Below are 72,089 nucleotides of genomic sequence, written 5' to 3'. Positions count from 1 at the left end.
TATAATGTTAATTTTGGTCTTACTGGTCGTAGAAATTCCAATCTCATCTTATCTGCATTCACATTTATTTTCTACAAACAATCAGGAATTTACCCATTTTGCATATTTCCTAATGCGTTATTATTTCTTTATTTGTGCTTAACTTGAATCTTTGTTGCCCCACTTTTGTTTCATTGATATTTTCAAGTCACATTCCATGAATTCATTCGCATAAGAGATTGCCCAAATTGCATTTTACACGATGATTATAATCATAGCCCGTTGAAAGGTAATTTTTTATAATCGATAAATGCCATCGAACAGTTCTTCACAAACTTTGCATGTACTGTACTTCGTTAAATAATTGGTGAAAACTTCTGAAAAATTCGAGCTCAACTACCAAGTTCATTACAAGTACGCCAATCGTTAGAGAAGTTGTAAACAAGAAAAAAAACTCTCACGTATTCTTTTAACGTAAATTTTTTTGTTTATTGTAACGAAGAAAATTTCGCGTGGGTTCACAATGTGAGTTAAGAGCGCTATAAAACAAAATGTGTCACGTAAGGCATGGTTCACAATAGTATCTCTATGTCTAACTATTGTGGCTACGTATTTCAAATATTACCCTGTCGGTAACGGCATTTCCAACACCAATTTATCCCCATGCATTGTTCCAACAGGTTCTGAATACAAAGTTAATCAATATAAAACTGAACAATCGTCATCCTACGAAATATTAAGAAAATCAAACGCTGGATATTGGCAGTGAAAGGTTAACTCTTCGAGATAGAATTATAGATAGTTGGTAAACTTAGACTAGAAAAGTACTGAAGCTGAAAAATTTGAAAGTGCATTATTTATCCATGGTTTCCCCTAAGATTGATTTTATGATTCAAAAACGACATTGTCTTTTCTCTCACATCTGAAGAACTAGATAAGAAAGAATAATCCTTGAGTAAGGATATCTATTCAACTAAATATCGAAAGATTACTCTCGAAATTCGAAGTATTTCCATTTAAATAACACGGGAAAGATGTCATTTTTTTTATATTGTTTCCACTCACCCGGAAGTTGTATAGTCTCAAGTTCTCTACGAAATCCTTTCAGGATCAAGTCCGTATTGAATAGACAGACAGCTACCATCTTTTAGTATCTCACATAAGTTAAGAACACCAATTGTGATTGTTTTCAGATCCGTGAACCTGTTACAATAATACTATACACCTAATTCAGATACCTGACGTCACGAGTTACCGGGTGGTTCACTGTCGGCAAAATAACGTAAGTATGTAAATATTAATTTCCCATCAAACTTCCAAATTCTTAAGTAGAAAAAAATATCTCAACTGTCCTGAATTTCTGTTCGAGTTTTCAAACTGAAAACCGAGTATTTCCAATTTCGGTTCGTCAAAGTTTGTGGGGTGGTTTTTGAGATATGTTTAAAAATTGATAGCCTGAATCCTGACAATTAAGAAGAATAAATTGTACGTTACGTAACAAGGGAAAAAAGTTGAAGATTGCAAGTGAGGGAAAAATGCTACGCTGGAATAATATGCCACTTTCGGCCCGCTTTACAATGAAAAAAAAATTAACGTTATGATGTTCGCAGGATTTTCAGAGACTATACAATCACGGAAAAATCCTCGGTCAAAATGAGAAGAGTAATACCCAATCGTATACCGAATTAACATGGAACACTCCTTATACATGAAACAAAATTAACAAACGGAGCTCGCCGACCAATTATAACTGAATACATTCCCTGGTTGTGCGGAGGAGTGAAGTACGAATATCTATTCAAACAGTTATTACAATCCGGCGGTAATTATAACGCGATATAAACGAGAACTGTACAATTGATTCGCATTAACCCGTGACCCGATAGACTCCTTTGGTGTTCTAATCCGCTTGTTCATACCCGATAGAGACAGAACGTGCTTCTCTTTCCCGTTCCCAGCTCATCCCTCTTCCCTCTTTCCTGATTTCGCGGTAGCCAGATCTGGTAACGGGGGAAAAATTGAAATCAGCGAGATTATTGCCAGGGAGTTGAAATTCACCGACGAATTGCAGCCCTTGTAAAAACCGAATTACTTTTATCGTTAGCCGCGAAACGCGCACTTTTGCAACCGTCGGCTAGAATCTTTGACGCACAAGGCACGCTGCTTCTGCTACTGCTGCCTTGCCAAATTGGTACATGTTCACTCATCTTCAATAGTTTAATGGTTCTGCACGGAACCAATCGTTGGAAGTCAGGAAAAGTACGTTGCCCATTAGGTTACAGGTCTAATTGGCCTTTTCGATACCGCATGAGCCTGGCGTAAGGATTTCAAGGAGAACATAATATTGGGAATTCCATTCTGACTCGGCTTTTGTATAACTCTGAAAATATCGAGGCCGTTACAACTCTAAAACGTATTCACATTTTTTATTTTTATTTTTTTGTTCTTCGGGACTTTACCGCGTTTGTGATTTATTCGTGTTTTGTTTATGCTTTGATGAAAATACCAGAAATTTTGTTTCAGACAGCGATAACTTTAAGCTGTTTTCCAAAATCCCGACGAAATGTTCTATTCGTTTTATCGACATCGAATTTAGTTTGAATATGAGATAATTGTTGAGGAATTGTATTTTTAAATGATTCGAGTCCGAAAGATCTCGTTTTTAACTGAAAGTAATTCGATTACTAAAAAATATTGTTACCCATCAATTCACACAAAGATGAAATCATAAAATTTAATCGAAACAGTTGGGCGATTAGATAAAAGTCTGTTTAACTGTTGTTCTAAACTGCTTAAAATTACTGTTATATTACATTAAAATATTTTCGAATAACTAAAATGTGTGGAATCATACATCAATTCAGACAATATTCTGACGGATAGTTTCTTACAAAGAAGGGCAGTTTTTGTGGGAAATAATCTCGCTCGAGAAATAACCAATTATATAATTATATTAAAAAGAATTGCACGAGTATAATTTTTTTTTACGTACCTATTCGTGTAATTAAAAGCTGCTTTCAAAGAACAATAATAACTAAGACATCACATGTACAAATATTCACGTGATACTGATACGTAGGAGACAAGTACGATCGTAATTAGGTTGTGATTGCAATGCTTCTTATAAATTTAAGCCGATGAATATAAAAATCCAGGATCAAACTAGTGGTTCGTTAGTATTATACATGCATAAAGTAAGTGTACCGAATTAAAAGTTTCAAAAATTTTCATCAAACAATTTCGCCCATCGACTTAAATCATGAAACCTAGTATAACTTTTCTTTGTGGTAATTTACTTTTGTGGAAGACTTTACTTTGTTTTGTAAAGAGGTATAAAAATGTGGAATAATCCTGTGACGTTATAAAATTCCCTCGTGATGCCAAAGTTTTTAAGTACCGTCGCTGCCACAACATTTTTATCGCTTTCGTCGAAACGTTTCCGTCTGTATTAACACTTATCAACATGTCCAATTCTCACTTCTGATCAATAGGAAAATTCTATCCACATATTCTATGAATGCCTACATCAATTTTGAACGTAACGCGTTCGCAGACTCGTGTTTGCCGGAAGTACTTGTACGTAATTGATTTCTATACTTAATACTTGACTTGTCACCACGGAACGAATAAAGTTCATCAGTTAATACGAGACACGTACAAATTGATAGCGAGAATTTATTTTCGTATCCGATGAAAGTCCAATCGAGTTTTAAGATAATTTTCACAGAAACCTTCTTCCACACGTTATATTGATTAATTATTCAACCCACAGAGAAGGCAAAATATAAATGGTGAAAAAGAGAAAGAAAAGAAAATATACAAGCACTGGTGACGGGTCATTTTTTACTTCCCTCGTATTCGCTAGGTTAAACATTTGATTTACTGAACCGAATCGAGGATTTTATCGGGAGTATAATGTACGTATACCGTCATGCACTGGAGAGATAAATATGTAGATATCTTCTTTTATATCATGCTTGAATTAAGGTAAGAAATATATGACAATAGATTTTGGAAATTTCCTTAAAACTGAAGTCTGTCCTCCCTCGGTTCTCTCTGTCCCAAGCTGTTAATTCAGTTTTCGAACTAAGGATGAATCAGCTACCACAGATCACCTGAATCGACAATCAGAAAAGGAGAAAAAATCGATAAACAAATCTACAGCGATAGATTATTATTACCATTATTACTACCATTATTGTTTGTGCTAATTGTGGTAAACGCGAACAAAATGACATTCCTACCGTAAAAAAAACATTAATATTCGTGCATGGAATAATACAAGTCGAGATATCAATAGTCGGAGAAGAGGCTCTATAATTAAAACTTTTAAAATAATTATAGACTCTACGTTTCTGATCGGATTCTAATGTTTCTGAACTCATTTTTCTTGCTGATTGGATCCACATAAGCTGTCTGAAAAATTTTCAGCAAATCTTACTTTACAGTACAGTTGCGATGTACTCGTACCAATTTATCCTTATCGGCGTTGGAGATAAGTTTTTGTAAAATTTCTCTATACGATCTGTAAATATCTTTGTGATGGCCCAAAAACAAAAGAAAAGAATTAGGAAAAGAAAAGAACTCAATAAGATTTGTACGTAAATTACATAGTAATTGTTGGAGATTTTTCCAATTGGATTTCCACGTTTCGGGCAGGGGACAAAATCACGAAAGGCGAAAAAGTCGACTGGCCGAAAACTCAAATTTTCAAGATACGAATTTTTAAATAACGTATAATTAGTGATATCGGGATTTTCGATAAATCACTCAGTAGAATAACTTCTTTCCCGAAAATTCATTTAACCCTTTCAGTCATAGTGGGACCTCTACGGTCCCACGTTTTAAAAAATCACCTCAGAACTCTAATATTGAACCAAGGCCTCTGAAAATACGTATCTAGGGGTTTTTTGAGTCACTGATCACGAATATGAGGTCAGATTTTGAAAATTCAAAATGGTGGATCCGCTATAGTCGATCTAATCGGGCAATGTGATAATAAAAATTTCAATCACGTAAAATCTTACTTTATCAGAAATATTCCTTTAAATTGTACACATTAGAAATAAATATTTCAGTTAATTTGAGATGAAATTTGAGATAGTTAAAATTCGTGGTTCCTCATCATTATCATTATATATATATATGTGCGTGCGTGCGTCATAATAGGGTTATTGAAAAAAAAAAACAAGTAGAAGAAAAAAATATTTAAAAAAACAGAAAAAAGTAACAAAAAACACAAAACAAAAAAGTGGAACTAGATGCTCTCCACGTCCTCGTCGTTAGTTCCGGGTAGGGCTAAGAGAGAGACACGGATATAGACAAAGAAAGATAAGATGGCATTTGTCATCTTGGATTTAGAAATTATGAAGTATGATTCAGATTCATGATCAGCCATTCCACAATCCCCCAAATGACTAAATTCAGGCCAAAATATGGAGCAGAAAGATATAAGATATAAAACTTGACGTCCACCATATCGGATCCACCACTTTGAATTTTGAAAATCTAATGCCAGATTCGTAATCAGCGACCCCGAAAACCCCTGAGTACAAAGTTTTAGAAGAATTAATGAGTATTTGGAATTTCACGTCAGCCATGTTGGATCCGCCATTTTGAATTCTAAAAATCTAATGCCGGATTCGTAATCAGCGACCCTGAAAACCCCCGAGTACCAATTTTCATCGAAATCGGTGCAGATGAAAAACGCATGACTGAAAGGGTTAACCGAACGCTCTTTTATCCAAAAAAGTATTTTCAGAACAGTCTGCATTCGGAACGAGCAAAGCCCAGAATGTGAAGATATCGAAAGATGAAAGTTTCGAAATTAAAAATTGAGAGTGGTTAATACTTCAAACAACCAAAAACAAAAAAAAATTATTCAATGAAACTCAATGTTCGAAAGGAGAAAAATTTCGGTCCACAAAATGCAGAAGGACCAGAATCTTGGAAGGACGAAATATCGGTAGGCCAAAATACCGAATCTCCTGGAAATTCGAAATTTGTGAAATTTGTCGCCTCGTTGCTAGTTTTATCAAGATTATCTCATTGCATCATCCAATCGTCTGTTCGTCAAAGAAAAAACCTAAGCAAATGAATATGCAATAAATTCTTAATAACAATTAATATTGCATCTTTTTCCCCGTACTTTCAATTTATTCAAGAAAATTTTGTCAGGTGGACTTTTTGACTGTTCGGCATTTTCGCAATTTAATATTCTGCCCTTCGCAATCTTGCCCATTCTAAAAAATAAAAAAACAACAACGTCTGTACAAATTTGTTTATACATTTTTGCCTTCTCAATTTTTTTCGTTTTCCACGGTCTTTACACGTTTTTAACCGTTCGTAATTTGACTTTCGGGATTTCGTCCCGTCGAGTTTTTGGTTTTTGGCATTTTTATACCCCATCCTACGTTTCCTTACTTTTGATTCGTCCTTCAACTACACACTTAGCGTTCCTTAACGTACCTGCAGTGATTATATACGTATTGTAATATCTTCGAAGTTCAGATACCAGTGACAATTTGCTCGTAGCTTCCAAAACACATCGACGTTTTACTGCATCGCATAGCTACGCATTCACACGAGTTTCAGTAACCACACAATGGACTATCGTCGTCCTGTGCTCACGTCCTTTAAAACGTCACTATAACATCGTGAATTCCAAGAAGTCATGCTTCTCGGTTTTACGGGGCCATTATCCCGGCACTAAAGTTGAATGTTTTCTGGATAAACCTGACCGTTTGCATAAAAGAACAGCATGTCCCAGCCAAGAAACTTGCAAACTTGCGTGGGATGTATAATTAACTGCCAGTAGGAATAAAAGTGACCATAAATCATACGGCAATGAACCAAGTCAATATTAAAAAACGTTAAGCTTGTTGAAAGTGATATAAATTTAAGTGCGTGTTATTTGCACCGCTATACAGGGAAAACATTGTACCTCATGATTCACGAATACTGGTGGCGAGATTTAATAATTCAAAGTAATTTCTGTTCCTTTTTTTTTCTTGCCCCTGTCAACCTTAAATACATCATAATTTTAATGAATTCCTCAGAATCTGCGTAAGCATTTGAAATAACGTTGAGTAAAGCTTTTCGTGGAAAAAAATAAGCTGACAACCAGGCGATGGAATAAGGCTTCTTCTGAAGTCCGTTGAGAGATTCACTGGAACCAGTGCGAGTTAATCTTTACAAATGGGGAAGACAGGAGTTCAGTTACGTTGCGATTACTTTCTGCGAGACTTGTGATTTTTTTTTTTTTTTTTTTTTTTTCTAACGAACAATTTTTGAAAATGAGAAATCGGAAACCTGTTCTACAGAACACTTTATCGATCTACTACTACTATGTCCGAATCATTTTCATTGTGAATAAATGAAAATGGAATAATGTATATTTGTCTGCAGGTGATATAATCGTGAAAAGACGAAAATCGATAATTGAATACATAAAATAGAACTTCTACCCTGCACCTGTAATTTTTTTTTTTTTAATTCCGCAGTATATTAAAATTTTGCTGATCATTTAATGAGAATTAAATAATAATGATAATAGTGTGTACACAAAAATAAATTATTAAGAATATTTAGTCAAATATTAATAATAATGTAAAACTCTCTCTGGTAAAAACAAACAGTACTTAAACAATACAATATACCCAGCTCCACGTTTAATGAGAATTAAGTCAATTAACCTGAATAAAATGCTCGACTACAGTCTTTGCGATACATTCGGTACCGTATCTCTTATCTGCGTACATAATTTATCCGTTAACAATCTTGACTGTTCTTTGTTTCGCAAGAAACCGTTTTATTTTCTAAGCTTACTGATTCAATTTAATTTACTCACGCGAATTTCATCTCCAATTATGAGCCTTTCGTCTAGTTTTGTTTCTGCAAAAGTGATTGGTTCGTTTAACTTCTTTATATGACTAACTTCGTTGGAGTTTTCTAAAAGATTGTGCTTGTAGGCTGGTTTCATTTCAAACCGCCCAGCAAGGTTGGGACGAAAAATTCAAATGACTTGTAAATAATTTATATGATTCTTTGGGTAATTTAAGGGGACCCATATTTGGTCGTATTGCTTTAAAAAAATTTCATCTCTCTGCACGGCTATTACCATTTTTTGTCAAAAACTCGTTTCTACCGATTCCGTAAATTTACTGTTTTTTTTAAAGTGCTATAACTTTTGAACGAATTAACGGATTTGAGTGATTTTTTTCCAAAATGTGCGTATTTTTATCTTCTTTCAGAAAATTCCAAGTTCAGGAAGATCGATACAAAATCGCCGGAGTTATTCAACGTAATGTAAAATAATCCGAAAAAATTCAACCCCGATTTTCGTGAATTGCATACTTTTTTTTTTCCTCTCACCAATTTTTTCTCGAATAGTTCTTTAAAGATACGAACTCTCCGCACAAGTTTCGTTAGCGGATTAGTTCTGTAAAAAGAGTTATGAATTTTTCAATATCACGAATTTTTGATATTTTCAGGTAGCTTATATTTTGTACTGTAAATCGATTTCTTTATGTCGCTACATTGTTTCTTTTTGTTTAATACATATATACGACGAAATAAGTGGGTAGGAAAAGTGTGAAAAATCCATTCAAAAATAAGGCTATATCAATCCCAAAACAGTTCAATATTACAATAAACATGAATTTACTATAACTATGTTTGAAGCATCTCATACATCGTCAATTCATTTAAATTATTGCTTCTTCAACCCAAGGATGCTGACTTGTTCTTGCAGTAAAGATACAGTTCGTATCTATATCTTTTTTCCGTTAATTCGTTCAAAAGTTATAGCACTTTAAAAAAAAACAGTAAATTTACAGAATCTGTAAAAACGAGTTTTTGACAAAAAATGGTAACAGCCGCGCAGAGAGATGAAATTTTTTTAGATCAAAATGACCAAATGTGTGTCCCCTTAAATTCACCAAAGAATTATATAAATTATTTACAAGTCGTTTGAATTTTTCGTCCCAACCTTGCTGGGCGGTTTGAAATGGAACCAGCCTATAGTGAGTTCCATTACTATTTAAACTTATTTAAACCCGTACTGACAATGAGTTCAGCCTAGCTTTTACCATCAGTTATTCTGGAATAGAAATCTAATACCCAAAAGGTGAATATTCACACATTTGGAAACTGGTAATGAAATTCCATTTCGTGATAAAATCATAGAGGTATTATATGATTGTTAAAATTCGAGAATCGCAGATATACCTCAAAATGTAAGTCCTGTCATGTTTTAGTTTAGGGTGAAATCTGCAATGCCATACCTATCGAGAAGTTTCGGTACAAGTGCATGTCGATGTGATACTGGCTATAATTTACACACTTCAGGAAATTAATATTAAATATGTGTTACGAACGGATATCTTGATATTATAGTGAAAGTTGAAGCTATCGGATAATTCAGGGCCATGCCATATAACATCATTTAAACTTGAACCGGTCGATCCAACATATAAATAACTGATTGAAAATATGAGATAGCTTATTTTCATGAAAAGACGGATGCGAAAACGAAAAAGTTCATATGACACAATTATTAATGGGGTTTTTTTTTATTGTTCCAACCGCTTGTTCGTTTTCATTTCAAGAAGGATCGAGACTCTGTGTACGATGGCACTCAGATGCGAGCATTTTAACGCTTTCTCTGAAATCTTGCAAACAGGTTTCTAAGCATGAATTATCAATTGAAAGTAATCACTAGAGATGAGTCAATGAATTAACATATTTACTCGTGTACCAGTAACGCTGCGTGACCAATGTATAACCGTTATACAGGAGTAAAAGTTTCTCATAACATAAATTCACGGAAAATGAGAAATGCCCAAAATGACTCTTTTTAAAAAAAACGTCATCGGAACGGTCCCGATACATTTGCCACATTATTCACGATTACAACTAAGATGCAAATTTTATTTTCGTTCAATTTAAATCGGTACAAGTTTTTCCTTTACTGGCAGGTGTTTTCCCAGAAGAATACCTTTCGAATCACGTTACACGTTTTTAATCAGAGTCTCGTCGACGCGACGAGGTGGAAAAACAGAAGTTTTAATCAACGACTTTCTCAACCGTACCAAGAACAATTTTCAGACGGTGCTGCGAAAGGTATGAAACCTCCAACTTTGGACAACGTGCCTCGATCTTTGAAATTAATTAGTTACAGCTGAGGACAAAAAGAGTTATAACTCCCGGCACGTATAATATTGCTAAAATAGCGCTCGTCATGAATTCTGGTGGGAATGATCGTAACTGATCAGTAGGGGAAGCGACGGGACGGAAAGGGGGGGGGGGGACATTGATCTAGTAATGCGAGATTATTCAACGATCTTGAAGAATCGATTTTTTTGGCGTTAGATTAATCGATTATTATTCGATTTTTCAAAGAAACGGTTATTATCGAATTGATTCTTTTCCCGTACGAATTGATTAATTATGACAATGTGAGTCGTTTAAGAACGACTTCCTATAAAATGTAATGTTATATCTAGTTTGTTTTTTATATTGAGCTGAGATATTCTAATAAATGATGTCGGCCTCTCATAATTCATAATATGAAGTCATTTGCTATTCCTGTTATCTGATTACGTGGAAATGGTAATAGAAAACTTCAAAACATCGTTTATATTTTATTTTTACCGTACGTAATATTAATTACTTTGAATTAGCGCGTTGGAATCGTCGCTATTTTCATCCGATATATCGATTCTGGGAATCGGAGTATTAAATACAATTAATCGATTTTCAGAATCGATTCCTTTATTTTCTCACATCATTACACTGATCTCTGTACTAAGTGGATGTATACTAAGTAGCTTCCTCGGCCTGGGTCGATTAGAAGCCGACGAAATCGACACCAGCGCTTCAATAGCCTAAATGGAACTAACAAATCACGTGGCTCACCAGAACTGACAACTCGTAAATGTTCCTACAAAAACGGGTTTTCTGGTTGTTGCAAGAAAATCGAGGAAACACATTGGTCAGTGAAGGCATTTCTTCAAGTGAGTATATAATGAAAAGGAGAAAAGAATCGTAATTTTGTTCACGCGGCGCATGGATTCAAACTTTCCCACGCTATACCACGTGACTAAATCTGTTTCTCATAGGCTATCACCCACGTGACCCGTTAGTTGAGCTTCAGGTATTGCATCGCTAGTGTCGGTGTTTGGGGCTTCTGATTGGCATAATGCCTGGTCTACACATACGCTTTAAGGGGGAATATCAGTGTGGAAAAAAAAAAAAATCGATTTGAGGTCGAAAATTTGTAGACATATTCTTAAAGGTCAAAACTATCTATTTAAGCAAAAAAAAAAAAAACAAAAAATTTCTTGTATACTTCAATGCTTCAATAACAAATACACAAAATCCCAAATAATTCGATCGAGCCGTTTTTTCAAAAAAAAATTCCAAAAAAAATACCTAATTTTTCAGCCTGCCACACTGATATTCCCCCTTAAGTGGGGGTCTTAAAATGCGCCTCCATTAAAGCTGATGTGTAGCCGAGTTTACATGAACTTCAACCGCCTCCCACTTAAAGATTTTCTGAATCCCACCTTAAGCTCAATTTTCAGCGAGAAGTAGTGCCAACCGTACCGACATGACAGATATATTGAAATCTCGCGTGGTTTTAACCCGTTCTTTTTGTTCTTTGTGCTTTGTTCTTTCCTTCGGTCGGTATTTTGCCGTAACCAAGTTTCGTACATATTTATTATTTGAACAATTATTGATATGAAAATATAATTCATGTTGGTGTATCACCAGGGTTTGCAACAAACAAAATGCGTTTCGAATTACAGATGAGAGATATGTTGATTATAAGCTATTCAAAAAATGGAAAATAAAAGATAGATAGGTGATTATTAATTAATGAATAAAATTACGGAGAACATTGCATTATATTGCTTCATATGTTGTATTACTGAGGTTATAAACACTAACTGACGGTTCATAAGTTCTTCTCGTTACTCCGTTCGATGGCTACCAGGCTTTCTAACCTTCAAGTGCCACACAGTTCTCATTTTAAACCCAACACAGTTGCAGGCTTACCAACTCGAAATAAATTTTTGTCATTGAAGGACTGTGTGTAGCCGAGTACACACCTTATCCCAAACAGACTTGAACATACTGACTTCAAGACCCCCAGTTAAAGTGTATGTGTAGACCAGGCATAAGCTGCAGTGTGCTGGAAGCCTAGCAGTGACTCCTAGTCGCCAACTTGGTAGTTTTGTCGCTAAATCTGGTGAATTTGAACGATTGTTGTAGAGAATATTTAGCTGTTTAGCGGTTGGCGTGAAATTTGTCGATTTTTAAAGTAATTTGCCTTTTTTAGTGAGAAATTCGATGGTTTTCGCCAATTTTATATTCTTAACGGGAAATTTGATGATTTGATTTGCTGTACCATTTTTTGTTCCTCCAAAAATTTAAATGAACAAAATGGAACAATCACAAATGTAAATACACTAAACCCACAGTCAAATATTATCTCAAATAAACAAACCCAACATCCAGACATAATCACAAATGCTCAAACCACAAATAGGCCACATAAAAACTCGAATGCATAGAAAATTATTTCCGAATTTCATATTCAAATTTTCCAATTTAACATCAGACACAGCATTTCTTGTCATAAAACAAAAACAGATAAAATTGGTTTTGCTATCATGTTCGGTATTGTTTTCGTTGGGTTTTCGATGTTTGGTGTTTTTTAGCTTGTTATAAACGTCGCTAATTCGGTGATAATTTTTGGGAAACAATGCGACGAGTCTCGCGGTTTTTGGCGGAATCCGAATTGGCAACGCTGTAAGGAGTCAGCCATCCAGTTAGTACAGAGATCAGTGGGGGAACAGGATGGAGTTTGATTTTGGCAACGGGCCGGAGCAACGACCGAATATCATCCGAATCATTAGGTGTATGAGATATTCGTGTCATGTCGGTCGGTCGGTCGGTTGTTTCCCGTTTCCCCTTTCCCTCTCCGTCGCGCTCTCACTTCGCAGCCTCTCTACGGCTTCTTCTTCTCTCGCTCACTCGGGACCGCGGCGAGTTTTATAGCCCAGAGAGGTGAAATCTCCCGATGCTTGGAAGAGGGTCACTGTGGCTCTGAGACCGGGAGGAAGGCTTGTGTTACATTTGAGAATTGGCTTTGTGGATGTAATAGGGACGTTAGTTTTCAGATCAGACAAGATTTTACGGTTGAATTTTTGACACACGTGGTTTCTTTCCATTTCAATTCCATTTCATTCGATATAACAGAAACAGCATTTACAATTAAAGTAGAAATTTTTATCTCAATTTGTTCGTGAATTACGAATCTTAATAAAATGTAAAACCACTCGAAAATAAAATGAGGTATTGAAAAAAATTAGTACCCACATGTACTTTTTCGTCTTGAGCACAGTGGGTGCCCAAAAAAAGTACAAAAATGTTGTTCTTTTTTTCTTCAAAAATCACTAAATGTTCCAAATTCTGATAATTTATCGCTTTTTCATTACGCTGGTGACCGTTTGAAAAATATCCTCAAAAATAATCGATGTTTAGGAAATTTCAGCCAAGTGAACATTACTGATGGACAACTTCCTATGTTTTTATTATTTATTTTGGTAACAACTTCACCGAGTTTGTCTCGGATAAAAGCTCATATTCGTCAGATTGGAAATTCTTTTCAAGAAATTTACAAGCGGTTGAACGATACTTTATGAGGCGGGTTTTTTTCATCTCTAGGTAAATTTATTTATCCTCGTTAATAGAATGAAAACTTTGCCTTATAAAGTACAGCTCAATCGAGAAAAATTATGTGAAATTTCTCAGCTATCAAATCCTGAACTCTTTTTTATTAAGACGAACTCAAAAAAATTCACATTCAAGTAAATAAAAATACCTGCAATAAGTGATCAGCCTATGATAATACTTTGCTTCAGATTCATCAAAGTAACCAATAAATCAGAGAATATTTTTTACAAGTAAACGAAACGATTGAAAAGAATTTTAAAAAACTGTCATTTTTTGAAACAAATGAATCATTTATTCTATTTTTCCATCTCGAGTTATATTCTGAATTTGATAAACTGAAACAGAATTTTTTATTTCTTTGATAATACATAACTCGGGAAGAAATCGAGAAAAAGTTTTAAAAGAATTACGAATGCTTCGTTATCACAGGCAGAATGAAATGTAAAACAATTTTGTACGTGAAAAATCGGATCTTCTAAAAGCTCACCCAATGTCAAAAATAACGAAAAAATAACACTCGGTACGACTTGGTGAGAGATCGCTGGACTCTTTTTACCCATCCCCATGCACCCTCATCTGTACCCGAGTGGCCTGCTCGTCTATTTGTCTCGCTATTTCGATTTTCGGGTCGTCTTGGTCACCGACCGCTTCGTAACCATTCGTAACCGTGACCGCATCTATTATTACGAAGTAAAAAAACTTTTTTCAAATTCTCAGTCTTTGAAGATTTCTAAATTACTCAGAGTACTTGACAATTTTCAAAATCATTTTTTATCGCACACGAGTATTGCGCTCTTTGAAAATTTTTACATTTTCTCTTGCTGTCTTTGCAAAGCAGTTCTAAGTATTTCATAATTTTCTCTGACACTCTGGCCAAGATTTAGGCAATTGAGTATTTGAATGAAATTTTTTTTTCCATTTTTAAGGGTGCATAATGCAGTGCAAGCCAAAATAATGAGGACCTATTTTTTGTTTATCGTTAAAAATGATAATTTTTCATGTTATAGGTGATTGAATTTCACTGATTTTAATATATATAGATTATAAATATATCTTAACATGGGTGGTGTCACAATGTTATAGTTTTCAATCTGTTATGTTAATGGCAATTTCGATTCAATCGAAAAAATAAAAAACATGTCCAAAATATTTTTTTCCAATCTACAAGAATATGAAATATAAAAATTTCATTCAAATACTCAATTTGTGTTTCCTGCGTTATTGTTTCTCTCTTGCTTAGAACAAACTTTGATTAGTTTAGAATTGTTTTTTTTCCGTTTATTCTATATCGAAATAATTTTTGTCCCTGCAAATATATTACCAACTTGAAAATCTTAGTTTTCCCCTGCGTTGCACTTTCCACTTGTTTTTCATCGCAAGATTCGTATTTTTAGTGGGATTTGCACAATATTTGGGCAAGCCTTCGACGAAGCATTGAAATTCTACTTTTGATTGGTTTCAACTGATATCTGCTAGCGAGTATTATTGATAACGATGATAATTGAATGAATATTCATAAGTAGGCAAGCAAGGGGAAAGTGATTCTGTCTTCTCCTCGAAATGATTTGATTAAAAAGAGGCACGTGAATCTCTTAAGAACATTTTATGTTACACCAAGAATCGATTTGAAAACCGACATTCAGAGCTCTGTAGGTAAAGGTAAATCTAATTTATAATAATATATATAATAAATAAATACTCCGTATCACGGCGTGCAGACATTTTGAATATGTAAAAATTTGATACGTTTCTGTTAAGTCACTATGAAGTAATATTAATTTTAATCAGAATTTTTTATATCTGAGGATTTATTTATCGACTGCTACGTGGTTTTAAGTGAAAGTAAACATCCGTAAGTAGCGATAAGATAAACATTCAATACGAGCTCTTGCGAGTACATGATTTCGCAGTTCTGATTGAATATTTGTTTGATCATGTAGTCGAGATCTCTACGGATGCTTAATTAGGACTTTGATTAAATATGCGGCTTGAAAAGTTCTCGAGATATCGTCAAAGGACAAATGTTTGGAGAATTTTCACCCCACCTTTATTTCGAATTTTTTTCATCAAAGGAAATAATCTCGCGAATGGTGCGCGAAGAATTCCGCGTACTCCTATAAGTGTAATGGCATCATAGGGATCAATGGTTCTCATAGTGCATTTAATCGAAGCGTTGAAATATCTACGGAATGCAAACTGACTGCGCCATGGCATTGCTTTCAGGCCTCGAGTGTTTCTGGTGGATTAAACAGCTGTGGAAGAAACGCGTGGTGGTTTTGGCTGGGTGTGGTTAAGCTTCAACGGTTCAAGAGTATTTCAATATTCCAAACAGTCGATACGAGATAATTTAACTTTGCAAATCGATTCTCAGCAGCTCGGGAGTCTTCAACAACCCTCGACGTTTTTCCCCTCGTTTAAGCTGTGTCTGTGAAAATACACCCCACACCAAGATGCCGAGAGAAGGAATTTTCAGTCTCTTTTCAGCCATCACCCTCCGAGTCCGTTGTTGTAGCCTGAGATTGATCCTCGGAGACCCTTTGCCTGCTTTCTCGAATCCCTCGATCGAGCCCTAATCTCAGCCTTTGTTTCTGGAACCCAGAAGAAACCTCCGGGTACTGTCTCAATCACCTTCTCGCCTCCTTTCCATGTAAATAGCCAAAAGTATAGTATCAAATCCGGATAAGGAAACGGAATCTTAGGATGACAAGTTCAAAAGTGTTCCTTCTAATTCCACCATTCCGAGGAGTCGTGTATACTTTTTGACCAGACGATGAAAACGTATCGCAAATCAGATTCTACTCTCTTCAAGCCGATAACTGGAAATGAATGTTTATAAATTTGAAGAGATCGAATAGGCAAGCGCGTGTACATAGATATATCACGTCAGTGTCCATAGACACCGTTCGTGTTTGCAGGCGAGAAAAAGTGATTTCTCGTGAACCACAAAACACGCTTTCGCGTTGGCTTTCTCCACGGAATTTTTCACTCAAACCAACAACCTCTTCCTTTTCCTCATAAATTATCCAACCATCGGCAAACTGTTTTTTCACAAGCCTTAGGATTCTCTCTCTCGCTGTCCGTTTGTCTATTCGAAGCCTGATTTATGCGCATACGACACCGGCCCTTGTACCTGTAATTTACATTGGCGAGCACACGTACTTCGTACATGAGAGTTTCGAAATCGCCCTTAACGTACTGACATAAATCATCAGCCCCTCGGGACGATCCGTTTTACCATCCCAGATAGATTTCCTTGATCTCCTACGTGGGGTGGGAATACGCCATTTCGGAAAATGGCAGCAATACTTTTTTTTTGCTAACCACTTAGGATTGGGTGAAAGACACGTATACAAGATCAACTCCGAGATATTCTGCACGTGACGGATACTTCGTTACGGCTACAGTGGTGGAGTTTAAAGGGGAATCCACTGTTGCGGTGAAGGGGCGCGTTAATCTGTCAGGATCACTTCAATTTCGCGAACCAGAATTACTTGGTTATTATGTTAAAATATGCTTACAGGTCGTGGTCTGTAGTTTTCATACTCGACGGACACGATAAAGTAACTTTCTTTTCTCTTAAGGACAAGGTGTACAGTATCTATAACGGATATCTAATATCGCAGACTTCGTATCGTTTGATGTCAATGCGATTCAATGCTGATTTTGCAACTAATCGACGAGCCTAACGTAGCGGGACACGGATTAGGCGAGTAAGACGAAATTACCGGCGTTAATTAATTCCTGCAAACCGACGATAAGACCGAACTTACAAAACCCTGAACTTCCATCGTCCTCAGCCTCAGGAGTTCGCGAGAGGCGTTTAGTTTCCCCGAGGATGGTATTTAAAGAAAATATACCGTGCTTGCGGCAGCATCGGGTGACCCTGGAGGAAAAAGGTAACCAAGGGATGGCGAAATGCCCTGCTGCGTACCAATCTCAATTCTTGCCACGGGACAAAGAGGAGATGTGTGAATAATACAGCGAGTTCAGATTAGACGCTGAGTGAAGTATAGTGACGGGGTAGGTATAAAGAAGTGAAGTTACTTGCAAGACAAAGTGCGGAATGTGAAGGGTAGGTACCGCAGGAGGAGGGGCAGACGCCTAGAGGTTGAGATGAAGGTGTAGCAAAGGTGAGACAGGGCTAAAGTGGGTGAAGCCGTGAAAAGATACTCTGTACAGGCATTATAACCAAGGATTATAACAGATTCGCAAGATACAGTTGCGAGGGCTCGGGCTCAGATTTTCATCGAACTTTGTATGAGTGTTGGGTGGCTGAAAACGTATGATGCATATTTTTCAGGTGGTGGAACAAGCCTTTGATGCCATTCAGTGGTACTCCTGGTATTTTGATAACTGCTTAACCTATCTTTATGGAATTTGGTCTCCAAGCAACTTAATTGATCGCTTTTGCGAGGGCCGTGGTCAAATTTGTGGTCCCCGAAATGGCACTTTCAAAAAGTGTGATTAGTCAATGACAAGTTACAAATATAATTTTAAATTGAAACGAAAATAAAGAAATACACATTTTTATTGTCTAATTAGGACAAAATCTAATATAAATTAGATTCTTATTTATATGTATACGTAATAAGTATACACGGTGGTCTTTTGTAATCGGTCCATGCGAATATCTCGGAAACCAGAAGCGATACGAAAAGAAGTTTTATACCAAACTTGACGAGTTTCGAGGGGGATGATAATTCTGATATGCGTTGATTTAAGGATTGCGATACGTTCCCGATTTTTCGAGTAGTTCGTCATTTTATTTAGAGAAGACATACCGTGAGGGACGAAAGTATTCGTACATACAGTGTGCATGTAGTGTACGAATATTTTTGACCCTAACTGTATATCGACTATGACTGCCTAAAAGCGGGTTTCAAGACGAACAGATAACGTTAAAAAAAATCCAAATTTTCAGGCAAATTTCCAGATTTTTCGAAATTTTTATCAATTTTCAAAGAGCGAAATACTCGACCATTTTCCCTCGAAATGAAGCATCAATCACCGTGGTTTATAAAAACTACAAATCGTGTTTTCGAGATGATCAAGCGTCTTCTACGGGAGTGCCTACCTAATACTGGTAACATTTTTTACAAAGTTGGCTGTGCTTGTAAACTAGACGAAATGCAATGTCGAGCCAGTCTTTGCCAGAGAACTTCTCGGTGTATACATCATATAGAGATGTAGATTAAATTAATTTCACTTCATTAATATTAACAACAAAAATTTTAAAATGTAACATTTAACAATTGATGAATATTTGTGTTGTAAGTTTAATAAATTCCTACGTGAAATTTCAGTTATTCAAATTGGACATACAGGGTGGGCTAAAAACCGGATCAACTTCGAACGTGAATAAAATCAGAACGCTTCGACCGAATTTGAAGAACTTTTTTGTTAAAAATTACAAGAACAATCCTTTCGTTCCGCGTTCCAAAATCTGAAAAATCTTTATTCCTTGCCAAGAAATACGCTCTCGAAAAACGGGTTTTCAAAAAGTCGCTGGGAGGATGAAAAAAATTAATATTAAAGGGTGTTCAACTCAATTTCCACCTTCAATTGTCAGTCGAAGTTTGATTCTGGCATGTTTTTAAATTCTCCTAGATTTTTTTTACATACGATGAAGCGTTTCTTGTAATATTAGAGCCAAAACACACGCTTCGAGGTTAAAACTCTGTTCACCGGATATTTTCAAGAAAATCTACCCATTTGTAATGATTAGATAGAGGGTTTTATATGGAACTGTGTCGATTGAACTTTATTTAGTGTTAAATACCGTTGGTCTGCTTTAAAGAAAGAAGTATTCGAGTCTGAAGTTGAAAAACAACTGAGTAAATATAACAGAAAATCTAAAATTATTGGGATGTATGGGGAAGAATTGTGGAAGGAACTTTATTTACGAATTACCAATGAGGACGAATGGGCGAGGTTGGTAAAATAAAAGGACGCGGGTTGTGATTTGGAAATTAGTCAAGAAAGTGTTGTTGCATCTGTAGGAAAATAGGAGGATAATATTCATATTTATCAAGGGATTTTCTATATCAATTGATGGCAGACGTTACGGGTTTTGAAACTTGAGTTTTATAATGATAAAGACTCGGTTCTGCAAAGGATTAAGAAATGCGTTGTTTAGAGGTATAAGTTCGGGAAGGTAATGAGTCGTCAACGGACAAGGATTAGACCCTAGATTTCGAGCGAAATATTAAAATTGCGCAGGATTTGATTAAAATATATTCTTACGGTACAGGTGCAGTATATTAGCTAAGGCATGGTGTTGGGAGTGAGATGTGCTCAATAGAGGACCAATTTTCGTACAAGTTCGCGCATCCCGCGAGTTGACGTCACGGCAAGTCATAGTAAGCCTACAACGCATGCGCATGCGCACGTACAAATTACACCATAACCTCAACTATAACTTCGCCAAACGTATAAACAAATATCGTGGGTCGTTTCACGAATTCAATAAAATGTTCAACTGTTCGGTTAAGGGATGTAAGAATCCGCTATGCCTGAACTGAAGTATTCAGTCAACGTTTCATGTGTAACATTCTAATCCAACTTGGAATCTTTTAACAGTTTTGAATTGACCGCCTGTTGTGACGTCAACCGGCGGAACTTTTCTATTGGTTCGTCCGAAAAGCTGCGCTGTAGCGCAGTTAATTCCTTACACCATGAGCTAAGGTAACCTACAAATTTTTAGGCCCGTGAAGCCATTGTGTTCGAGCGTGGAGCGCATTGCACCATTTTTCAAGAGTCACTCACACCTGCGTGGGAAATGTAATGACGGGGCGTAACAACCTGCCGCTGATATACGTTCGGTGACTTTTACCGCGAACCATTGTTACAGCATCTGATTGTGTCACGTGTGCGTTTCACCAACCCAGAAACGCGTACAGAGCGAACAATGAATTCTACGCCCATGTCTATGCTGGCATTGGGAATATCCGCGGCATGGATACGGACAAGAAATGTTCGCGCATAAATTTCATCCATGGCACGAAAGTAGTCCTGAACATTAATTCCGTATAAATTAGCCTGAATTAATTAGGTGTACCCCCAAAACACTGCAAGACGCTGCGCGATGATCGTCGAGCGAAATTGTCGTACCTACACCGAGTGTACAAGCACTTGGACTAATTCCATATAGCCACTTTAATTAATGACGTTTAATAATAAATTAACCACCCTGCTGTAAAGAAATGGAATCCAGACCTTCTACAAGACGCGTTAATGATGAGTTGCCATATTTCGAGAAGTAGTCTCATCGCTTCCAAATCAGGGATGTGTATATCCGTTTGCTTCCAAAATTATTTTACATGTTATCCAAATATATTCGGGTAACCGCTCCAAAGATCTCAATGTCTGGGTATTCCATTCATAGTTCTCGATGTCCAGTGGAAGGTAGTCGTTCGTTTTGTAGTTTTCAATGTCAGAATTTTTCGCTTTTCAGTTTACGAAATCTAGATCGTTCGCTTCGTAGAGTTTCCAACGTCCAGACAATTTGCTGCGTATTTCATTCCCGTTTTGTTAGACTTTGTATGTGAAAACTTGTTTCTTGAGATTCGGTGTGCCAAAGTGGGATGCTTTGAGCTGAGAATCACGTTATTGGGTGAAAATGACGTTGAGTATGGAGCAAAACGATAAGATTCCACTCACGAGCGAAGAGAATGATTTCATTTTATCACTTAGTTCATTCGGGTAACAAAGTTTTTCGGTTATTAAAAGTCTTGTGTATCGGTCGTAAGTCGATATGCTTATACAGAAAAAACCGGAAATACGCGACAACATTGCAAATGTAAAAAATTACCACCGACTTCAGAATTGAATATTAAAAACTTTCCTAGACGACCAAAAAAGTACCGACATATATTACTGGATAACAAAGTACAAAAAGCTCTCAAAGCTTTACAAAACCCGGTATCAAAGATATGGCACTAAGCACACCACACCATATCAAAAATACGATTTAATCGTTTGTACTTTGCTTTTGTAAGTATTGGTACCGACGATTCATTTCAAAATAATTTCCCAAGTTTTGTACTGTCTAAACCATGGCAGGAAATCGATGCTTCCTACTTTCGAGTAATGGGCAGTGCCAACAGTTTAAATTATTCACCGAACGATCAATGAAATCCCACGTGTTTAATGTAACCCATGTATCAGCTCTCGATTAGCTTGATTGAACAAAACATAATTTTGAGAGGATACGGTTTGTTTGATTCCTGATTTCGGAGTTTTTTTATATTTTGTTATCCAACGATATACGTTTGTCCTTTATTGCCATCTAGGACATAGTTTTTACAGGCACTCAAAGGCAGCCGTATACTCTGCACTCATCTTTAGAATCTTCCACAGCGAAATGCCACGCAATTATTTCGACGTGTCCTTCTATGCACAGGCCCAACCCTGGAAAAATACACTCAAAATCTCATTGTTACCGGTACGAGCGTAAAACTCATTGAAAAATGCAAAATCTCCCGGAGCTTCCGCGTATCCTGCGAGCCTTGTTAGAGGTTGAACATTATGTGCTCAGAGAAAAGGGAAGCAGAAGTCATATTATGAGGTGAACGTCGAGAGCGAGATAAAGGAAAATTTCTTGGGCAAGGCGGTTCTGAGGATAAGATGAAAAGAGACGTCTCTTTCTCTCTCTCTCTCTCTCTCGAAGTACCATTTCTTGCCACAATGAATTAGCAGCATAACGAGGGAGCAGCAATAGTCGGCGCAAGGAAGGATTTTCGGCCTGCTCGTGGCTTAAGCTTGGAGAAATTTCGCAGACGAATTTCTGTCCTTACGAGATATGACGGTCGACCGTAAGATATCATACCGGGCTTATCGTAGTTAGTTTTTACGCATTCCCAAGCTTCTATTCCCATTTGGGAATTAACCGAGACGATCAAGCATCTCTGAAACTTTGGATACGTATTCGCTCCACCTCTCGGATGTCCGCTTAAGAATGAGAGTCGAGTCCGAATGAAAAGTCGGGAAAAGAAAAGGAACAAGCCGGAAATATAGTATTTTCTCATGGTATTTTTCACCGCTATAAAAACCAATTGAAATACTGGAAATACCATCAAGAATGATGGAAAATCTTTTGTCATTAAAATATTCTTTTTTTCGTTAAATTCTCTTTTAGTTTTTCGTGAAACTCTTTGTTATTGCATTATTTTATTTGTTTCACAGTAATTTCTGTACAATTTTCTTTAAACGTCATATAAACTGTGTCGAAGTCCGAGTCTTTTTCCAAGGAAACCAGGACTCGGCAATTTTTCATGCTAATCATTTGGACGTGAAATTGTGTCAATTTCCAAATTTTGCATCCAGCCGTTTTCGGGATAATCGTGAAAGTTTCTCGGCACAGACAGACCGACATTTTTCTAAAAACCTTTTTTTACGATACTAGAGTTTTGAGAGCGTGAAGGTTCACTGAAATTAGATAACGTCATTTTTGACCGAAACCAATACTTTTCCTATTCCAACGTACGTAATGAAAAGCAAAAACCGTTTAAAAAATCTTTTCCTGTTTTATTTTCACCGATTGAATAATATACTTCCTAATATAAATGTGTTCTAAAATTATAACCTATTCGGTATGTGAATATGTACGAGTGAATCAAGTGTAAAGCACGGTGCATTTGTCTAACGAAAACGAGTATTTTTCCGAATCACAGACTTCTCAATACCGAACAATATTCCGTCTCCAAAAGTATCCGTTATTGGGAGATTTCACTGTGGTAAGCCAAAATTTTTAACACCGCAAGCTAAGTTATCAAAAATTTGAGAAAATAATTTATGGTAAAAAAGTTCAAAACGCTTAAACTCCGGAGTCTTTTATCCCACTATAAATGTTTCGGGTTTATTTTATTCACCATAGGAACCTCCCGAAAATAATTGTAAAACTTTACAAACAGTTATCTTCGTAGTAGACAAGAATAAATGTGCATTTGTAAATACGGTATTCGTCCGAGTACATGAAAATAGAATGAAAAACACCCGATTTTTCATCATTGTGTACGATCCAACTATAAAATCTTTGTTCGATTATTGCTAATATTTTGGCTGTGTTGATCGAATTTTCTCAGATTCATTTTTATCGCATATCGATAGTACGGATGTATTTTATTCGTTTTCACTGTATCATTGGTACAAATAACGATGCTGGGGATGTTTCAAACTGTACCTTCTCCCTTCCCAACTTTTTATTCAGACTGTGCCTCCCGTAAGTTTCTACACTGAGGTACATCAAGCCCCTTCTCCCACGAGAGATATACACATGGCTGTACTGCGTATAAAGTATCAACATTTATTGACTCTCCAACCTAAAGTTCGTGACCGTCGTTCCGATCCTGGATAAGATCCCTTTACTCAATTCTTCGCATGTGCGTAGACTGGTCAAATGTTCCAGTCGCAGATATTCCGGCAATATTTTTGAAGTTGTCTACTCATCGCCTCGGTCTGAAATCCATTAAACCAGAACAAATCCGTACCGTTCAAGACAAGCACAAGCGAGTGGAGAAAAAGTTGATTTTTTCTTCAATCAACTGACGGAAATTTGAGAATATCGTGCACTGGTCTGCAGTTGAAACAAACTAAAATACTTTTAATGCCCGTGAAAATACTCACCGATTTTTTGCCACAAAATACCGATCGTATGCATTTTCCTGTATTAAATAAGCGTGAGCTGAAATTGAGGTTTTACAATTTTTTAATGCCACTCAATACTTGTAAATGACTTAACGAGTACATTTTATGCTCTTTTCAATAGATGGCGTAAGTTAAATTGTAGCGCAGAAAGTTCTGATTTATTTACAAATTTACGCAACGGAAATACAATTTTCGCGACGATATCATCAATATTATACACAGTACGCGAATCAATGAGCTACAAAAATTAAGTTCAACTTATCAATGGATTCTCCAATCGCGTCGCAGTTTAAATCACTTTTCTGTTATTGGGACATATTAGCGTGAATTCAGAATTGCAGAATCAAGAATTATCTCACGGACTGTGGATATGCGCTTGAAATCCGATAATTTGTACCAACTTGACAAAGAAATTTACGACCCACACGAAACGACGAATGTTGTAGATTTTACATCTCCCGTGGTGAATGTATGAACATCACTTTTTTTTTTTTTTAGTTAAATCTACATCGATTATGGCAAGATTTACAATTCCGATAATAACAGTTACAAAGTCAATAGTAAAAATTTATCACAATTGATGTAGATTCGACTCGAAAAAAGTTCTGTCCATACATTCACCACACAGATGTAAAATTCACATCACTTTTTTTTTCCGTGCAGTACTTCTCTCGGAGACATATTACCGTTTGTTATAAATCAGCGATCAAATTGTCATTGATCCAATTTACAAGCGACTGTTACGACGCAAGGCCCGATTCTCGGTGACATTCCAATCTTGAACGTACGTACACTGTAATCAAAATTGAGCTGCCACTCGGCAGGTTTCATTCATTTTAGTGTAACTCGTATTGGGAGTGTCTTTGTAAGAACAGAAACATTCGCCTCTGACGAATCGTCGTCTGTCTCGGAGCGTTGAGTCACAACGAGGCTAACGGATGAATTCTCTCACCTTTTATTTGTTTCGCCTTTTCATTTCCATCGTGCCGGCCCTCTCGCGTTACTTTATCCGTAGGTGAACTCCGCTGCCTTTCTTTTTTCACCCTAACACAACCCCATCGAGATTCTCGCTTCTTCGGGAGCGTTGTTAATTAATCAATCTAATGTTAGCAATTTGGGGGACGTCGATCTCGTTTGCACTGTGAGCTGACCCAACACCGGAAGCTCTCTGCTCAGATGTGTATTAGAGTGTTGAGGAAAAAAAAAATTTGCAATTTTCCACCATGGCACTCCCTGAAAAGTTTGTTTGGATCGAAAGAAAGAGTCTGTGGGAAGATGAGCATTCTACGTTACGTGAAGTCGCGTTCGTTCGATTTTTCATTTTTTTTTTTTCACATTTTTCCGAATTTGTGAAGAAACAGGTTGCAGCATTTCAGTTATTATTTCTTTCCTCACATTCATATTCAACTCAAGGATCACGATTTATAACACAAAGATATATCAACCGGGAATCACGAATTGATATTTTTTTACAACTTTTTGCACTTGCATTTTCAAGGTTTATCGATATTGCAATCACGAAACAAGCTAGATTTATTCATCGGTGGAAAAAACGTCGTGACTAAGTGGTGAGAATTATTTTTATCAGTTTGTATTCCTGATACATGCCTTGCCCTAATGAATTTTGGCATTTACTTAACTTTTCACATCATCTCGAGATCTTAATTGTCAAATTTTATTATAGCAGGAAATTTTGTACGAAACCAGAGTTCCGCCCAAGCACTGATGGGAGATGTTTTAATTAGTCAATTACGAAATACAAGTCTAAGTTGTAATTGGTACGACAGGAAAGTAGAATTTCGAATTGAACGTGATAAACATTCAAATTATATCTGTAATTCGTGATTGAAGGTGAATAAAGTTAAAATTACATTTATACTTTCGAATTGAGGTGAAATAAATTATGAATTACATTTCTATTTTGTACACGGGATAAAATAAGACACAAAAGACGTATAATATATTTAGTAGTATGTATCATTATGAAAGAAAACAAGGTGCGTCAGTACTCAAGACCGACTTTTGATCAGTCTGCGCGTATCCAAGATGACGTCACAGAAATCACGTAATTAGGTTGCTTGAGATTACTTAATTATTTCCGCATATTCTGTTTGCTGAAAATGCGAGTTTCCGCAGTCAAAAGTTGCAAAAATAATAACATAAACACCGAAGGACAAAATATCAATCCTATATGACGTCACCTTGGATATGTTCTCTGATTGGTTCGACTAAAGCGTGTGCGCATTGTTTCACTTTGTTTCCTTACATCATGGTACGTATGCACGTCCGAGTAACTACACGTTCTTAATATGTCTACTTATATTTATAATTGAGATTGACGAAAGTAAAGATAGCTTAAATACCTTGCAAAATTGCAATATAAATTAATTACCGATTACACATTTAAATGGTATTTTATTTCAACCTAATTACAGAATATCATGCGATTAAATGTGGGTATACACTTCATTTCATCCTAATTACGAAACAAAAATGTAATTTGTCACTCAATTTCTTTGAATTACGAAATATAAATATAATCTTCAACTTGTCCCGCATTAATTACGAACTGCACATGTAATTTGTCACTAAAATGTTCATATTGATAATTTATATAAATAGATTAAGAATTGATACGCAAAATCCTGAACGCTAACCGTGTGAAAATAAAAGTGAACCAGTTACGTGAACACTGGGAAGTTGGATTCGATGATTTTTTCGGTACTTGGCAGTTTGAACGCGCGTTTCTGCCTCGTGAAAATTATCCCCCAAGACGAATGAATTACGGTTGTCCGACTAATTGATTAATCGCAGCCTTCTATCGACTGACTGTGGAAAGAGTAACCGACTAATCGGAATAAACAGTTTATTGAAAGTAAATCGATGAATCGAGAGAAACACACAGTCCTAGTTTAAATTCAAAGATCTTTCGATAATTTAAAAAGAACTGCAATGTTACGCCGTAGTCACCAATCACCCAGGTAATGTGGCATTGCGGGACAAGACACAGTGGAAATTGGAAAGGATCGATAAAGTACACAGATCGCTCCTGAAATCTCATATTTTCCCTGAAATCTCGACAAACGAGTTTAAGACAAGCAAATAGGCAATCACGTCGTAATAGACTCCCGGATTTTCGGTAGCCGGGCATGTATAGCTCGGCAGTATTTTCAGTGCTCCTCAAGACGCGTGTAGAATAATTTTATGGAAAGTGAAAACCACGTTGAGCTCGATATACCTACCATGGTTCATAAAAGCTGAACAGGAGAGTCGAGGGGCTGAGAATTTGCATAATCGCGGTTTTGCTCGTTCGGAGTAGACGTGAGTCCAGCCGAGTTAGCCACGCCAGGTCTCGCATTACACTTTACGAAATTCCGCAACGTCTGATCGAAGTTTCTGCTTGGATCGTGATCGCAACTACGCGACTAGAGAAAAAAATCAACAAGACAACGCGAATATCCCAATTACTGACCTGATTTAAGGGACAACACCACTGAGGCGGTTTGATAAATCGATTTTTTGAAAACCATTTAAAAAAATATAAAATACTTTTAAGATTAAAATGCCGTTGGACCCAGGTCGAAAAAATAATTACTTTCGTAGATATTGAATATTTTGTGGAGCGGTGCGTCGGTATCGCCGCAAAAGTTGAAACAATTTGGGCCGATGATTATCCCCAACGTCTCCAGAACTTTCATGAGGCTTCTCAGGCCATCATTGAACACTAATACCGCGATATCAGTTGCGATATCAACGATTTTTTTGCCTCCGGAGTGGGACAAATTAACAAACCTAAAACTTTGAACGCGTTTTTCTCGAATCCACTTTTTTGGGTGCGGCCCGCAGCAAAACTCGCGCAATCTTTATCCGATCGACTTTAAATTTTTACTGTATCAATGAAAATAGATTATCTAATGTACTGCATAGGATTATTTCGATATCTCAATAATAATAAAAGTTATAGCCTATTTTCGACGAGAAATTTTGCTCAAAAATCATTCTTTAATTTCAGAAGCGTGCCTATTTTTTAAAAATCAATTTTGTTCCAAAACCCTACGCACTACACTTCAAAATATCATATTATTAATGAAAACACTGCGTGTTTTTTTTTAAGTCGACGTTGAAGCGATTTTTTCTGCGCGCCGCGAACCACTGCGGACACAACAGCACCTGATGCGTGAACTTCCCCAGCGCCACCATGCGGCGTGAAAAATGTGTAAAAAATGTTTTTTGAAGAATTAATAAACAAGGAAAAAAACGAAAAATTTTTTTTTCGAATATCTCTTTTTTTCCCACAAAAAAAAATGGTTGAAAAATGTATAAAAACAGGGGGTCACAGTGGTGTTCTCCCATAATATACCTACAATATTTTTGTGATTATTCAAGCTGGTACCTCAAGAATGATGATTTTTTACTCCCCTTGAATCGTGCCAGCCGACTTGTTTCATTGATTTCTTTCATAATTTTTTGTCTTAGAAAACGAATGTTTCATTAATTGAGGCTTGATCAATGCGTCAGCGGTTGAGATTTGTACTTTAGGTCTTATTTCACCTAGAAGTATTTCAGGCGTAGGAAGAAGTTTTTCCAGTTCCGAACCGGACTTTTCTAATATTAAAAATAATGCCCGATATATGAATAAAATTAACGAGGCGGGGGAAAGTGTTTTTACCAATGCTCGTGTAATTACTGAAATTTAGAAGCTCTCGGCGTGAAATTTACCTACGATTGGATCGTTGACACGTTCTCCTTTAAATGTAGCTTCTTTTCTTCTTTCCTCTGTAGATCTGTAGATATATTAGACTGGGCCAAAAAAATTGACTATTTTTTTTTTTTGAAAAATATATTGAGAATATCATTCAGTATGGCAAAAAAAAAATTTCATGAAATTTTAAGCCCTTAATATTAACTTTAAGAGGTCTATCGTCGCTATTTTTGATTTTTAGTAATAATTTGATGTTTTACGTCAGAACTGTCGAAATATTGAAGTGAAAAAATTTATATTCACTTATCCCTTTATAAAATTAAATTCCCTACAAAAAAGGTCTGATTACAGATTTTTGTCAGACAAGCCGTTTCCGAGTAATTAAGCTTAATAAATTGATATAATTTCTCGATTTGACTTTTTTAATTTGGAATTTCGTGACTAACGAATCAATGAATGTATAAAAAAGATCATGACAGATTCTTAAAGGAAATTTAATGTTCTACAAAAAAGATCTCTTAATATTTTTGCCTCAATTTGATTTTTCAAAAGTTATTCTCAATTAAAATTGAAGAAAAAATTGAAATTTCAAGTTTTACTTCAATTTTATTTTCAAAAGTTATTCTCAATTAAAATTGAGGCAAAAATATTAAGAGATCTTTTTTGTAGAACATTAAATTTCCTTTAAGAATCTGCCATGGTCTTTTTTATACATTCATTGATTCGTTAGTCACGAAATTCCAAATTAAAAAAGTCAAATCGAGAAATTATATCAATTTATTAAGCTTAATTACTCGGAAACGGCTTGTCTGACAAAAATCTATAATCAGACCTTTTTTGTCGGGAATTTAATTTTATAAAGGGATAAGTGAACATAAATTTTTTCACTTCAACATTTCGACAGTTCTGACGTGAAACATCAAATTATTACTAAAAATCAAAAATAGCGATGATAGACCTCTTAAAGTTAATATTAAGGGCTTAAAATTTCATGAAATTTTTTTTTTTGCCATACTGAATGATATTCTCAATATATTTTTCAACAAAAAAATAGTCAATTTTTTTGGCCGAGTCTAATATATATTACATATCAAATGTCAAAGATCATTATTTTCCAATACCAGATTTATAAGATGTGAACATTTACTTTGAATTATAGAGCCGCAGATTTGGATTCAGATTCTGGATCTTACTCAGCCCACTTTTAAGTAGGATCATGACGTTTTCTCTTATCCATGCTATGGTACGAAATTACCATCTATTTCGACTTTCGTGTCAATCAATACGAGTATTTCTATTGGTTTATGAAACGGATTTCTTGAAACAAATAGTTTTTTAGAAATCTATGCAGATAACCAGCTTCGGAAGTGGCAGAAACTTGCGAGTTCTTCGGTGTTTAAGCGTCTGTTGAAATTTCGGATCGCCGTTAAAGTTTAATACGTTCAATTCTGCGCTTTGAAACAGTGCTTTCATTCAGATACCTTAGAAAAAGTGATTTTCGGCAAATAGGGAGAGAAATAACGAAGCTTTTTAAAATAGTGAGTGTAATTTAGCTAACAACTCCGCGATTTTACGACTATTTGACGATAAAAAAAAAATGTTCTCGTACTTATCAAATGTATGTTAAAATACACTCCCAATTTTAAGAAGCTTCTTTATTCCTCTTCCTGTTGAAAAAAAAACAATTGCTGAAAATCACTTTTTGAGGCCTATAAATTAGGACACTGCCTAAAGGTTTTTTGAAAAATAATAGCAAGTATTTTAGTTGAAAACATATGAAGATATCCAGAAACTTCGGCGCTGCCTTCGCGCTCGTCGCGCATCCGCAAATCACTCATTGTTTACCGTTAGAAACCGAATAAGTGGAACATGCGAATAAATTGCTCACAATCGGTAGTAAATCGCCAGGCAATACAATGATGGTTATAGGTATCATGATACCTAAACTGACGTAAGTTGTATCAGTGAATAGCTTGAGTGATCGTAAAATGCTAATTACGAGACGCAATCCCTGTTGATGTTAGTGCGATAATGCAGATTTTGGTATCCCGCCTGAATACAAAGTGTCCGTCAATTTCTATCAGTGGAATATTTTTGAACAATTATTTCAGAGTCCCATCTCTTGTTGCAAAGATAATAAACCAATGAGGAAGAGGCCTTAAAGACAGAATTAAGACACAGTCTGAGTTGACCTTCTGGACAATTGTTATTCCGTGGTCTTGTTCTCGAGAGCTCATGCCGCTAATTTATTGCAACTGACGCCGTCAGTGAAGCTAAAATAGAAGCTATGCTAATTGTCTGAAGTTCTGTTTCTTGTTATATCGCAATAAATATATTGCAACGGTTAAAGTGTGCCACGAAATAAAGCCTGTCCCGTAATAATCTTTGAAACATCTTTCACGGGAAAATTTGGCCTCCGTGCATGCGAAGATAAGGCGGACATTATCATCCCGGAATTCTGAGCGTGTTCATAGTCGCGAAGTTCTTTTTTTCTCTTATCCGAGCGCAAATCTCGAGAAAAATTCCCACTTGGGTAGACGGTGGATAAGCGGATTCTTAGGGAGGAAAAAAATTCAAGAAAATACGCGATCAAGACTATGTATTTTTTCGAAAGGCGAAATAGAACCGTGCGAGAGGTTCAAGGTGCTCGAAAAACAAACAGTCAGCATTTGGTTATAATCCAGTCGGCTTATGAATTCGTTGACGCGGAACGGGACACGAGAATTGTAACACAAATAATTGTTCTGCTCATAGAAGGAAGAAGACGGTTGATTTTCGTTACGCTTGTCGATTCCGTTGTGATGGGGCGAGAAATTTCAGAGCAATTCCGAGCTCCTCTTGATACTGTTTCGCTGTGGAGGAAGAGACGAGAGGATAGAAAGTCGCTCGGGTGTGAAGAGACGATTGTTAAAAATTCGAGTTACCTCTTCTCTACGTTGTATATAAAATTGAAAAGTCTTTTTGTCGTATGTTTGCTCGCAACTCCGGAACTAGTGAACCGATTTTGATTCTTTTTTTTTCTGTAGATAGTTGCAACGTCTGACCAGGTTTTAGGCTATATTTCTTTACAGTCAGATCGACAGTTTTGGAGATACGATGATATTTGTAAGCCAAGATAGAGACGAGCAATAGTTTTGCCGTAAGAAGCATTTGAAAATATTATAGGTACGTTTTTCAACCGAATATTTTGCCTGAATTTTTTTACTCCAAGGTTTTTGGGATCGCAGATCGCAAATCTGAAGTCGGAATTAGATCATTTCTAAATCCAAGATGGGGGATCCAATACAGCGGATGTAAAATCGAAAAACTGTCGAAGTTCGACGATTCTAGCCGAAACTTGATACTCGGGGTTTTTTGGGGTTATACGAAGTAACAAAGATTACTTAAAGTTGTAAATAAACTCTGATAAGGCTAGGACATGGAAATTCTTGAAGTGGGTTGCTAAACATCCCATTGTGACTGGAAGGGTTCAACCGAAGGGTAGGCATCAAGGAGACAGAAGACAGGTACTCCAAAGCCGCAGTCAGATGGAAAAATTGAATTGCCAGAGGACTCGTTCGCCCCTAGTTTGACTTTCGATATCAAGCATTTACTCGCTTGGCTGATAACGTCGAGACTTTTTCCTTGACTGAGAAAATCGTCCAGATCGCTCCGAAATCTGCGCGAATATTGAATTCGAGGTGAACTCTCGGTTTTGAAACTGACAGTATGTGTGACTTATAATATATAGCTGATAATCAAACGTGACTAGAGTCTTCTACCATCATTTTATCAGGCAGTTTCTCGCTTCACAAAAAATTTTATGCTCGTCGACATTCGTTTATACTATTTTAATTTAGATTGAATGCGCTCACATCTTCTCTAATTAATCCAGTTATATGTTCGAGTCAAGTCGATGCATCGTTAAAGAAACGGAAGCTTGATACGCAGGATATTATATATTTGACGTGTGGAGCAATGAATTCTACACGAATTGAGACGTGCAAGGGTTCCGTATTACTTGAGATATGCGGAGGGTGAATATTTCTTGCAGTCTGCAAATCTGAGTATACCAGGTTTTCTGATTTTCCGTTCTGGAGGATGTATAAGCTTCACACTTCATCCTTCATTTGGTTTTGATAGCGAAAACATCCAAATCCAAAAATCCATGGATAAAAGTTATCGTTCCGGCCACACGAGTCTAAAGTAAAAAGCAAAGAGATCGCATGACGTGTATAAGTTCTAAACGATTTATAGGCCAATTTTTTAAGTCAAATATGTATAATGCATTAACGTCATGTTTAAAACACTCCATTTGACTTCAACTTTCGGTAACGAAAGCTAAAAAGCTGAAACGAAGAGTGTCAAAATTTAAGGTCAAAATACTCCGACCAAAAAAATTCAAAATATCCTGTACACGTCAACTTACAAACAGTTTTACGTAATGATGAGAACGGGAAAGGAGAATTACTGAAATTTTCAAAATTAATATATGCTCAGTGTGAAACTCTTCCTGCTGTATTTACACATGAATTTCACTAGCCGCAAATTACGCTTCCTTTCACAACGATCGGAAATACCGAAGAAACTAGACAGCACGGCGTCAAACGCAGTTTCGATGTTGATCCAGGCCCTCGGGGTTTCATGTTCGAGTTTGCACCCAGCAAACAATGTAAATTTACCTGGTTTTTTTTTTGTACTTTCACTGGACAGTGTAATCTACAGAAAAAATACGCTTCCGAAATGTAAAAAAAGTCGTCAAATTTCATTCAGTTTATTTTTATCAATCTGTATTCGTTATTCGGCCATGTGATCAAGATGGTTGATAGTTTTAAGGAAAACTTCTAGCGAGATCCAATGTTAATATAATCCTTAAAGACCTTGAACGACTTTGCGTAAATAGTGACGTTGAATATCTGTAATTAAGGAAGTGCAGGAAAGAACTCCAGTTTGTTTCTCATATACGCCCTGAAGTCTAATAAAGAAATACAAGCATCGTAAGTAGCTATATGTTTACATTGGAAAAAAAATCATTTGTCACAGTTACTATAGAAAATTATAGTGAAATCGTTATCTTTACAATGACGATCTAGATGTTGCTGGAATTTCATTAAAATGTGGAACAAGTACAGTCTGGAACACAATAACGTATGGTGCGTAATTCCTAGATGCAGCACCAGATGAGAATAGGAATTTCGACATTGCAATGTCAACCTGATGCAATGAGATGCATTTGGCGCAGAATGCAGTTGAATTTTTTCACCACAAACGATGGTCGCCAGCCTCCTGGCATGCTTCTGGATAAGGTCTAGGCATGAATATCTGCAAAATAAGACTCTCATGTGTTGCAGAAAGATAGGAAGATAAACGCTGCAGAGCTAACGAACACCTTGGCGCAAAACTTTGACTTCTAGTAACGTAACGTCGATCCCAAGGCTGGTGTCAACAGTGATATTAACGAGAGTTTTATAAATATAATATCGTTCCGATGCAAAATGAGGATAACGATAACCGTATCGATCGGCATTATTGTTAGTGGTATAATATTATTGAGAATTTCACGGAAGTTCAGCGCGTGTGCGTCACGTGTGGTTAATTAATTAAAAAGAATGTCTACACGCGAGTTGCTATGTGCAACGGGCTTTCAGGCTTGCATTATACAAAGTTGAAAAATCCGGTGCGAGCTCAAATTTTTGTATGTTGCGACGTGCTCTGTAACGGGCTGAAGCTACTGTTGATACACCTGAGTAGAAATACATGGTTTTTTCTTCAAAGATAGCACAGTCGCTGCATCTCAATCTACTATGTGACCAGGAGCTCCATGCGGCGTTGGAGAGTCACGTCCGCCGCGGTCTTATCGGTAGCTCGATGGTGCGACCACTCCAGCACGAAGTCTTTTCGTATTATATGTAGAGCTTGAAGAAAATACTGAGTCAAGAAAATTCACCGTATCGGAGAAACGCTGGGAAGCTCGAATGCAGATTTCTCTGATCAACCACACTATAAATACAGACACTACATCCATTCGCCGTGTTTAAACGATGGGATCTGGCCAATGACGCCATGACGCCTGGTGACAGAAAACCGAACCAGTCGAGTGTGCACTAGTTGTGTATCAAATGTTCGATGTTCACAAAACTAAACGACAGTTTCGATAACGGATGACGCAATCATTCGTGAATATTTCCGCTAGCGCAACGGTATGGTACGATAACGAGTCGAATGGCTCAGTTTGTGACGAACACTTGTGGAGTAACCACGTACCAGTTGCTGTTCTTCTGTATCACATTCATAATGGCTGATTCACCAGACCACCCGGAGGAGATTTCGCTACGCGAATATAGTCTCCGGCAAGATGACGACCGTCGTTCAGGAGAGGAGCAGCAGCAAGGCCAGCAGCATTGACGTGCTCTGGAGCAGCATCGGCAAGCTGATGAGCATTGGCGATATGCGCTTCGCCGACAAGAAGAAGATGTGCAGAAATATGCGGCCGGATGTCGCAGACAGAAAGAAAAAGCTGCGAAACGACGCGAAGCAGCCGAGCTATATGCCATCGAAGCTCAAAGACAAGCACAGTGGGCTCAAGCAGGGGTGGTGGTAGCTGTTGTGGCTGCAACCGCGACATCATTCTTCAGAAAATGAGTGTTGGACGTTTTCCACAATCCCAATCTACACCTGATTCATTTTTAGTTTTCTCTCGAATTTTATCTTACGGTGTATAAGAGTCTCATTGTACCTCACGATGAGGCAGCATCAGGTTTCGTTAGGTGCATCTAACGTATTGGTATACTCGCCTGCTAGTGTCCGTTTTAAAGATCAATACATCTATCAATGATGATCTCTGCTTTTCATTTACCGTCTCCCTTCGGATTGTTTGTGATTTTTCAATGGGTATCGAAACCCTAGCAGGCACCTCCGGTGATCCCAATTCCTGTGGGTTTGTATTAATTGCATCCAACATATGGTAAGCTGGTTAACTTATGAAAAGTAGATAGGAGATGCAATCGACATCATCTTCGTAGGCTTTGAACACTCTGACACTTCGCCTGCAGCCCCAAGCTGCATTTCGCAAGACCCTGCGGTATGCTGAAGATACTGGTACTCAAGTAAAATCATACCCCCTTGAAACCCCCCCCCCCCCTCCCCGGCCGATGAAAATCTTACACGTGAGGGAGGGTTTGCACGTAAATTAAAGATGATGATTATTACCATTATTAGTATTTATTTGTTTGGCCTTATTGTGTTGCTATTTGTTCTGAAAATATAATTATTATGCAATACTTCTTGGTATCATTGACATGGAATAAGCCGACGCGACACTGCGTCCAGTAGGCATCCCAACTCACGTATATACCTGTATGAGCTTAGGTCTCGATCGGTCCGCTAGCAGGCTGCATGTGCATTGAATGTGCATCGGACCGACGTGCAGATATAGGCGTTACGTTGCAACTCGTACAGCAGATACTGCACTCTGATGGGTCGAGCGTGACGGCTTAGGAGTTAACATCGATGCATGATAGAGTTGTGTCTCCTGATTTCAAAAATATCACACCCTGCTACCCCCGAGCCCTAATTTTGAAGTTATAGCCTGTACGTTCTTGTGTGACTGACTGTATAAGTATTCGGTGTGATTATAGATCTCGAAATTATATTTTCCAGTCATAGCAATTTCCAATCTGTTTGTTAAGTTTACATAATTTTGGAATTAAATATTGCCTAAAATCAACATCGTATTCTCACATTAGTTAAACGAAAATATAGCACAACCGGCCACAGTCAAACAGAATCGTAAGACATGTTAGATTTTCCGGTTAGGGTTACAAAACTCATTTTCATTTTTTGCTCAGAATGATATTTTCAGTCACAGCCAAAATAGTTAGCAAGTGTAGAGTGGCCACAATTAGCCATTCCTTTCGGTTTGGCTATTTTGCAAACGAAAGTGTTGAAACTTGAACCATATTCAATGTGTAATCCATATCCCGTGACATAGAGTTAGCCAGTACAGTTAGACGTATAATGTGAGTGGTTTGGGATGTATTATTAGACCTGTCCTTAAGAAGGGCAAAATCGAATTTTAATGGTCTTACCCCCCAAATTGGTTCGAAATAATGAAAAACAAATGTCCGAATTTTTAAAAAATTTTCTCTCCATATTTACCCATGCCTAGGAAGCCTTGCTTTTTCCCATAAGAAAAGCATTGGTTTTTCGGGATTTTTAATCGTTTTTTATTATTTAATTACCAGCTAAAAAATCGTAAATTCTCAGAAAATGTTGACAGTTATGTTACCTTTTTGTCCAATTTTTTGGAATTCAATACAAGCATTTTTGGGTTAGATCGATCGATTCTTTTCCGCGTTTTTAGAGAATAAAGATGTGATCGATCTAGCCAAAAAATGCTTGTATCGAATTACAAAAAATTGGACAAAAAGGTAACATAACTGTCAACATTTTCTGAGAATTTGCGATTTTTTAGCTGATAATTAAATAATAAAAAATGATTAAAAATCCCGAAAAACCAATGTTTTTCTTATGGGAAAAAGCAAGGCTTCCTAGGCGTGGGTAAATATGGAGGGAAAATTTTTTAAAAATTCGGTCATTTTTTAAAAATTATTTCGAACCAATCTGAGGGATAAGACAATTAAAATTCGATTTTGCCCTTCTTAAGGACAGGTCTAACGTATTATATCTCATTAAAATTATCTCCAAACGCCTAACATCCAACAAAAAGTCAGACGAAATTCTCCCTCAGCAGGATAAGCTTTGCATCGAATGAATATCAAGATCGCGTTCACTTTTATTTTCAACTTTTCATCTTCCACTCAATTCCAGCTGCAGCTCGACTCGCGCCTCTAACTCTAGGTATAACGAACACGCTAAGATTGAGAAAATCAGCTCCGCGGATTCGGGTCGAATTCAACGAGCCATGTGCCCGGAAGGACATTGGGGCAGGGATACGGAGGGCATCGAAGATCTGGGGTCTTATTTACCTACGCTAAAACGTGTTCAGGCCCGGACAGGTTGTTACCACGGTATGCAGGACAGTAGGTCGCCACCGCATCTTCATCGGGCCCAATCCTCCGCGTATAACGCACACGTCGTTGGGTCTCTCCTCGCCTCGCCGTCTCGCCTGGGCCCGTGGACCACTTCCAGCCGACTCTCGGGAGAGTCTATAGACCCCGAAGCGCGCGATTTCGGACCCACATTCGCTGCTTTGGTTCCGAGATGTCGAAATACAGTGTCGAGAGTTTGTCGCCGGCGTCGCCGCGTCTAATTCACCGGTCGCATCGCGGTACGGAACTGGAAATAAAATTGTGATTTGTGAAATGTGCGAGTGATCTATCCGGGAAGTCGTGCGATTAGTAGCATCCAATTTGCGCGAACCGAGCCTTGATTAGACAAGAGACGGGTTCTCGGTAATTACGGTACCTGATGTAAAAAGAATACGTGAATGTGGTTCTGAAACTGCGGTTGCGTGTAATTCAATATTGTTACTCTGTTATAAATGGTGTTGTGATAGTTCGTTACACCGATTGAAAGAAAAAGTATCAGCTGGTAAGATTCGCTGATTATATACGTTATAACTGTGTACGCAAACTGGAATATATTTGCATTTACACAAATTCCAATGATCGAGACGTACCGTTAAGCGATTAAAATATTTCACAAGGTTAAATTATGCCCGAACGAATTTATTATCCGTTCCGTAGTATACGTACGTGTAGTTGTATGCGTCAAAAAATAACATTCGATTTCTATATTTGATGCAATCTTCATTGATTTCCAATACTCTGTATTCCGTAACGAGTTCGCGCCTTGAAAATGTAAAAATTATTTACACGTAATTTGATACAAGAAAAACGGGTACCTTGTACAGTTCTATTTATCTTCGTTACGATAATCGATAAAAAAGCTGTCTTTCTCCCCACCTCGTATTACACTCAGTGAATAACTTAAAATAATGAATAATAGTGCGTTGCACGACGTACTTTTTCACAAGTGATTCATCTACTTCAACTTTTATACACTTGCATTATGTATTACAAGGTCTTTGGTGTGGTATGAAAATTAAACATTGCAAAAGTACGTTTGCAAATTAGCCCAGCGTAGAATTTGAAGATACATATTTTCGTGCACAATTCATATAAAAAAGTAAAGAAAAAAACTCGGGCCAGTATCATTTTCCAGTCAATTATCGAAGATATTGCAGGATCCTCAAACAAAAATGCTCCCGAATAACAATTACTAAGTTAGTTGTATTTTTATTTTTATTGGTTAGGTAAATAACCTTAAGCGAGCTCTATTATTAATCTGAGATACTTCAGTTTTATCCGTCAGGTGTAAACTTTTCTTTCTAATCGCAATTAAGATTAAAACCAAGATTTCGAGATCGCGGTGACCAATTAGTAATTTCTTTAAAATTAGATTGAGATATGGCAGAATAATACTTGTGTACAATGTATGCAGGTGTCGGTTACTTCCGTAGGATGTATAACGTAACATTTGCATATACTGCTAGCCGCATGTGTAACGCGGTAATAAGATTCACAAGCCGATCAGAACACAGCTGTGTGAAATGCCAGAAGATGCAACGCGTATTGTAATTCAGCGTTAAGTTACGACTGCACGCGTGAACGGACGTGATTTCAATACAGAACCGTTGCTTTGAACCATTTCCTGCCATCCGAATCGAAGTAACGGACGTTGTTTCTAAATTCATACTGACGTTTATACCAGATACACAGATTTACGCATTCATTAGTCGGTATAGGTCTACAGCAAGCCTGGACTTTGATAATCTTCGTTCCTTTGATTCTCCGTTTTTTTCTTCTTTTGATCCGGCATAAAAACGAGGAGCAAATTCCCAGATAAACTTCAGCTGTGAGCAAACCTAGTTTCAGATTCAGGGGATTTGAAAAACCGACTTAAAGAAAATTATTCGGTTTTCTATGGTTCCTTGGATCATAGACCGATTGTTTTTCATCTGTAAGCCAGTCGAGTCAAAAGTTTTAAGCCGTTCGGTGAGCTGAAATTTTTGATTTTCTAAGACAAACCATTCTTGTGACACACTTGAGACAAAATCTTGTACTTTATTTGTCAGTTGATCGTAAATATGATTTACTCCGAGTCGAGTCCTTATGGATCGAATTTCTTTGATATGCCGAACGTTAGACGCGAATATTGAGTTCTTGTTCCCTAATCGTCACTTTGAATTGTAATGCAATTTTATTTTTAAATGAAAACGGTTCTCATGCGAGGCGCTTTGACTCTATCTTATATACTGCAGTAGTTTTCAATCAGTCAACGATAGCCATGAAATATTGCATTTGCAATTTCGTAGACATGAGTACAGATAGAGTTGAAAACATTGAAGCTCAAACTCGCTGGAAACTAAACGTTCGAAATTCAATACGGTCATAAATATTCAAGTATCACACATAGGTATAATGTTCATTTGTCTAATTAGACCTCCAGATAACGAGAATGGAGATCCGTTTCCACGCTCCAGATGTTATTAGCTGCTATTACGATAATTAAACCAAGTTTTTTCACCGTTAAATCCCGTCGCGACTAATCAGCCCCCTCACATATTCGAGAATGATTTTCAACACGAAGTGAAAACTTTGATAATAATTAATTTTTGAGGAGAACCAATGCCAATTTTCACTGACGCGCTGGATATAATTGAACATCTATGGTTTTCGTCCGCATTCTCTCAGCCTTGGCACATGTGCTCCATTCAAGTATTTTTCAATAACGAAACCCAAGAAGTTTGAAATTAACAATTAAAATGACATAAAACAAAAAGCTACTTCCTTGCGAAATTGAGGAATGTTAGTCAAATCGGGCAGAATTCTAAATACAAAAATGGCGTTTTTTTTTATCTTTCAACTTGACGAATTCTTCGCGAGTGTTTGGCAAATTATAAGAATCGATTTCAACGGTGTTTCAAGTTTCAGCAAAAGAACTCATAAATTCCAAAAAATAAAATCTAATTACCTACCGATCAAATTACCAAACAATCCATGACGTGAATCGACGTATAGGTAGAAAAGTGTGTCACAATTCACGTGGTATGACCCATATACACGGATTATACTATATCTCATAATTCAATCGACTGTATGTATATCTCTGTAGCAATCAGCAAAGCAAGTACGCGATCGTATAATACAGGTATGCACACACACATAGATGTGAGTGAAACAGCCTAGAGTCATGTTTTCATAGGAAGATGTTATAATCTAGATATGAATGACAATCTCCGTAAAGCTCGGTTTATTCGATTTCTCCTCATTCGCTTGTCTACGCCCTCCAGCTCCGTTATCCGGTACAAAATTACGGATTCAAATTGGTCGGACCGTCTGAGCCAAAAGTTCATAAAAGAGAAGAAGCCACTGAAGAAATTTCCAAATCCAAATCACACCCCTAGTCCCCACAATACGTATGATAGAGATGAATTTGGGTGAATTGTGACACTGTATAAAATATTAGAAATTTGAGGAAATGCTTTATAATCAAAACGTTGAAACGATTGAACTCTAGTATTTTTTATTTAATTATAACGTTTGTGGACTTATTTTATTCGCTATAAAGATCTCAAAAATTACCCAGAAATAGACTGAAAAAAATATTACAAATGTTCATCTTCAGAGTGGATGAAAATGACTTTGTGGTCAGCGAGCAAAATAAGCGTGAAACTATTAGAATTGTTTAATAAATATCAGGAAGTAATCATTTTTACCTTTCTGATGATGAAACCTTTTCTGAAACTGTTACTGTCTTAGCTTATGTCGTTTGATTTTTCTCAGATTTATGTCTGCCACCTAGCACAGTGGCTTTGTTTCATTCGCATTCGCAATCATTGGCGCAAATAACATTGCTGGAGATTTTCAAACGGTTCTTCCCCTATTTCTGACTTCTGATTTAGACGGTTAGGCCGATTCCCCGTTAACCCCCAGTCGGTAAGGTGGATTTCGTTAACGTCTTCGACAAGGTGGATCCTTAGGTCTATAATTTTTTTGTTTTTTTTTCTCGAGGCGATATCTGAATAAATTTACTCGCACTCTTTTCGATCCATAGGATATTTTCTAGTACTTCGTTTTGTTACTTACAATCTTATCCAAGAAAATTTTTTTATTTGAGTTGCTGTCCCTCCAAACATAGAAAAGCACTTTACCCTAGAAGACCTACCTTGCCGACGCGGGGTTAGGTATACAAGAGTATATTTTGTAACGAGGAGACAAACTTGGTCTTTTCAGGCCCCGAGCTTAAGTTTGCAATATCGATCGTAGGTGAGCCGAAGACGAATGTTGCAAATACGAGAGGCAAAAAGACCGTTACGTCCTTATTGCACACGATTCTCTGCAAAACTAAAGTGCGTCACGCGTTTTTTCACGAAGCACGAAATTGAGGTTAGGGTCGCGTAATGTCGTATTTGTTTGCAACAGCGCATGTGCGGAGTACCGAAAAGGCCACTTTTAACTCCTAGAACTTAAAAGCTGTCTTTTCAGTACTCCGCGCATGCGCATTCGCAGACTCACTCGACCTTCATAGAAACAGGTAATTTGCGTACGGAAAAATGCGTAAAACATGCTCGCGTTATATAAAGATACGTTCACAGAATACTTTAACGAAATGTTCCCCAGGAAGAAGCGACAGTAGACAGACAGACGCGCTAACGACGAAAGGCGGAGTAGAAAGTGCGGCTCTTTGAATCGGTGATGTGATTCTGTGCCGGGCGTGATACATATTATACGCGTGTGTGAAGTGGGCCGACGCCCGTGGCATTCAGCCGGTGGACCGGATGGGAGTCCGATTGAAGTAAGTAAAGCGGCCCGCATGCGCGAGATTGAGGCATCGAAAATGAGCAAGCGGACGTTGCCGCTGGCAGGGCTAAATTCCTGCGAAAGGATACGGCCGGAAAGGCCCAGAAACCCAATCCAGCGGCTGGTCTGGTCCGGGGCCCAGTTTCAAGTGGGCCCATTCGGTTCTCTGGAAGATGAGGCGTCGAATCCGCGGATGGCACTGCGCCGGCTTCTCAAGCTCTACGAAGGCCGGCAGTATCGAGAAGCGGCCAGTTTCCTGTCCCGGATACCGGTCTACACCCTGAAGGCCGCTCTTCCCGACATACCCGTTGATCTCCTGGTCGACGCACTCCCGCACAGCCTCGCCCTCCTCGAGACCCTCTATTCCAGACTGGCCGAGCTCAGCTGCGACGAACTCAAGGTCATCAGGGTTGAACCGGCCCTGTGGAAAATAGTCTACCTTATATCCACATCCCAGGATCACTTCCACGTTAGGATTTGGACAAAGCTCCTGGCTGCGCTCTCCAAGGTAGCTCCTGGATCCAAGGCTGTTTTGGCAACGAGGAAGCGAGCCCTTGAGCGGGCTGTCGAGGGCCTGGGAAAACATGGGTTGGTACCCTCAAGCCAGCTGGGGAACGGTCTCGATTATACGAACGCTCAGAACCTCGTCTCGCTTCCGGTTGCGCTGAAAGAGGAGCTCGAGGCCCGATCCGAGGCATATAAACTCGCTTTGCACAAGATAGAAAACTTCCAGAAGCACACCGGAACCAATAAAGGTGAGGAACGAATCAACCGATTCACCCGGAAAGTAAACTAATCACGAATTCAGCGGAATCACCTCAAATGGGTTTTACCTTAACCGCTCGACTTGAGATGAACACGACTCCGAAGTCGTTCCAGCGTGGCCTATAAATTTGTTTGTTCGCCTAAAGCGATATTCGAATTGTACTCGATGGCCGGTACAATCAAGTTACAGACGCTTCGGAATTCTTTGAAATATCAAAAACTATCCCCTCTTTGAATGTCCGGTAGAATATTCAACTCTGTTTCAACATAATACTTTGAGGGTCTATTATTGATCGGATATGAAGAAAGGATTCTTACAATTAAATTTGTCACGCGTAGATTTACTTCAAAAAATATTATTATTACATGAAACGTAAATGCTCAAGGTTCCTCCAGAACAGGAATTTAGAAAAAATGGATTATCGTATAGGTCAGTATCAAAGAGATCTTGAATTTTAAGGCCAAAAATTCAGATTGTGCTTTTTTATACAGACAGGGTGTCCCAGAATTAAGTATAAAAAATAATATGGGTAATAAAGGGAGTTGAGTCGAGTAAATTAACCCGAAGAACGTCGTCACATGTAAATTAACCGAGTACACAGCAGGAATAGATTAGGAGCAGTATTGGGCACTACTAAATTCTTTGTGTAACTATATAATTACATCAAATTTCTAATTGGGTTGATAATTTAAAATTAATTTAAAAAAAAATGCGAATTAAATTCGTAATTTGTAATTTGAATTTTTCTAATTACAAATTACAATTGTGATTAGTATTTCTTTTTTTGCGAAACTTTTTTGTTCCTTGTTCGATTGTCTAGCGCATGTATTTTTTTTATATTTTCTCTTCATAGCGATGCAAATTTTAAAAAACTAATATTGGGAATTTCTCTAAAGTAACTTAATTTCTGTTACAAAAAAACTGCCTTGACATGGGTTCGATGAAAATTTTGTAGTGAAATTTTGTTAGCCCCGATAATGTCAGATCGCCTGATTTGAGGAAATAATTTATCATGAAATATTATTCATCTATTCTAGTAAAAAATGAAAAAATGTAGCGTGCGAGGGCTCGTTCCGATTTGGAACAAGAACGAGTGATCCTATTTCAATCAATATTGCATACTTCTGTACTGGAAATGTTTGGAACTAAGTGTCCAAAATTGAACTGGCTGTCTTATTTAATATTGTGTGAGAGTAAAATACGAACGTTTAAAAAAAAATAATGAGCTAATATTTTCCTCATAAAAAATCCGATAACGATAGCAAGCGTAACTGTTTGACATGATAAAACTGATAGTTTCTTCATCTATCAGCAAAGGTGTACAGCTGCATTGATGAAAAAGTTAATTATTTTGAAAACTTCCGCAAGGTTAGTACAAAATAACAATGGCTCTTGACTAACAAGGAAGGTATCCCAGGTCAATCTCTCCAATTTCATTTCTTTTGTAATATGTTATAGTAAACTAACAACTAAGCGACACGTTTTTTTTTTTTTTTTTTTATGTGCCATTAAACACTTTAAGGGATTATAACGCTGGTTTCACCCTCTTAAATTGTTTAATGGCAGATAAAAAAAAAAAAAAAATACCTGTCACTTAGTTTTAGTCTACTATAACACATTAAAAAAGAAATCAAATCGGAGAGATCGACCTGGGATACTTTCCTTATAACAAACGGTTCCAATTCCCAACTACTAGTTTCATTCGTGTGGCTTCTTTTGATCATTCTCCTCGAAACTTTTACACCAGGAGGCCAAGGAGTTCAGGCAGCGTCTCACCAGAGGCAGCTGTCGTTGAAGTACAGCGAGATCCAGCAACGTCTGATAAACAATCAGGGCCTGTTAAACACACTTGAGAAGGCGACGAGCCCAGCCCTGGAAAATCTATTGCGAGAACTGAAGCACAGGGTCGAATACGACAAGGAAGCTCTGAGGCAATGGACCGCGTTGCGGAAGTCAAATTTCAGGACCAATACGAAGAATCCTCCGCTTGCGGCGCGGCTTCTTCAGTGCGCGCGAGGCTGCGGTCTTGCCCTTCAGCTGATGAGTGAGGAAATACCGAGAGAGGTGCAGGCCTCTCCTATCGTCCAGGAAAACACCCTGGACGACTACGAGGAGGAGTCCAGCAGTGCCGGGTACCACACCGACGAAAGCGGAAGTCCGACTCCGGAGCCGGGGGATCCCAGTGGAGGCGATTGCAGTTATCAAGGCCTTCCGTTCCCAGCGGACATGACAGTCAACCAACTGGTCGAGCGCTACGGATCCCTCTATGCTCAGGCCCAGCTTCACACCCTCGATGCTCTGGACGCCCTTGAACCCCTCAAGGATGCCCCAGACTTGAAAGCAAAGATTCTGTATTCCGTTGTCGTGGTGAGTAGAAACCGTTCTCTTTGATTTTAGGAAAAAGAGAATACAAAAAAGTTATTAGCGGCAAAAATCATTGCTTTCCATTCAATCATACAGAATGATACGAAAGAGTTTCGTTTTTCATTGAAAACAGACGTTTCATTAGTTTAACATGATTCTTTTGGTTAAATGAATATTAAAAGGATTGAGTTTTAAAAATGAAAACCGAAAATCTAAAGGCTTATTTCATTTTACAAATATAGGGATTATTTATTTTACATTATTTTGATTAAAAAAGTTTTTATGCTGTGACCACCCTGCAAATGAAAAGTTGTGTCTGCGTATATGATAAATTTTTTCCCGACGATGTCTTCGGGATATACGGGGTTCTTCTTCAATTATGAGAAACTAGGTTTTGGATATTTTTTCAATTGCATAAATAACAAAATCGTACAAAAAAATTTAACTTCATGATGTTTCACGAGGTCCGAGTTCTTACCTGGTTTGATGACGTGAGTTTTTTATCAGATAGCAACACCAATGCCCACTAAAACCTCGCAGTTACAGATTTGATTGAACATTATTACTCTTACAATAAAATATATCCTGAGAATGTGTCCGAAACAAGTGTATTTTAAACGGGGAATTGGAGGTAAAAATCTGAACATATTACAAGTTTGTCTTTGAACTATTTGAAATTCATTCGCGAGACAGCCCCGAAAAAATTCGTCATCACCTTAAGTAAGGACCACCCTGGTGTCGATATTATACGAAATTATTAAACAAGCAAAGATGCGTTACGTTGAACCAATTTATACCAATCCACAATAGTTAAGAACGTACAAAAGGTCGAGAAAATTAAATCGTGGAACAATTTCTCGCAAAGATTCTTACCTGGTACGAAACACAAACTAACAATTCTCTCGGAATGTCAAGGCGTCAAGTTTTGCCAACGCGTATAATTCGCTCGTCACGGGAGCGTTATTCAGCAGGTCAAATTAAAGCAGTTCAAGGTAACACTGGAGAGACTGGGTACCAAGACGCCGAGACAGTGTAATAATTGTAAGAACGAAGATCTGACTCGACGTCGACATCGTTTACAGTACAGTAGTTACAACGCCACCGAGAGGTGGTTGTGCGTTGAATTCCGTGCACTTGTGGGCAGCCGGCAGGAGATAAATCATCCCTCTGGGCTGCAGTCTCCGCATTTAAAGACAAACATAACCTCAAACAAAGACGTCCACAGCAGGAAGAAAGTAAGGGCGGCTCACGTGGGAACAGTTTACCGATACCCATACATATATGCACGCCAACATGGTTGCCATCCGTGAAAGCTACATACAGGGTGTCCCGTTTTAATCCATTGCGGTACAGCGCTTCATATGTGAGACACATTTTTTGAATCGTTTATTCAAGTTTTTGAATCGTTTATTGCTGTCATTTTTTCTAGAATTGGGCATCTAAGATGTATGCTAATGGTGATGGTTTAAGGGGGGGTATAATAATTCCGCGAATATAGTGAGCACTCTAAATAAACAAAGTGTTGGAAATGCCTGTTTTTACAGAGTAAATGTAATTGCGGGAAGGTGATGGGGAATAGAAAAGTGGAACTCGGTGATTTCGGATTTTTGGGGTCGCTAAGAACGAATCCGAGGTAAAAATTACAAAATTCAAGATGGCGGATCCAATACGTCGGATTGAAAATATAAAAATTGATCCGATTCGCTTGAAATTTGTTACTCGGGGGTTTTTGGGGTCGCTGAAAACCAATCTGACGTCAGAATTTCAAAATTTAAGGTGGCGAATCCGATATGGTGGACCGAGAATATAAAAATTGATCATATTCGCTCATATTAGATCCAACCATCTGACACTTTTTTTAAATCAGCGACCTCGAGAACCCTTATATACCCAGTTTCAATGAATTTGACTGCAAGGAAAAATGCATGCTTTAAAGCGTTAATTCAAATGCACAAATTTTTCGGCAAGAATACATGGGTTTTATAGAAAAATGTTTTCAACAAAAGTTTGAGAGTTCAAAGGGGGGCATAAGGTAATGCTTTTAACAACTTTCCGAATGAATGCGGTAAGAAGAGATTGAGATGACTTCAGGCTTCTTTGTAAGAAACCTAACATTTTTGTAAAACGAAATCATATCTGGCTTTTGAGAGAAATATAACGAAAAAGTTTTACGCGAATAGCTTTAAAGACTTGGATATTTAGGCACTTCTGACTTTGAAGAGGTCTTAAATAAAAACCTCATTTACTGGTGGGGAGAAGAAAGAAGCGAGATGTTTGTCTCTATACCAAATAACGTGAAATCTTCAGTTTCCTGCATTAAACGCCTATACGGTGAGAATCAAATTTCATTTATGCCATATTTCAAATTATCTGGTTCATCAAATAAGTACCTACTGTTTAGTGGCAGACTCACCTTAGCCTTTACAAAAATTGATGAAAAAGGAGAGCCACTGAACGTCAGTATACAAATTTCGGTTGATTTTAGGTTTTAAAACATAAAATTTTTCCAAAATCTTGTGTTATGGATTATAAGTTTGGTATGAATTAACAACAATGATCATATCTTTGACAACGGTTGTCCAATAAACCATACGTAAAGTGAAAACTCTACCATGAATCCTCTTTGAATTTAAAATTGCCATAACTTCTGAGTTTTTGAAGCTAATCGCATTTTTATCCTTCCGAATATATCTCAAGGTCAGCTATAAGCGTACTCAATCAGAATAACAAATGACCTGTGCACAAACCAAAGATGACCTCAACTTCTCCCTACTATAATTTCTAAGAAAATTGTTCGTAGTACCTTCAAAACCCTAATACCTTCATCTGACAATGAAACATTCTTCTTCAAAAGCTACAATTTTTTACAATAGATAAAATAGGACACCCTGTATAAGTTTACGACCATGTAAACAGACTCCTATTCTTTTCTTGCCTTCCCTGTTCTTCCGGTTCTTCCAGTCAGGCTCCCCAGTGTCTTTCGTCCATTAGAAAACTCTAGCAAAAGACGCGAAATTAAGTTACCTCAAGGTAGAGGAAGTCTCTGGGATTTCAAGAGTTTACCGCCCAGGTTATACTCGCGTATAGACCGCATGGTATAATACCTTCCACATTCGTTGCCACAAAGCACCCTGAGAGGGAAAACTCCTGTAAACGTACATTTTCACAAAATTTTTTTTATAACGAAGTAGAATAATACATCGAATTAATACAAAGCATATCTCACAATATATGGCAAATGTTTTTACACTAAAATATTTTATAATGGCGATGCTACAGCTCCTGGAAGTCGGAAACTAGCCAAAACCAAAATCAACAAGTCAAATTCTTATGGTTATAATACATTGATACGCGTTGCATAACAGAGAGAAAAAAAAAAATAAAAAATTTTGGGCTATTTTGAAAAAAACATCACTCATTTCTGTGTAAACTATCGATAAAAAACAATATTTGTTGTTTAGTTTTTCCATACAATCCGACCGGCAAGCATGGGTCATGGTAAGTTGAATATATTTCTCAAAAGTTTTACCTAAATCGGTTGAAAATTCGTCGAGCTACTGTGCGCAGCTAAAATCTGAGCTGCCGACTTCCAGCAGCTGTAGCGGTGCCATTTTGGAATATTTTAGTTTAAACAAATTTGTCAATATACCTCACATCGCATACTTAGAGATATACTTTACGTTAATTCGATAAACTATTCCATATGTTTATTAAAAAAATCTTGAAAAAACGTCGCTTGTAAGAGTTTCCCCCCTTGAAGAACCAACGCCACGTTTTCATCTCGCTTTTTATCTCTCCCTCGTGCAATTATTTCCTGGAGCATACAAAAACCTCCTGATTTCCCGGTTTAGTAAGGATTAAATGGAACCGTGTCCTTCGTGACTAGCATACGTTCGCATATATATATATATATGTATCAGACAAATTTCACCTGCGTACTGAATGCGAGCGCAATTTTTCCCTGGATTTTGAGGTAGACGTGGGAATTAAATTTCTGGAACTGCCTGCCTTTGAAGTGGTTTCAGAAAACTCTTGTCCCCGTAGAGTTCCTGGCGTCGGTAGACGGGGACGCATCTTGCCGAGCTTTATCCTGAATACAGATCAATTTTATCGTAGGCACTCGTGAGTTTCAAAACTTCGAAATGAGGCGTCCTGATCCAGATAACTGAGTTTAAGGCCTCGATAACCCGCGATAACGATGCAATTTAGCACCGCTTTGATTCTCCGGAATTCCAAAAGAGTTTGCCAAATTATCTAACTACGCTCGGCTTTGAACGGAATACACCAATTTTTGCAAACGTTTTCAATGTGTATTTCGAACTCAAGATAATTATTTACCAGAAGTTCGGGTTGCTTTGCCAACAACAGCCCTCCTTTCTCCAAACTTTTCACTAACCAAAGTGAATCTCACTTCCCGAACCATAATCATGTATATACATATATATATATATTAAGGCGGTTTTTTAACGTTTTTTTACGCATTCTTCCTTAGTTCTTAGCCTCAAACCAAGCCTCGTGTAACCGGAATTCGGTAGCAAAATTCTAAAGGGTGCCTGATTTTGTCTGAATTTTCAAACACTCGAACATGACAATGAAATATCTCGACAACTGTAGAAGTTAGGAAGCTGTTCTTGGTTTCATTTTGTAGATAATCAAATGTTCTTTGAAAAATACCGTGACTAGTACGTGACATTATTTGTATGAGCTTAGGACACGGGTGGTATAAAATTTTACAAGGTAATAAGATCTTCGTTTATTTATTCAATGAGCTCAACTTTAAACGTTCGTATGGAATACAAGATGAACATTTACGTGTATAGTAGTGCTCGATCTTTTTTATAAAACATTCAACTATCTACAAAATGAAATTCGATATATTTCGGATAGAGTGTTTGAAAAATTCAAACCGGATGAGGCACCTTTTAGAATCTTGCTACCGAGTTCCGGTTTCGCGAAGCTTCGTTTGAGGCTAGAAACTAACTTTTCAAAGGGCGCGCAAGGGAGAAAGAAAAAGTTTTAAAAAAAACCTCCCTAATATATGAGGCGGTCTTCGCCAACTCAGGCACTTTTTTTATCCTCTCGGATCTGTTCCATAATTTGTTATGTAGTAGTACTACTTAAAGGTACTCTGTGTGAATTTTTTCAGATTTTTTAATTTACTCGTTTCGGAAATGGTTTTTTTTTTAACCCGTTATATCATGGAAGATTGATAAAAGTTTTGTTTTTACGTGAACTATTCAATGTATCACTGTGTCAATCATAGTGAATCATAATACGAAGCGTTGCAGTCCGAATATCAGTCCAATCCTATTTTTCAGTTCTTGGTTTATAATTTTCAAATTCAAACACAATGTCAGGCTCCTGAAAAAGAATCTGGAGTACGTCAATTGATTATTTTCACTTATGCTGATTGAAAATACGTTGATGACCGTGACAAAGTTGACGTCAAAGACTTTATTGAAATATAAAAAATAAGATATTAATCTAGGCTACATGCGTTCAGATGTACGTTGTAATTTATACCTTCAGGAAACAGCCTGTCTTAGTAAACCATGATCATTATAAATTTGATCCGCAAATTGCTCATTTCGTCGATCTCTTATGCAGCAAAATGAACAAGTCGACGAAATGAAGTGATTGAGATTACTTCCAAAATCCAATCGCGTACTTTTTCAAGTATCTGAAGTACAGAAGATTAAATTGTAAAAATATTATTGGCGTAGATATGTTTCTGTGTCTGCAGACATTTACTGCACACTCTTCGAATCTTTTGCATATTTATTAACTTTTCGCCGATGCAAATGATATTCGGAGAGGTCTGAAATGTAAATATAGCCCACCTTGCAGCCTAATAAGTTTCTGTCGTAATCCGAATACTATTCAGATTTTCAGTTTATGTATCCACTCAATATTAAGAGTCAGAAGCCTGCGCTCTCATTTTTTTTTTTTTTTAATTCAAAACGTGACGTTAGCTTAGATTAAAGTCTTAAAAAAAAGTATCTTCAGATCAAATAAGGTACGGTTGAAGGTGAGCCATTTCAGGAGATCGAATAGTATCATTTGTTTGCGAAAGATATAGTTTTTTTTCTCTCACGATACGTGCACGAGATTTACAATTAGTGATGTTGAATGACTTTAGACGGCGTTGGCTCGTTTTCACAGATTTTTTCTCACAATCAGCCTACTTCTTGTAAACATTCACGCAACAAAGCTGGTCCTCTCTCCAAGACTGATTAATTAGTCAGCCAAACTAATTTCCATCTACCATTGAGCTGAGAACTCTTAGCGCAATTGTCATCATCCATACCGCGTGCTTCATATCCATACTGCACATATACATATATATATAAGGTGAGGTTCGTATAAGTCAGTCAAGTGTCAGCCTTAGGGGGAAATACCCAAGTTTGCAGACAGCTGACAGCACGGAGCCATGAAAATCGATAAACTGAAATAAATAAACTCAGACGTGAACTGGATTGTTACATGCCCACAGGTTTTAATTTTAACGGTGAAACAGGTAAGAAAAGTTTCATAAATTACCCCACGCGATATGCGAATTACGCAGTCCCTTTATAAAAATTTATCGCCCGCTGCATTCTCATGTACGTTTCTTTTTTTCAATCGCAAATTTTTCCAATAATTTCCCAAGTGTCTGCGAATCCCTGGGAATAGAACGAAACTCAAGTTATACGCCGTAGTGAAATCAACATTTAACGCGAAAGAATTAGCGAAAAATAAAGCAACGAAGAAATCGATAGCATGTTGGTGGCGAATAAATCTAACGTAACTTTGTGCGACTCGTATTATCAAACTATCGACATGTACGATTTTATGGGTATCGGCCACTTCACGTCATTGTTCGTATCCAAATTGTCAGCTTGGAGAAAATCTTACACACACGGCAAGTGCCTTTACGTTTTAAAATATTGGATTTCACGGAGAATAACACAGGCCTGCGTTTTTTTTTTTTTTTTTATTTAAAGTTCTTTTACTGGATTGTTAATATTCGTGAAAGTAGTCTTAAGTGTAATACAAAACGACACTCGTATGATATACACCAACGTCACGTTCAGCAGATTTAGATGAAACCGTGTTTAAATGGTAAATAGGTGCAAACTACTGGTTGAATGAAATAAAACTACCTGTAAAGTTTTCATTGCACTAATCAACAGTGGTTCTGTTGTCCTTCATATTTGAATAATCTTAGTATGATTTGATGTCATCGACCCTAGAAGTAAGCGTCGTGTTTCGAAATTGGCTCTACTTATTTATTTTATCGACATTTGTATACGTGACTTGAAAAAGCAATATACAGATGAAAAATTTCACTTTTTTCAATATTTAAAGTTGATCAAAGAAGTACTGTACAGCTCAACCGAAAAAAAAAATTCTTTTTTCGTTGCAATCATTTTTTCCGTCAATTTTAATCTTTGGAACGTAGAATTTAGGAATAAAATCATGATTATATTAGAAACCATCCCCCCCCCCCCTATAATACTACAATAACATAAAAATTAGCGCCAATCTAATACAGAGTGAACTTTCAGACTCATATCACACCCTGAGTTTTCATAGCTGTTTAACATTTTTTAGCACAATATTTTTATGTATATATGCATATATCAAGCATTTTTTTCTCAGCATGTCATGACATTCCGAAAGTCTGCATCTTCGTACCATTGAAGTGAATATAGATTTACTAGATTACTCCTTTGAAACTAATAAAAAAATTTATTTTAATATAGTTATTCTGAGAAAAGTATCTCTCCATGTATATGTGAGTAGCAAAAAATCGTGACGTACGTGATACGCAAAAACGTAGTTGATATTCTGAATCAGCACAACAAAGTCTATAGGTATCGTGTAGAAGTAATCAGAAAACTTTTTCATCGCAGACCTGTGTAATCTTTTCTTATCGAATTAACACCTGCTCGCGATAGTTTATGATCCTCAATTAATGCGCAGCTCACAAGGAAACTTTGCGATATACGATGATTACAAAAGCACGGTCTGTAAAACTTCGTATGAAGGTGTAACTAAAAGCGCAAGACTTACATAGGAAATTGGAGCTTGTCGAAAAGTTACGGTATACGTGGATTCTTTGATAAATTTAAGTGTTAAGAAATGCACATGCGATGTAATTCCATCGACCTTGTGGAATTTTAAAACCTCGTATTTCAAGTACAGACATCGATAAGAATTGAAGTAGTAAAATTTTCCTCGGAGTTGAATGCTGTGGAAATAAAAATACAGATATTCCAAAAGTCAAAAGTCATTTCTGTATAGATGTGCAAAAAATTTATATTTTGCAATCCTTTATTGCACCTGCTTATCCAATTGTCTTATAAAATCGAAAGTGAGTCCAAAGAAACCTTGAGGGATAGAATTTTAGTGACGAGTAGTTTTTATATAATTGTATCTGAGTGAAAAGTAAGGTGGGGAAAGAAAAGCTTTTAAAAAATCTGCAAAAATGTTATTTGCCCCAATTATAGTAAACACGAATGAGTAAAATCTCTACTATGTTAGAGAAATAAAGTTGAGCGATTTTTAATAACACAAGTGTAGTATCAGGCATAGTTTTAAACTATCTGTACGAGTAGATGCCTAAGGGAAAGCTTTTAGGCCATAAAGACCTATAGATTTGTGATACAGAGCAGACCCTTCAGAGAAACCCAAGAACGCGTGAGAGGGTTTAGAGTGTGCATTTCCGAGCGTGAGAGAGAAAGGATTAACATCACAGAGGTTTGCGTGATAAAGACAGAAGACGTACTTGACGCAGACACGACGAATGCAAGGGTGACCTCTACTACAAAGACGGTTATTCAAAGTCGGAAGACCAAGTTGAAGACGAACGACTAAAAAATTGATAAATCATTGTTGCCTTCAGAATGGATAACAACAGACATGGTCGTCGAAAATTTCATTGGCATGTTGTAATATGATGTACAACTTCTGGGATAATTTTCTGATAATAGATGGGGATCTGGTCTGCGGGCGAGACAAGCCCAAGTATACTAATATCGGATAAAAAACAACAGAGTTTATTCTTTCTCTGTTTACATAACTTTGCCCAAATCGTTGATATCTCGTAAGCTTGTGTCACTCGAATTCGCTCAGAACCATTTCTATTGCAGAGTAGGGACGTTGTTTCATTCGTATATTCGATATACCTACTTATATCATTGGCTGGAATAACATTGCTGAATAGCATTTTCTCATCCTTTTTCTGCTATCGAGAAAGAGCACTTCGAAAATATTAGGATTTCTTTAACATTGAGGAGTATTCCATTGAAATTGTAGAATTTGTGTTCTTGAAAGTTTTATTTGTCCTGTACGAGCGCAATTTCTTCGCAGTAATTTGTGAAGAAGGTACCAGGAACCGAATATTTTTAAATTCCCTTCATAACTAGGAAACCTGAAGTACTGACGGTCTAGAAATTTATTTGCGACAGATTTTTGACATCAGTATTAAAATACCGTAAATACGCAATGAAAAGTTAAAATGAAACGCAATGTCTTACATGAATTTGTGGCTGGGAATCCATTTATAAGCATCTGTTAAAGCTGGTGGAAGCCGAGCGCGGCCTATTCATCCTAATGAATCAAGTCAAAGTCAACGACCGCATGAAAATTCCGTGAAAGTGTGCAATGACAAGAAACCAAAGTCTAACGTGAAAGAGCGCAGTGATTTTTTAGTTAACGTAATCTCGCGTTACGCTTCGCCGTTTCGATCACGCCGCTAAGTAATTGATACTTGCCTTTAATTCTAAAACAAACATTCATCTTTCTCCGATTTTCAGCTCTCGTGGCGTCTGGCGGGAATGATACAAACGGCACGACGTTTTGAGGCGATACACGTTTTGAACGGAACTCAATCCCAGCAAACCGGAAGCTCGGCTCCGTCTTCGGAATTCGAAGATTGCATCAGGAGACAACTTGCAACGTTCGGAGCCCGAACTGGGCTATCTGAAGTGTCCGATCAGGTTTTAAGCCAACTGGAAAGAACCCTCTACGATTTTCCCTGTCTTCGGAGCTGCCCGGAGATCAGGGATTACGCAAATTCTTGCGCCAGTTTGGCCTGGGCCTGTCTCGCCAGGTCCACTCCTCTTGTACTCGACGTTGCCCAGGGTGTCGATTTTCAGCGAGAACTACACGCCAGACATCACGGATCGCCGGATCCGAACGGAGTCAAGATCAGAAGTGTTTTATGGCCAGGATTGAGGGAGGGTTGTCAGGGACGCTGTTTGCACAGAGCAGTGGTGCTGACAAATTAATACGTTGGAAGAAAAGCTGCCTTGTTTTCACTTTTACTCGCATTTCGTTTACCTTTAGATTATAGAAATGGCGAATCGGTCGTGCTTCTTTCAGACCCGGAACAACGCACTTCTGTACCGAAAAGCAAAAAAAAAAAAAAAAAACAAGTCTTGCGCAAATATGTAATACCTTGGAATCTATTCTTATCGTTCGTAAAATCTTCTAAAATCACTTAAAATCCATGACTTGAAATCAAATGAATTTTTCAAAGATACGGTATTTAAGAAATCATTATACGTTAAACAAAACTCTATTTATCCAATCAACGAAATATTTTGCCAAATTTTATGCTTTTTGTGATGTATAGAACTGGATATAATGGATAATTTTTTTTTTTTTTTTTTTTATAGACCGATATTTTGTCGCCACAACGGGAAATTTTTCTTTATGGATTATCTCGATGCCCACATTGGACTGAAATGATTTTGTAATTATTCTCCAACTATCACTTAACGTCATAATATATTTTTGTATAATACAAATACAGTATTGCTAGATAGAAGTAGCTAATGCGGTAGAGAGACAGGAAATTGTTTTGTAACCGGCATAGTATAATATTTGGGAAGCTGAAGTACAAGTTACGGGTAAAGAATCCATCAACACTTCCAACACTGCATCTATTTTATTTGTGTAATACATAGTTGCATTTGAATGACTTATAATTTAACTCTGTTATATACATGTATGTTCCATTCCTGTACGATTTGGAGCGAATGCTACCGTTTCATATTGCTCCTTGGTAGGGAAGTCCCAGTCTGCACGTTATAAGTTATATTTATTGTTGTTATTTGTAGTGAAATAATTATTGAAATAGCATCGTTAAATATGCAACTTGACATATATTATATTATACACGCAATCTCATTTCTATTTCTCAGTTTTATTAATTATGTTAACTAGAGTGTATTATTTTAATATTTATACGTTTATCATACAGAATGGTATGACGAACCTGCTCAATTTCAGCATTCGTATGATGTTATGTAACCAGGTGCCACTTTTACGTATTATATATAAAAAAAAATGCTTGCCTCCGAAACCAGTTTCATTTTCATCAAAATTAAAACCCTTACACGAGTTCTGGGGTAAACTGTATCAGCTTTATGGAGGGACAGATTCTCGTCCGATCAAATGCGCGTATTGCTCGATTCCAGCTATCTCTTAGTTTTTCTCATTGGAAAAATAACCGCTGAAAACAACCAAGCTTGAGTCCGCTTTCAGTAAGTATAAACCGATTACGGTGAAAAATATTATATCGTTCTTATATTCTAAGAAGATATTTTTTCGGGCTTTTCTCTACGATAAAATGCCGTTTATGATACAGGCTTATGTATCATGCATCCATATAATAGATGTGATGCACGAGTGGAAGTATTATTTATTAATAATTTTGTCGTACGTGCATTGCAGGTGACACTTTCTTGCTGCGGAATAAAATGCGTGACCGATTTAACTCTACCTTCTAAAATTGGGCGGTATTAAAATTGGCTAAAACGAGCGGTATGAACTACAGGCGAACAATTTTCATGATAAATTCAGAACTTCAACGTCAGAGAATGATAAATTAACAACAGGAAGTATTAGATTGACATGAAATAGCGTTAGACTAAGACTGAAAAATATTGTATAGAAGTCAACACCGCATTTTTCTTACGTTGTTCGCATTTATGGGTCACGTAACATTAACTACATGATGTAAGCTGATTACCCAATACTTTTACGGGACAAGCGTAAGAAACCAAAAAAATGTTGGAAGAAAATACGGTATCATGAAAATTCGATTGATTTTTACCGTCGTATCCAGAGAGGAACTACTCTTTGTATGGTGCTTACTTCATTGTTACGAAAAGACGATAAATCTATGCAGGTGAAACCAAGCAAAGTTACATGCCTTTAACTTTTTATGATAGCGTGCTGAAAATGAAAGCAAATCATAGCGATCATGAATTTGACTAGGATCATAAATTAATTAGGATTCGACGGAACGAATTTCAAACTTGGCGAATCCTATGAACGCAATGACTGCAGACCTTACATTAAAATTATCGAGAGGGCGCTAGTTCCCGAGACATTTTATCGTGAGTCCAACAAGTGTCGGTATTGCAGAATTCTTGACGCGTTAATGGGGAAAGCAAACAGTTTTCGTTAGCCAAATTTTTCCCAGATGGCACTGCAGGCAGGAGTGACATGTAACGCCAATGCTAACTCATTTCGGAACTAGAAGAGCAAAGTTGTATTCTGCTAGCTCGAAATTTATGCAGCACCGTTTTTGTTTTTGTCAGTGTAACACAACCTCAAACGTTGAAAATCTCTAGGATATAGAGTGGTGGTGTGAAGAGTTCCGTACTTGTGCCGGTTCTTAAAATCTTATAATCATCGGGGCTTATGAATTTTTCCGGTAAATCTGCTGAGAAATTTCCGGATATCTGTCACCTGGTAACGAGTGAATTAATTTTTTGAGTCATTCGCCGTACATAATTTACATGATGAATTCTGAGGAACATTTGCTGGACTTGGTGCGACAGGAAATTGTCAATAACAATCTACAAGTGAAAGCTATTATTCAGGTAACTCCATCAGCGTTGAAAAAATTTTACTTGAATTATATGCGAAAATGGTGGAATACGAATTTTGAAGAGTTGGTGGCCGTACTGGTACTTTAAAAAACGAAGATTTGACGGGTAGGGTAACAGATCTCACAGAACAAGTTTGACTCGTAGACTTGATCGGTACAGAAGTTTCCCATCATTACCGATTTGGTCAGCATTGTAATTTCCATTGATAATTCCATGGACGAATCGGTAAATGTCGGGCACTGCTTCAAAAGAATACGCATCCATGACATTGGATTTCTTGTGAGGCTGAAGTTCGTAACGCTAACGTAACGAAACATTGGGTGGAGAAATTACTATTTTACAGGTTTATAGTGACTTTGAAGCAGTAAAGATTTCAAAGTATGGATACATTATCCTTAATATGATTTACTGAATTTCAGACATTCCTGCAACTGTGAAATAACGATTTTCCAAAATGTTAATTGTTACAGTAACGTTACTGTAAACTTCAGCCTCATACTTTTTTCTGCAATCTTTAGCTGTAGCGTTGACCGCAAAAGCTGTGAAAAGCTTCAAAAGACCTCGTGCTCCTGGCAACTTTCAGCATTTTCAATAAACTTACGTCGAATTCGTCGACAATGAGCACTTTTTTTTGAATTCCACTTCCAATGTATTCTTAAGAGGATGTAAAGTATAACTGATTTAGACTGCCATCAGAGTCCTACACATCACTGTCATAAAAATGTATCAGATAGCACCAAACCTATATGCAATGCCGAACATAAATATCCACAAACTTATTTATTTTATGCGATAATAATTTCCGATGATGTGTTTTTACTTTCTGGAATTACAGTTGCAAAAAACAATATTTTTTTTATGTCTGTCCTTTGCAGCGCACTAGACTGGGCTAAAAAAAAACGATGAATTTTTTTTTTAATGGTACTGTAAACACATTGTTCATGACGACAAATAAAAATTATCCTGAATGTTTGAGCCCTTAATATTAATATTAAGGGGTGTATCGTTACAGCTATTGATTTTTTAACAGTTACCGCATTTTTTTACCCAGAATCCGTCAATTATCAATCTGAAAAATTTTTTCAATCCATGTTTTTGAAGGAAATTAAATTTCCTACAAAAAACCTCTCTTACTAAATTACCGTAGATCGAGCCGTTTTCTTGTAATCGTGCCTTAAACATTGATTTGTTTTTTCAAATTTTATACATATCAACAACATATCAAAAATTCAAACAAAAATTTGAATTGTTCAGTCCTCCAACAAATTTAAAAGTGAAATTTCTACTAGGCCAGGGTATGATTGTCAATTAAACATGATTCTGAATTATCTTAAAAATATACGTTTAAAATGCTCCGAAAATATTGCAAGCCTCTCAATGTTAGACCAAAAAGTTTTATATTTGAATTTCACATTTGGTTAGGAAATTTCTTGGTATGAAAATGCGCGTCTAAATTTGATCCGTCAATGATTTACTTACGCATAAGTCAAATTAATTTTCATACCTCGCAATAATTGTGGGATTGTGAGACATTTTATGATTTCATAAAATTCCGAGGGGCTTCTTTGTTTTAGTTTTTAACAAATTTCAATTTCATCATTTGGCAGATGGTCGAAAATCATTGAAAAAAAAATGTATTTAATATACCTAACTAACAGATATTTTCAAAAAGGTTAAACGGCTACTGCATTCAGTGCCACATTTGTCAATAAAGTTTGATTTCATGAGACTTGAACAATAATTAGGTCGTATTCTTATTTACCACCAAAAACGATAATTGCGAAAGTTATGCGCAATTTAGTTCCATTGTCTTTGACACATGTCTACCGATATTTTGTACTTGAGTAAGGATGATTTCTCACCGTACCCTTTTCCAACTTGTTGAAATTGCTTTAACTTTTCTTCAAATGGACAACAAAAATAAACTGTCGAATTATTTTCCCTTGACTACTGAAATATAAAATGTAAAAAATTTATGCAACTTCTGCATTATGACCAATGTAGATGCAAATTGTTAAAGAGTTGAATAACCGATCAAAATCAATTTTATGTTTCCAAGGGAGGGCTATAACATATGTTATTACATTAATGTGAAGTATTCAAAATAAGATTGGCAAATTTCGACGCCCATTACTTCTCATAGATACATTTGCAGGATGGGCGACCCTCCCCCCCCCCCTAAATTTTTTTTTAATATACCGACCCGTACATCTCGCCATACATACATACATACACGTTAACCCGCGTTATCAGGACTGTGCGATTCATCAATTAATTGTAAACTTCGATTATTATCATTTTCTCCATTAATCACTTAATATGCTCTTTCAATTAATTGTTTTATTGATTAATCGTTTCCAGCTTAATCGAATTCTATCCTTATTAAATTATCTATCTAATTAATAATATATTTTGCATGAAACTAATTCAACGTAGTTGATTTAACTATTCATATCGCATTATGTATCCAATCGCAACTACCTGATTTCAGGATATTCAAAATTGCACCGAATCGACAGAGTTATTGAACGAGCTAAATGCAAAAGGCAGAGCGAAAATAGCGGCCCTGCGATCAAGTATTGAGCGATTGGAGAGCTTAGCGTTCCAAGAACGCAGCGATAAACGGAAATTGGAGATTTATTCAGAAATAGAGAGTCATAAAAGTCAGTTGACTATTACCTTAGCCGCCTTTCGCAACGCTAATGTTGTCAGTGCCTGTGTTATCGACAGAATGGCTAAGGATGAATTATTGGGGATGCCCGACGGACATCAGAGTGCATTACGAAAACGGCGAGATAAACAAGCACTGATAAATATGTCAGGCGGCGTTACCGACAAGTTATTGGGCATCTCTAGGCATCTGGCGGAAACCACTCAAAAAAGCGCTTACACCTTAGACACCCTAAGTACGTACTTTATACCTTATATTTCACCTCTTATTCTCTGATATACGTTAGTTTTATCACAGGATTCAGTCAGCTTGACAAGAATTTGTAATTAAAAACTTATAACTAACATTTTTTTACCAATATTTTGGATGAGACTCGCAAGGTAAACTAGGTATTCTATACATATATATATATATATATGTATATATATATACACACACGTTAAACTTACTCTGTTATCAGCGCAACATTATTATTTTATTACTGGCATAATTATTTCTTTATAACAATTTCATAATTGCGTTCGTTGTTGATCAAAAAGATGTTCTGCAATTAAATAATATTTTCAAGAAGCCACTATGTGATCTGAAATTCAAATACAAGAAGCCAATCTAGAAATGGTTTATTGTTGCATTCATTTTCCGTAAGAAATAATTCAGTGCGTATTTTTATTGCATAATCTGATATACATATACAGAGTATTTCCAAGTAAACGGCGGAGTATGTTGAGTTGCTTGTCGCTGAGGGGAACAAATATCGGTACAAGTCATCGGTAGGTAGCACGTTTAAAGTCCTCGCGAGTGAGCTGGAACTGCCCATATTGCCAAGTTGTGTGGATTTAGTCAAGCAGTTGTTCCGTGGTTTGTAACCTATGCCGAAGCGGTCAGTGATCGCCTTCCGAAGCCACGTTAAAGTGATTATATGACTTGATTTGACTAAAGTGATAGTGAGTCGGCAGGTCTGTTTTACCGATATTCGTTCGCCTCGGTAGTAGGCAACCCAACATACTGCACCGTTTACTTGAAAACACTCTGTATATCTGAATAAAATAAGTAGTTACTAGATTACCAGACGATGAATAACTTCAACAATGTAATAAATACAATGCATTGAGGAAATCTAAAGTTTCAGCCGACGCTTCAAGCTTTATCGTATCGTCGATCGATACAAAGACCGTTGTATTCAATTTTCCACTTTTGGACTATTATTTGCTCCGTTCCCATCTTTAGAGAACCTTTACGATAGAAAATAGATTGAATTTGCGGTGTAGGAGGTTGACAATTTATTTATTTTCGCAACGGAAACAGTATTCATCAGAAAAATCAACGCAAATAATTTTTGCATAACGTTAACGTAACGAAATAGTGAAATATTAAAAATTATATTTTGCTTGTTAAAAATCATCTTGTCCCTGTAAGAGGTCGTAGTTGTAAACTGATATGTTTATCTTTAAATTTATGTTATGTATAGTATTGGCCGTACTTTTAATCATTGTAAACTTGCGAAATAAGGATTTTTCGAAAATATTTTTTTGTACTAACGTTAGGAACTCGAACCTGTAAAATCACATTTATGTCGGTAAAACGTATAGTGTGGAAATTACTGGTATTTACACATTGTCATGTATTTCCTTGCAGTTACGTCGTCGGAGAAAGTGACCGGGACGAAAGATGAGCTTGAACATCAGCAGCAGGTAATTGTGCAGTCTGGAAAGCTCCTGGGAAAATACGGTCGGCGCGAACTTACCGATAAAGCGTTGCTAGTTCTAGCATTTGCATTTTTCTTAGCCTGCGTATTTTACATTCTTCAGAAACGATTGCTCTGATTACACAGCAGAGAAATGCAATAAAGCTTATTGGTTTTTACTTGTAACTGAAACTATATACACCCGGCCTTCTGTAATCCGTGCTCAGAGAACTGAAAAAACTGTGTCATTCGAAGCGCTGAATAGTTTTGTGTACAGCTTGTACATTTTCAGGCAGCTGTTTTTATCACCGAAACTGACGTAAGTTCGCCATGAGTGCTGTGGTTGTAGGAAAATTGCATATTAAGAGTTTGGCGTTGAAGTACTTTAATCAACCAGTTTTACAATCACACTTCAATATTAAAAATAATATTGAAAACGTTTCATAGAATAAAAATTCTGTCACTGAACATTCCAATGCAATTTGCACGTTAACGGAGAAACGTATAATGTACGTGACTGTGCACTGTGGTTAATGTTACAGCATCAATTCTAGTATATTATGTATCTAATATTTATACGTGCAGTATCCAGGTTGTAAACCCAGAGTTAAGTGAATAAATATATTTTATAGCAATCTGCAAACGAGCATCGAGTACATTATTGCATGTTAAACAAACGTCTCATCTATGATGTTACCAGAGATCGTCGAAGACCGTCAGCTGCGTGCATATACTTTGGTCCTGAAACGATTATACACGTGAGATAATTGAGTTTCATATAAATGTCGGTGATCTATGGATAGACAATAATATGAGTTTGTTTTTGATTTTGATGGAAAGTTACTGCAACTCTGCTTGTAACAACGTACATTCATACATGACGTCATAAACTCCTCCCGAGATATCACGCCATCCTTGTTCAGATCCATTTTCTCAAAAAGTCTATCAACGTGTCTGTTCACCGCGCGTTGTATAGTTTGACTTGTTCGCACCATCTCGTAAATCGCCGATACTATGAACAACATTTCGTGCCTCGTTATGTGACCATCGCCGTTCATGTCGTACAATCTGTAACGTAAAAAAAAATGAACCAACATCGGATCGCAATACCAGTCGTTAAAGAGTCACGCTTAAGCACCCAGCACGTGGTACTCAAAATAAGATTAGTTGAATAGAATATGCGGTGAACGAACCCGAAAATCCAGGACAACTTCTCCTCGGCGGTTCCTTTCACGATCAGAGACAGGCCAGTCAAAAAGTCGCCGAAGCTCACGAGACCGTCTTTGTTCGTATCGAAGGTGTTGAATACTACTTGAGCGTACTTAGTGGAATCTCCAAGTGGAAAAAGCTTCGCGTAAGCCGGCCTTAGGTCGTTTGGGGTCGCAGCGCCGCCCGGACAATGCTGCTTGAAAGCTCTGTAAATCTTGCAGATCTCATTCCTTGAAAAACCAGTGCGGATCGACAGGGCTGCCAATCGTTCCGGTACCACATGGATTGGCTTGGTTTCCTCCTCGCCATCGTCCACTGCAAGCCACTACGATTAAGTTGGCATTTTCTCACCGTTTCGGTGAATTGGAAAGGTTTACATGTTTCTCAAGACGATAGAGTAATGGTGGTTCTGATTTGATCCGATAACGGTATTATACTTTTGTGCAATTTAACCCTTTGAGTCACGCATCGTTATGCTAAGTCAACTTTTATAACAAGATAGTATTCCATGATGTTTGGGGTTGCCGATGACGCATCTGAAATGGAATTTAAGAAGTTCAAGATGGTGAATCCAACATGAAGGAGGAAAATTTTTAATTCAATCGAATCCAATCAAAATACTCCACGCAAGGGTTTTCGGGGTCACTGATTGCAAATCTGAAGTCAGATTTTGAAAATTCCAGACAGTGAATCCAATAAGTTGCACGAAAATTTCAAATTTGATCGATTACGGTCAAAAAACTTTATACGGGGGTTTTCGACGTCGCTGATTGAATTCGTCTGAATTTTCAAAATCTGATATCAGGTTCTTAATCACCGACTCCAGAAACTCTTGGACAGAAGTTTTTCTCCGGATTTGATCGAATTTGAAATTTTCGGCCGCCATATTGGATCCGCCATTTTGATTTTTTTTTAACTCCGATTTCAAATTCATAATCAGCGACCCCAGAAACCTATACTCATGTAAAACATGTATACGTATAAAAGGGTCACATTCTCTGAAACGAATTATTTCTTAAATTGTCACATTTTTTTCAATCAATTTGTTTGTAACAATAATAATTTACACTATATCGCAATAATTCCTCTCGAATACTGAAAACCTATTAGTATACTATCAAAAATAGCAAAAAACCGTAAAGAAATATGTTGAAAAATTCTCTAAATATTGAAAAGATGGATATAAAATAGGTGGTTCGAATACTTACCACAATGACTCAAAGGGTTAAGGATGAATCGACTGAATCGTCTAAATCATAAGTTTGGAAAAGAGAAGAGAACGGTTTAAAAGATCTCGAGCAATATAATCTCCACCAATTACAGAGCACGTGGATGATACGACGTCGCTGCTTTGTAACCGACATGAATTTAACATCAAGATTATTTGACGGACAAAATTAAACTTTGGTCTTTCTGATCCGTTTTTGATGTTATTGGACCGATCATTTCGTTCATCATAAAGATCTTCAGAGATTGGACAAAAACAAGTTTACAAATACTTGTCTGTGAAGTGAATAAAAATTGATTTTCGTAACTACGATACGACGAATGGTCGTCACCAATTACATTTGCACGTTATAACGATATACTACAAAGTGAGATGTCTTGAATGTTTGTCAAAAAATTTATGGGGATTTGGTCAGTACGCAAAACCAGCTAAACAGCGTTAGAACCGGATAAAAACACCAGAGTTTTATTATTTCGAACATTCAATGATGAAACCTTTTATCAAAAAGGTGGTGTTGGACCTTGGTCAAATAGGGCAAATCGTAGTTTATAACTCTGTTTTTGCCTAAGAATGAAATTTCCACAAACTGGGGAATTGAAAAAAAATTGCGAGTGAAGGCACTTAAAAAACCAGTAATCCTTGCAAGTTTTATAATTGTACTTGGAGAGAAATACATGAAACGGCCATTTTCAACTTTCTTTTCTTTAGTAAAAATCGAGTTGTGCTCCGAAATATTTTAAAAACAGTTTGTTTGATCATTTTTGTCGACAAGTATTAAAAGAAAAGAAAAAAAAACACAGCATAAGTCTATACAAATATCCGAGTTAAAAAAGTAAAAACTGAAAATAAAAACTTCACGAGTACTCGGGAAATAATTAGGCTAGAGAAGTGAAATTTTCAGAAAATTCCTTTTCATTCAGTGGGAATACAAAGGGTTGAATGTTGCTTAAATAGTTGCTGGGAGCAGTTACAGTATTCTTATCTCGCTATGCACTTTCATTGCGTACATTTTTGTTAGCTTTTCAAATATTGCTTGATAGTTTTTGCGTAATATCTGATGTAATAATTTTTCGGAAAGATAGTAAATGCAAACCAAAACCTCGCGAGTTATATTGTGCAAGGGATCACGTGGTCGTTCTTTTTTTTTTGTAATCCAAAGTATCATTGCCGACTTTATTCATGCACAAAATCTACCGTACTATCACTGCGAGATGGGCATGCGACAGTTCATCGAGCTATTATTGTAGAAAATATAACGTGAAATCGATTACAGTCGAGTAAACTCGATTCTCAAATGCCACACAAGATCGTTGAATGACGCGCGTATATGGCATGAAAGTTGCGCATTGTCGAGGAAAATTTATGGCGTGGTAACCGTAAAAGCGATTACAATACACGTGTATAATGTTGCTAACTTTTACGTTTACCACAACCATAAATTTTTCACAATCATGTTATACTTCCGAGGTTGCAAAGTATAAAGACGTGCGATAAACAAACTGGCAAGGCATCGCCCTATCGATTTCACTATTTCTTGTTTATCACGTAACTGTGCGTAATTATTTCCCGGACTTGAAACGATGAACCTGTTGTTGTACAGACTGATTTATGCTATTACCGCATATCTGTATACATTTTTTCACAGGGTGCAAACAGTCTCGCCGAAAATAAATCAGAAGTTGAATGAAGCTTGCTAAGATGACAAGCCGTAACTATATATCATGACACTGTAGTAAATGTCTCCAACTAAAGCTGAACATTTCTCAGTAAACAAAACTCATTCAATCAAAATAGAATAATAACAAATCGCGATTACTGGAAAATGTTGATTAAAATCTATTCAACAAATTGCAACAAAAAAAAAAAGAGAAAAAAAGAAAAACTGTGTGCGCCCTTTGTACGAGGGTCAATTTCTTCAACCACGACATAAATTTCTAATTCAATTTATTTGCGAACGAGCTTCGAGTTGAGGTTTTAAAAATTGTACGTATTAAAATTTTGTTCTTGAAATTATCATGCTCATCAGAGAGGCTGCCAATGAGTCTTATATTAACGTGATGGAAAAATGCTCTCTATAAAATACTGCATTATAAGCTCCAAAACGTGATAGCGTGAAATCTTTTTAAGCTTCACTCGATGCGATTGTTTGCATCCGAACTTTAATACTAACCACATACATATAATGCCTATATTTGACGTGCATCCGTACGTATATGATGGAAAGATCGTGTGGCTCGAAGATGGGTGTGTAATAAATTTTTTCCTCGACACGTGATGTAAATTTTGCTGCCGAGAAAACTAGCGCCGCGTAGGTATACACAAGCCGACGTATAAAAATACGTTTTTTCTCGACAGTTTACACGTAATTCCAACGTTACGAAGATCGCTATTGCACGCGGATATATAGTATGTATAATATATGCGTGTGTAAGATTCCTTGTCCAGAAAACTGATGTGATGATTTACAGTGTAATCATATTTGAAACGTGTATTCAAACATTCTCCCACGGTCGTTGAGGATGATCGATGTATTAGCCAGAAAAAACGTAATCAGTTTAAGCGAGGAATTAGAGTTTGCGAAACTGCGGTGAACCACTCAGACTATCGATCAGCATATTTCGCCCTCATCGTACGTCGAGATTGACTCTTAATTCTTCTAAGGTTACGCTTATCGCGGTTTGTAAATTCAGTTGCATTATTTTTAGATGAAAACATTTCGCGTCTTTCGATACCCGATCGAGTGCTAAATTTAGTCTGAGAAACGAGACGCTCGATTGCGATGCACACGCTCTCCCGCGAAATATACGAATCTATTTGAATCGGAATCGAACCAGCCGAACGGCGGCTAATAGCATCGTCGTTTCTCAGCTGCCCGTTATTGGGTGGAAATTGAAAAATTTTTCGTCTCACTGCATTTGTAAGTTACAATTTAGTATATTTTGTAACGTGGAGGCAAACTCGGTCTTTAGTACCGAGCTTGAGCTTGCAATATGAGTCGCAGCCCTGGTGAAAATCATTTCTATGAGAAACTAAGAAAAAGGGCGAATAAAAATTCATCAAGAATCGTACTTTTTTTCATATGAAACTAAGACTCTCCATGAATCACTGTGAAAATTAACAACGACTAACGTAAGTTCACGAAAATATGCAACTTCCGTAAAGCGTAATAGTTTCGCGTAGATTTTGGTAGAAAAGTATGAATATCCATGAAGATCTACAGTTGAAATTATGAGAAATAGTTGCGCTTACATTTCGAGAAAATAAAACAGAAAATCTGTGAAAAAGTACCACCGCAGTTGAACGGAACAGTTTCTTTCGATTGAGCAGACTAAAACTACGACGATCTGAGAAAATCTGAGCCTCAAATTCGCACTGAATCTAGAAATATGAAAGTCTATGCAAAAACTAAAATCGTAATTACATGAAATACTTTATCACGATTAAGCAGAACAAATCTATGACGATATATCTACGCTTGTAATTCGAAATATCGAAAAGTACAACTTTTCGTAAACTCCGTGAATTCTCATAAAATAGTACAAATTTTTACGAAAAATTGTGATAATCGAGAATTTTAGAAGTCAATTTAAATCGATAAGTTTACGAATACGTATGACAAAGTATGAAATTCTATTTTTGAACTACCGCTAGATGTCGCATCTCTCTCACGAATAAAACTTATTACAGAGCAGAGAAATTCCTAGCGAAATTCAGGCTTACGTCCTAAGACTGACCTTGTCATTTTCTCTCAATAAGAGAGTCTCTTGAAAAAACTAACATTTGTTATCTTACTAGACCAGGAACCCAAGTGAAAATAATTTTATGATTTTTATGAAATTTGAGCACGCATACGAGCCGAAGTTGAATTCTGCAAATACGCGAGACAAAAAGACCGATTCTTTATATAACACAAGAGTACGTTACCCGTTTTGTCACGAAGCACGAAATTGAGGTTAGGGTTGCGTAACGTCAAACTTGTTCGCCACAGCGCACGCGCCTAGGACTTAAAACGTGGTCTTTTCAGCACTTCACGCATGCGCATTCGCAAACTCCCTCCAACGTCAAAGAGACGGGTAGTTTGCGTACGTAAAACATTCTCGCGTTATACGAAGTATTATCCGCAAAGAGATCGAGCTGTATACTGAAATTCTTATTTCGGGGTGAAAAACACAGCGATCAATCGTATCACGGAAGTTTAACGATTCCCACGCATACATCAGATCTACGAAATTATACTTAAAAAAACAATTCGAATTGCCCACCTGTCATTTTTTGGATGCTTTTCTTGACCTTCCTGATGCTCCTCCGCATTTTTCTCGAGAGACTCGGACGGTGCAACCGTTGTTGGCTCCCATCACTTCCTGCATCCTCGCTGTCCGACATATTGTTTATATCGGAGTCGAAGTTTGAAGAGTAATAGTTTTAAATAGCCTCACACAAACATTAGTTCGTACAATACGTGCGTCGTTAGATACAGTCAATAATGATCGTAAACTGGTAATAGGTGTAAGCCGTTGTCAAACACGTCGAAGACACCGTGTACAACAGATTCCTTACTGATCATTACTTTGTTCCTACTCTCTCTCTCTCTCTCTCTCTTTACTTTTCTTTCTCTTTTTTTTTCGTTCTACTCTTCCGTTAGTACATTTTTCTACCGATTTTACAGATCATTCATTCCGCGCGCGAATCATTGCATAACATTAATTGCGCTAATTGAAATCGAAGAACCGTTCGCTCTTGCTATCGCGGTGATTCTGACGGTGTGAAATACTAGAACGCATCCAACGTTCAGTCATTTCACATTCATTTCCTTACCGTTTGGCAAAGAGCCAACACCTTCCGGCGTTTGGACGTTGGAATCAAAGGAAGAGAAGAAAAAAAGAATGTAAAAAAAAGTTTTGAAATATCTGAGCGTGCAGCCACCGCACTGGTTTTAGTCCGCAGTAAGATAGTTCCGCACGAAGCTGTCCCAAACACGTTTATGGAGCAACTGAAACTCGGCGGCTATATCAGGGGACGATGAAACTGGGAGAACTGTCGGTCGTTCGCAGGGCGAAGCTGCGTACGAGTTAAATATTTATACCATTTATCAACTACCTTAATGCGGTAACAAAATTTCGTTTCATCCAACTTGAAAATTCCGCTAGCCTTGCAAGATTGTGTACGTCTGAGAATTTTTGTACTCTCGAAGATTTTCAAGTAAGACACACATGTATGTATGTATATCACTTGGTTTATGCACTAACCGGACGTACCTATAGAGCACATTTCCTGACAATGACCTGAGTAAATCTAGAGAGATTACAACAAAAATCTTATGCATTTGCTGTGCAAGTTTGACAAAATTGAGAATACAGTTGCTGACTGTTGACATACATTTCGGGAACCCAATTGCTCATGCGCCAAAATGATAAATTCAAGATTTCAAATGCGAAACTATTTAACACATGGTTCTTTGAAATGATTTTTTTTTCAGAGAATGTGCAACTGGTGATTCATTTGATGTAAATGCTATTTCGAATAATTTCAGGAAGATTGTGTTGTTATTTCGTTCTTTCAGTGCCAACGTTTTATATTGTTCATCCAATATTATGACGGATCAGAGCTCATGTTGTGCGTGAATGGATTCTTTACAAATGGCTCAGAATGAGTTTTTAATAACATTAACATGTTTTTTTACAAAGCTTGAGCTTTTTCATCATGACCTAAGGTGATTTTGTGTAGTAAATGATTTCTTGAGCAATTGAAGACAGAGAAGAATGTTTTTCTAGGATGGTTGGTAAGAAATTCGAACAAAATGAATTACAAATATTCATCAACGCTGTATATATTATTTTGTCATCTTAAAAATCATGAAATTGTGCCGTTGCTCAAAAACTATGAGTAACAGTGGTTTTTAAACTGAAATTCGCAGGCTGTCAATTTTTTTTTTTTTTTTTTTGACAGTGAAATTCGAGTTGTATTACACGAGTCATACCGTTTAACAACTTATTTCGTCGTTTTAGACAAAGTTAAGTGAGTTGTAAAAAATTCTCATCATCTTAACCGAAAAATTAGCATTTCGGTGGTTGAGCATGAGCAGAGTAACATCGGATCTGAGAATTTGATTCAACGACAAAGTGCTTCAAAATTTGATTGAAAAAGGTCGTCTCTCTGAATTTTGTTAAACAAGATCGTATCTGAAATTAAGATTCCGTCTCTTAAATTTTTAGAAGTTGCGTCACTGCGTGATGAAAATTTATTGCGTGATATCGGTACTGATTAACTTGGAAAGTGCGATTAAAATTTAACACTCTTTGCCGTGTCATAACTCAATTCTGGGGCACAACTATAACTGCAATTGTAACCTAACATATTCAATTGTTTTCATGAATTATTCATCATCAGTGGTAAATAATAAGTCA

General features: G+C 37.0%; 3 protein-coding genes across 7 annotated transcripts; 2 read left to right on the top strand and 1 right to left on the bottom strand.

The window, feature by feature from the left end:
• The first annotated feature begins 38,162 nt into the window (after positions 1-38,162).
• Positions 38,163-56,436, top strand: LOC124181977. 4 transcript variants are annotated; one of them, XM_046568760.1, is made up of 4 exons: positions 38,163-38,599; positions 42,698-43,628; positions 45,387-46,006; positions 55,804-56,436. In XM_046568760.1, exons 2-4 carry the CDS (start codon positions 42,887-42,889, stop codon positions 56,275-56,277), a joined length of 1,836 nt encoding a protein of 611 aa, XP_046424716.1. In that variant the 5' UTR covers positions 38,163-38,599; positions 42,698-42,886; the 3' UTR covers positions 56,278-56,436. The 4 variants fall into 4 exon arrangements, with proteins under 4 accessions (XP_046424716.1, XP_046424707.1, XP_046424712.1 ...); XM_046568751.1 differs by having other exon boundaries at positions 42,694-43,628; XM_046568756.1 differs by having other exon boundaries at positions 42,669-43,628.
• A 2,101-nt stretch (positions 56,437-58,537) lies between these two features.
• On the top strand, positions 58,538-63,891 carry LOC124176143 (vesicle transport protein SEC20). The gene is made up of 3 exons (XM_046557035.1): positions 58,538-58,884; positions 61,385-61,799; positions 63,200-63,891. The coding sequence occupies exons 1-3, from the start codon at positions 58,801-58,803 to the stop codon at positions 63,385-63,387; spliced, it is 687 nt and encodes a 228-aa protein (XP_046412991.1). The 5' UTR covers positions 58,538-58,800; the 3' UTR covers positions 63,388-63,891.
• LOC124176137 (Kv channel-interacting protein 4-like) lies at positions 63,850-70,691 on the bottom strand. 2 transcript variants are annotated; one of them, XR_006869312.1, is made up of 4 exons: positions 69,948-70,691; positions 64,442-64,782; positions 64,118-64,316; positions 63,850-63,989 (listed from the first exon to the last, which is right to left on the bottom strand). XR_006869312.1 is itself a non-coding variant. In XM_046557017.1 (4 exons), exons 1-4 carry the CDS (start codon positions 70,066-70,068, stop codon positions 63,942-63,944), a joined length of 699 nt encoding a protein of 232 aa, XP_046412973.1. In that variant the 5' UTR covers positions 70,069-70,690; the 3' UTR covers positions 63,850-63,941. The 2 variants fall into 2 exon arrangements, 1 of the variants encoding a protein (XP_046412973.1); XM_046557017.1 differs by having other exon boundaries at positions 64,442-64,772; positions 69,948-70,690.
• Between the last annotated feature and the right edge of the window lie 1,398 nt (positions 70,692-72,089).

Source organism: Neodiprion fabricii, chromosome 1 (genome assembly GCF_021155785.1).
Source record: "Neodiprion fabricii isolate iyNeoFabr1 chromosome 1, iyNeoFabr1.1, whole genome shotgun sequence".
NCBI lineage: Eukaryota > Metazoa > Arthropoda > Insecta > Hymenoptera > Diprionidae > Neodiprion > Neodiprion fabricii.
Note: the sequence above shows the minus strand (reverse complement) of the source record. Positions and strands in the feature narration are given on the sequence as shown.

Excerpts from the sequence above, each read along its gene's own strand:
- LOC124181977 (XM_046568760.1), top strand. The coding sequence starts at position 42,887 with ATGCGCGAGATTGAGGCATCGAAAATGAGCAAGCGGACGTTGCCGCTG. Across the intron at positions 43,629-45,386 it reads GCACACCGGAACCAATAAAG|GAGGCCAAGGAGTTCAGGCA; the intron begins GTGAGGAACGAA and ends CTTTTACACCAG. Across the intron at positions 46,007-55,803 it reads TTCTGTATTCCGTTGTCGTG|CTCTCGTGGCGTCTGGCGGG; the intron begins GTGAGTAGAAAC and ends TCCGATTTTCAG.
- LOC124176143 (XM_046557035.1), top strand. The coding sequence starts at position 58,801 with ATGATGAATTCTGAGGAACATTTGCTGGACTTGGTGCGACAGGAAATT. Across the intron at positions 58,885-61,384 it reads AAGTGAAAGCTATTATTCAG|GATATTCAAAATTGCACCGA; the intron begins GTAACTCCATCA and ends ACCTGATTTCAG. Across the intron at positions 61,800-63,199 it reads TTACACCTTAGACACCCTAA|TTACGTCGTCGGAGAAAGTG; the intron begins GTACGTACTTTA and ends ATTTCCTTGCAG.
- LOC124176137 (XM_046557017.1), bottom strand. The coding sequence starts at position 70,068 with ATGTCGGACAGCGAGGATGCAGGAAGTGATGGGAGCCAACAACGGTTG. Across the intron at positions 64,773-69,947 it reads AAGCATCCAAAAAATGACAG|TGGACGATGGCGAGGAGGAA; the intron begins GTGGGCAATTCG and ends AGTGGCTTGCAG. Across the intron at positions 63,990-64,117 it reads TTATGACGTCATGTATGAAT|GACCAAAGTATATGCACGCA; the intron begins GTACGTTGTTAC and ends TAATCGTTTCAG.